A 66,493-nucleotide genomic window follows, 5' to 3' on the forward strand; every position below is an offset into this window, starting at 1 on the left:
TCTTTATCTTTCATAAGCTCTCCTCTCTTACTTCCACAATGTTCCAAATATAAGATGAACAAGGACGATACCAATGAATATGCCAAACTCTACTGGGGAAAGCCCACAAAGCTTCAAGCCCACTGAGTAAACCTGAGAGTGAGAGAGGAGGTCCTCTCCAGGGAAGAGCACACCAATTGGTTGTCCAGTGCCAAATGATGAGCTCTGAGCACAAACCTACCTATAACATCATATGGACTCAGCAGGTTATATTTAGAAATATATGTAAATATGTCCAAATACATATATGTGTGCAGTAACAACTGATGAGAAAAGAGGCCATGAATTTGAAGGAGAGTGAGGAAGTATATATGAAAGAGTTTGGATGGAGAAAAGGGAAAGGATGAATGTAATTACATTGTAATCTCAAAAAAGTATATAATGAAATGATGCCTTTGGTTTTCATGAGAGTTTTCATTTCTTTACATGAAAGATTATTTTCAGAAAGTGAAGAGCAGAAGATGGTTAGACAGACAGAAGCTTAGGTTACTCCTCCTGGTTTTAAAGGACATTCTGTATTTACAAAGCCTCTAAAAACCAAACAAACCCTGTTGATAATTTCAAGACTGTATTGAATGTATTATTTTTCTTTATGTTTCAAAATCTAGTCCAAAAGCCTTCATCAATCACCAGTCTCATTTCTGAGTTGGGTTCAAGAGACAAAAATGCTGCAGGTTCCTTAATCTCTTTTTTTGTTTGTTTGCTTGTTTTTCGAGACAGTGTTTCTCTGGGTAGCTTTGCGCCTTTCCTGGGACTCACTTGGTAGCCCAGGCTGGCCTCGAACTCACAGAGATCCACTTGGCTCTGCCTCCCAAGTGCTGGGATTAAAGGCGTGCACCACCACCGCCTGGCTTTCCTTAATCTCTTTATTATATTTGTGGTCAGAGATTGGTGGGGCTTAAACATCAAAGCATACCAAATTCACTGATATGTGTAAACGGAGGCTTTTTTCTGTCCTCCCCCCCCCCCCCCGGCATCCCATGGCTTCTTGTAAATACTCAGAGACTTGATATTAATTACAAACCATTTGGCCTATTGCTCAGGCTTATTACTAACTAGTTCTTACAACTTAAATCAATTTGTTTCTATCAATCTATGTATTGCCATGTGGCCTTGGTGTTACTAGTCTGCTGGCATCTTGCTTCTTGGGTGCCTGGATGGTGTCTGCTGACTCTGCCCTTCTCCTCAGCATTTTCAATTGGGCTTTGCCACCTAATTTCCTGCCCAGCTACTAGCCTGTCATCTTTTTATTAACCAACAAGAGCAACACATATTCACAGTGTACAGAAGGATATCCCACAGCAAATATGCCATTTTTATGTTTGGCTAACTACTTTAACACAGATGGAACTTTTCTCTAAAACTAACTCATTCTCAATTTTGTCATAATCTCCAAAGCATCCTTTTAAAATAGAAGTAAAGTCAACTCTTTTTGTCTTTATGGCAAATTAGGGTTAGATGTTATTCTTAGAGAAGAAAAAAGGAGAAAATAGGTGAAAACAGATGTATAAAATATCCTCCAGGAATTTAAAGCAACATAGATATAGGTTTTTAAGTCTGTGGTGACATTTGGAGTACTGTTTGTTATTTTGTCAGTTGGAGTCAATGAAGTTTAGTCCCCTGTAAAAATCCTGTTAAAGATTTCTATAAATTATTCCCTGTTCCGTGTTCATGGGATGCTTTCTGTGCTGGACAATAAATGTAGAACAAACAGTTGAAGGGAAACACATACGTCTATATACACACAGACAGACAGACAGACAGACAGGCAGATAGGATGGCATTCAGGAAAGCACACAGCTAGACTCATACAGACATCAGATTACAGCCAGATGACAACAGAAAATGCATGGAGACAATGCATTTTGTAGATAAATAAATTCTGGGCTCTCTCAGTGAAGTCACTCCAAAGGGAAATGCTTTAATTTCTTTTCTTTAATGTGACACAAACTTTGGCTACTCTGATGATATTACTAATGCATTCAAAACTACACAATGATAAATGATACTTTAATTAGGAAGATGCAGAAATTACTCTTCAGAGCTTCAAAACCATGCCATCACTAACAGACTATTACTGCTAAATTCTCTTACAGTCTAACTTTTATTCTTTTTCTCTTTTTCCCCCATCTTTCGGATGCTGGAAAAATTTCTAACTGTGTTTTCCCTGACAGCTTGGGCTTTCTCATTTTCTCTATGAAGCCCATTCTTCCAGTGTCCTTGGACTTTGGCTGGTAACTTGCCTACTTTCTTGTCCTCTAACTCAGAAGCCCTAACTGTCTTCCTCTTCTCTAGGTAGTTAGAGGCTGCCAGCTTACCTGCTGCAGCCATGTTTTTCCTCTCAAACTCCATAGGATTCTCCCCAGTTTTAAACTGATCTTTCTGCTAGGGATAATTTCTATGAACTACTTTTGGTAGGTTATCATTTGTATGGTGTTTCCCTTGCACTCATGCTAAAGTTCAATCGCTCATTGGGGGAATTAAAATTGAAAACTTAATATGACTGAGAAGTTCATATATGGGGCCTTTAGGTGTTTAAGATTGAATGAATCCTGCTGTTAAGGGGACTTAATCCTGGTTTCTTTCTAAGAGGGAGAGAGACTAGATAAATAGACATATACAAACCAGCATGTTCCTGTGTCTTGCTGTGTGAAGGGTCTCCTAAAACTATTTAGCTAGAAGGTCATCATCTCATGCAGTCCTTAGATCTAGTACTTCCATAGAAAGAAGCTGCATTAAACCTCGTCACTGCATAAGACAGCTGGCCTCAGCCATGTAAACTACTGTTAAATTAGAGTTGTGTCAGAAACAGTGGTTTGACTATTGAAGAGAGCACAAACCCCCTTAAAATGCTTTGCCCAAGTTCACTGAGAAGTCTCACTATAAATATTAGGAATTTCTTTCCACAGATATATAAGAGCTTCATTTAATAATGTCCTCACAAATCAGGAGCACTAACATTTTGCATCTAGCCATTAGCCAGCAAGTCTTCAACAAACTAGACACTAGAAGAAATGACTTTCCTTTGTGTACTGATCAGGAGCTGTGGGGGAATTAGCCCTCCACTATGGCAGTTTTGCTCTTGACAACTGGGGATTTTGGAAAAACCGTTCTTGACTTTTCCTAGAGCTTGGTTTCTATGTTCTGGAAAGCTATTAACAGTCCTTTTGATTTTAATGTCAAATATCTATTGAATTTTCCTTAGATTTTTTTTTTGTGGGTGATCATTTTGTTCCAAGGCTATCATTTATAGACAAGCTGGAATTACACCATGAACTTTCAGCTGCATTTTTAGATCCTCTTTTTCTCCACAAAGCAATCAAAGAAGACTGAAAACATCAGAGTGGGAGAATAGTTTACTCTCTTTATAGGCTTTGTGCTCTTAAGGAGTGTGCAAATGAGGCCTCAGAGTGACAGGGCAGCTCAGGAGCCATCGGGGCTTTGGGTCTTCAGCAGAAGCAGGTCATTTGGACTCACTCTATCTTATGGTGGGGCATGCTGGATTGAAGCCAGGTTCAGCACTGGGAGATGATGAGAGTCTTGTTTCCTTATTTCAGAAGCCTTAGCTGCCTTGTTCTCTCTCTCTCTCTCTCTCTCTCTCTCTCTCTCTCTCTCTCTCTCTCTCTCTCTCTGTGTGTGTTTTTTCAGTTGTAAGAATCATCTTGGTATGGGTTCTCTCATTTCCAAATTGCCTTTTCCCTCCAAATTGTTCTTGTAACTCCAGATCAGTTTTTAAAGTCTTTTAACTTGGGACTTCGTGTACTATTTCAATTCCAATTTTCTTCTTAACATGTTGGGAGGGAATTTATGAGTTATATTTATAACTCACGTGTGTATATACATATTCTTTTTAATTTTAAATCATTTATTTAAGTATGCATGCATCTATGTATGTGTGTGTAGGTATGGCATGGGCATACCACAGGGGCAGGTGGATGTCAGGAAACCTTGCATGAGTCAGTGATCATCTTCCACTATGTGAGTTCTGAGGACTTACCTCAGATGGTCAGGCTTGAGGCCAGCACCTTTCCTTGCTGAGCCATCTCACCAGCTGGTGTATATACACAAATCCTCTTAATTCAAGTCGCAGTACATCATTCTTTCCACATTCAACAATTTGTTCTTTATTAAATCAATAAAAAATGGTTTAATAGGATTTGTCTGATAGACGGAGTTATGATAAATTTTTCTAAATGGATAAAGAAGCCGTCTGGTAAGAATTACTTTCCAAGTTTTCTCTGTTGCCTAGAGAGATGTAAATAGGAAGTAAACATAGATTTCCCTATTTTATTAAGCCACATATAATAAGCAGACTTACTTGACACAATTTCTCTACTCTGTGCAATATGCCAGACACTATTTTCTCTGTTAATTGTTCATTTCTCAAGTGTATTTGTTTTTTATTGCAGAGGCTTTGAGTTAATACAATTGAAGGAACATCTTTTTTTACATAAAATCAAATACTAGATTCCCCAGAACAAAGCCTTACAATTATATCTAAAAATCATTACCCACTGATCTGTGCTAGCCCTTCAGATTCAGATTTACTCTTGCCAACCATTGCCTTCTGTTTTGAAGTTTGTCTTGGAATGTCTGATAAAAAATTTAGGGTATTTCCATGTGCATATCCAAAATGGCCCACTTAAATTTCTTATTCTGGATGAAAGAGCAGAAGTCAGGAAGGCAGAGAAAAGGAGAAGGGGGGATGGGGAGAGGGGGAGGACAGAGAGGGGAGGGAGGGAGGTAAGGAGGGAGGAAAAAAGGGAGAAAGAAAGAGAGAGAGAGCCATGTAGACAGCCTCCTAATAGTGAATTATCCACTGATGAAGCTAGAGCCCCCAATATCCACTAAGCAGTCAAAGGCCCCAACTCTAAACTTTTCTTTTCTGGGATTAATTTAATAACATATGTGCCTTTAGGGGATATTTCAGATAAAAACCATACCAAGTTTTGAGTGACTTTGAACTGAAAATTAAGGTACCTAAAATAGTAATTCTAATAAACAGTAGCAATACAATAATATTTGTTGTAAAACAAATTTATTGATGATTTTATTTTGTATTTCAATTCAGGTTTTTGTTCCTTAATTCTTTAACAACATCAACAAAAAAAAGGTTGTAGATCATCTTGTTACTGTGTGTCAGTTGCTATACCAAGATTTGCGGATATGTAAGGTAAATGAAATATTATTCCTACCCCAAAGGCTACCAAGGAGGGTGGTATGTAGATAAAAATTATAATTCATCACCACAGAGTAGAATAACATTACTACACCAAACTGTATTTATTGGTACTAGAAAGAAGAAATTTGTTTACCTTGCTTTGGTAGGGAAGAATGACTAGACATATTAGAAGACTGTTTTTTCTAATAGAACATTTAAGAAATGGTTTTCAAGTTAATAAAATTGAACCATTGCTCTTAACAAATAATATTATTTATTGACTCACAGTCAACAAAAACTAGTTGCACCAGTCCACGAAAACTGTCACATCAAACCATTGTGATCCTAATCTAAGTGCTTAATGTTTACTTATACCTGGCCAGACTTGAGGTATGAAAGTATCTAGGAAGCAGTTAAGTCGTGTTGTGATATTTTAATTGTGCTGAAATGTGACTTTATTTGTATCTTAATAAATAAAGTTTGCTTGGAGATCAGAGGTCACATATTGAGCCATAAACAGAAGTCAGGTGGTAGTAGCACATGCTCTTAATCCGATCGCATGACAGGCCAAGTCTCTGTGTGGTCAAGGACACAGCCAAGCGCGGTGACATGCACCTTTAATCCCAGTACCAACCATAGAGACCTGGAGGTCTGTATAGACAGGCAGTGATGAGGAAGTGATGTGGCTGGGATTACAGCCAATGAGAAGGCAGAACAGAAAGGCAATAAAAGCACAGTTTAGACAGGAAGAAGCTCTCTCTCTGGGAAAGCTACAGCATGGTGGTAAGTTAAGGCTAGTCATGGCTATTTGCTATTTCTCTGATCTCTTCAGCTATTGCATCTGTATTTGGCTCTGTGTTTCTTATTTAATAAGACTGTTTAGAAATTCGTCTACAAAGTCGTCTTTTCAATGGAGTGGACAGAAGTCGAAATGCTAGCACTGAAAGCCAATGTCCATAGTTGATGATTAAAAGGTGCAAATGAATGATATTAATGCAGGGAGCAGGAAGAAAAGAAACTACGTGGAAGACTTGGGAGAAGATTATGCCTAAACTCTATCCTATGTAATGAATACTATGAAGGCATAAGGGTAGAGCACTTTCCTAGTTTCTTCTCTTGCTAAGACAAAATATCTGACAAACACAATTTACAGGAGGAAGGATTCCTTTGCCTCCTATTTCCAGGGGATGCAGTCCTTCATGATAAGAAAAGCAAGGCTAGTCACATTGATTCCATAATCAGGAAGCTGGAAGATGAAAACTCCAGTGCTTAGTAGGCTTTCTCCTTCTTATTCAGTCCAAGACCCCAGTCGATGGAATGGTACTACCCGAATTTAGGGAGAGTTTTCCCACCTTGCTTTAACCCAATCCAGGTAATTGCTAATAGACATGTCAAGATACTTGTTTTCCTTGTGGTTCTAAATCTCATCAAGTTGACAGTTAAGATTAATCATAACAGGAATGAAATGCTATAAAACAATCTTTATGTCTTTTTATGAAGACCTAATCCCACATTCATAGATAGGAGATTATATAAATAAAGAATAACTTTTAAAGTACAATAAAACTATAAACATACCATTTAAGATGAGAATGTATCTCAGGATAGAATAGTGCTGGCTTAGCATGTACAAGGCCCTAAATACCAGCACCACACACACCATATATCACACACACGTACACACACACACACACACACACACACACACACACACACACACACACGTATTAGATATTCTAAAGAGATGGATCAGCATTTAAGAGCACATAATGCTTTTGCAGATGCACAGGACCTGAGTTCAAATCCAAGAAAATCTAACACTTGTTCTGGTTTCCAAGAGCAGCTGTACTTAAGTTCACATATCCACATATAGACACACATGAGTATACATAATTTAAAAAAATTCTTTAAAAACACATAACTTATCAATAGCTTTCCTGAAAAGATATTACATTACTTTTGGATCTCTCATTTTGGTGATTCTCAGATAAACAGAAAATAAGTATGTTAGAAGTAAATAATTTGAACAGTTAGTAGTGTTATCATTTTTATATTTTTATTAGCTCTTTGATAGTTTCATAAAGCTTATTTTGATCATATTCCCTATTTCCAACTCTTCTTAGATCCCTCCACTCTTCCCTATATACCTTTTTAAACAAAACCAATCAAGATTAATTTTTGTACTATGAAAATATTCTTGGATGTGAAGCCTTCTACTGGTGTGTGGTCAACTTACCAAGAGAAAACTTTCTTAACTATTCTTAGAGAAAACTATCTCTTCCTCATCAGCTAAAGATTCCAAATAGCTCTATCACTGCAGATGGGAGTTCATGCTCAATTCTCATCTCTGTACTGAGTTTTAGTCTAGCTTGGGCTTGCTGTCCTAACCACTGTGAGTCTGTATATGAAGCTTCCTTGTTGTGTTTAGAAGAGACTGTTTCCTTGTATTCATCTACCAGCGCTGATTCTTACATTCCTTTTGTCTCCTTTTCTGCAATATCCCCGGGCCTTTGGAGGAGAAGCTGCAGAAGTTGGCAGTCTCTTATTTTCTGTACCTTGGCCAGTTGAGAGTCTCTTTGTTAATCACTATCTTCTGCAATCAGAGTAGTCTCTGGTGAGGTGTTAGGGATGTGTTTGATCTGTGTGTATAACGATAAGTCATTAAGTGTGGTTTTAATACTGTGTCCATTTAGCAGAATAACGGTGGAAGCTTATTCCTTAAGGCTCATGACCTGTCTATTTATAGTTTCTTGGCTTCATAGTAGGTGCCAGGAATGGGTTTCATCTTATAGAGTAAAACTTAAATTCAATCAAAAAGTGGTTTGTTACTTCTATGATGTTTATGCCATTATTTTACCAGTGAGCATGTCTTACAAAGTCAGTCATTACTGAAGCTCACAGGATTTGCAGCTAAGTCCTCATTGGTAATTACTTTTCTCCTTTGTTAGTGTGCATAGCACCATCCAGCAATACAAAATCTAGAAAGTAGCAGTAGGGAGAGTAGACATCTTTCTATATTTCTTGACTTTACTCAAAGTGCTTTGTTTTTCTCTGTTTAGGATGATGATGGCAATGGGCTTGTATATTGCCTTTATTATGTTGAGATATGTTCCTTGTATCCCTATGCTCTCCAAGACTTTTATCATGAACGGATGTTGGATATTGTCAAAGGCTTCTTTTGCATTTAATGACATGATCATGCAGTTTCTGCCTTTTGGTATATTTATGTGGTTGATCATATTTATTGATTTACATATACTGAATCATCCCTGTATTTCTGGGATGAAGCCTACTTCATCATGGTGGATAAGCTTTTTAATGTGTTCTTCAATTCACAAGAATTTCATTGAGAATTTTCAAAGAAAATTCTCAATGAAAAATTTCAGTGATATATTATCCTATAATTTATCATTTTTTTTGGTCTTTTGTTGGTTTTGGTATCAGGGTAGTTTGTTCCTTTTCTATTTTGTGAAATAGTTTGAAGAGACTTGATCATAATTTTTCTTTGAATGTTTGAGAATTCTGCATTGAATACATCTGACTTGATTTTTATTTTTTAGCTGTGACATTTTAAATTACTGCTTCTATCTCACTGGATGTTATGTGTAGCACGAATCACTAAAGGATCTTATTAATAAAAACATAGAGCCAGATATTGTGATGATCGCTGAAAGATCAGAGAAACACAACAAGCCACAGCCACCCTCATCTTGCCAACTTCTCAGCTGATCCTGTTTCCTCAGACTGGAAGCCTCTGAGTCCTCATCCAAATGAATCTCAGCTGAACTGCTGCTAAAAGCCTAAAAGCTTAAAAGCCTCTAGTTCATGGTCGTCATACCTTATATGTCTTTCTGCTTCCTTCCATCACTTCCTGGGATTAAAGGTGTGTGTCTTTCCCAAACAAGACATGAGATCTCAAGTACTGAGATTAAAGGTTTATGTCACCATGCCTGGCTGTTTCCAGTGTGGCCTTGAACTCACAGAGATCCAATGGATCTCTGCCTCTGGAATGCTAGGATTAAAGGTGTATGCTATCACTGCCTAACCTCTATATTTAATATAGTGGCTGTTCTGTTCTCTGACCCCCAGATAAGTTTATTGGGGTGCACAATATGTCAACCACAGTTATGAGTCTATTTATATTATTTACTTAATTTGATTTAATTATGGTCAGTCACATATATTTAGAATGTTACCATTTTCTTTTAGATTTTTCAGTTTTTTTCATTTTTAGTACTTAAGATTCTTGGGACTTCTTCATTGCTTACTATAATGTCTCCTCCATTTTAATCTCCAATTTTATTACTTTGGCTCATTTATTTCTTTTGATTTAGTTTTGATAATGATGTGGCAATCATCTTTTGAAAGAATCAAATCTTGCATTTATATATTCTTTGTATTTTTACATTTTCTATTTCATTGGTTTTAACCCTGATTTTGCTTAACTTTTCCTGTCTAATTTTTTGGGTGTTGATTTTTCTTGTTTTTCTAAGGCCTTCAGTGTCATCATTAAGTTATTAATTAAAGATCTATAATTTTTTTGATATAGGAATGTAGGGCTTTAAGTTTTCCTTTTATGACATCCTCCATTATGTACTACAGATTTTGGTACACTGTATTTTCTTTTCTACTCAATTCTCAACATTTTAAAATTTCTTTCTTCATTTCTCCCTTTATCAAATTTTGTTGTTTATATCCAGCTTTAATCTGTGGTGGTAGACAGAGTGCAGTATGTAATTTCAATTGTTTTGTGTCATAATATGTGGTATATTTTGGAGAATATTCCATGAGATTCTGAAAATTGTAGCTGGAGTTTTCTCTGGGGCCTGCAGCCACTCAGACCCAAGTAAACACACAGAGACTTATATTACTTACAAACTGTATGGTTGTGGCAGGCTTCTTGCTGTCTAGTTCTTATATCTTAAATTAACCCATTTCTATAAATCTATACCTTGCTACATGGCTCATGGCTTACCGGTAACTTTACATCTTACTTTTCATGGTGGCAGTGTCTGGCAGCTTCTCCTGACTCAGCCTTCCACTTCCCAGAATTCTCCTCTCTCCTTATCCCGCCTACACTATAGTTCCTGCCTGGCTACTGGCCAATCAGCATTTTATTTATCAATCAATCAGAGCAACACCTTTACAGCATACAGAGCGATCAATATCCACAGCAGAAAATAACATGTATTCCTTAGTGTTTGATTAGAATGTTATCTAGGTATCTGTTAGGTCCATTTGATTTATTTATTTATTATTATTATTATTATTATTATTATTATTATTATTATTGATTTTTTGAGACTGGGTTTCTCTGTATATTCTGTATAGCTTTGGGCCTTTTCTCGAACACACTCTATAGCCCAGGCTGGCCTCGAACTCATGATCTTCTTGCCTCTGCCTCCTTCAGCAAATCCTATTGGCATGCACCATTATAACCAGTCTCTATTTAGTGTTTTTGTTGTTGGTTATTCCAGATGATCCGCCTGTTGGTAAATTAGGTATCACTCATCACTGTGTTGGGGTTGATCTGTGATTTTAAATCTATTAGTGCTTCTTTTTTGAAATTGGGTGCTCCTTTGTTGGTGTTTATATGCTTAGATTGTAATATCTTGTTGTTGAAATTTTTACTTTAGTAAGTATGAAGCCTCCCCCTTATCTCTTCTGTTTAGTTTTGGTTTGAAGTCTATTTTATTGGATACTAAAATAGCCACACTTGATTATTTCTTAGTTCCATTTTCTTGGGATAACTTTCTTCATCCTCTCCCCTAAGGTTGTGAGATATGTTATTTGGAGGCAGCTTAAAAATGGATCTTGTTTTCTGATCTAATTTGTTAACCCATATCTCTTTATTGCAGAGATGAGACAATTAATATTAGGAGTTATTATTGCATAATGTATATTAATTCCTATCATTTTGTTGCATTTCTGGTACTCTGTTGGATTGATTCAGTGTTCCAGAACTGCTTGTTTGCTCTTGTACCTTCTTTGGCATGCTTAACTTTCTCTTTAGACCTAAGTATTCCTTCCAGTATCCTCTGTAGAGATGGCTTAGTAGTCACAAATCTCTTGGATCTGTTTTTGTTTTAGAACATTTTCCTTTATCTTTCTATTGTGACTAATAGTTTCTCCTGGTATAGTAACCTGGCCTGGCTTCACTGTTTTGTGCATGTTTTTTTTTTTTTTTTTTGTAACATGAATAATTCCATTGGTAAAATTGCTGTTACTCTGATGCACTTGTGTATATGACTTGATTTTTCTTTCTTGCCCCTTTAAATATTCTTTCTTTATTCCATACATATAGTAATTTGATTAGTACACAGTGAAGGGTGTGTCTTCTTTTGGTCCTGTCTACTTGGTATTCTATGGCTCTTGGATCTTTATAGGCATATCTTGTCTTAAATTGGGAAAGTTCTATTCTATGATTTTGTTGAAATATTTTCTTTGCATTTGACCTAGGTCTGTCCTTCTGTACCTATTATTCACAGATTTAGTCTTTTTTTGGGGGGGCGGGTAGTGTTCTGGAGTTTCTGCATATTTTGTTCTTTTTTTTAAATTTAATTTGATGTTTTATTCATCTGAGCAATCTAATTCCTCTATTTTGTCTTCAGGACCTGACATTCTTTCTTCTACCTGATTCATCTATGAGGAAAGTTTTCCTCTAGCTTTTTTGTTTGAATTCATAAAGTTTTCATTTTAAGTTTTATTTCATATAGGCTTTTATTTAGAGATTCTCTTTACTAAATTCCTTTTTCATTATCTTAAATTGTTTTCATTATTTCTTTAAACTGCTTTCATGATCTTCATTTCAGCATTTATTCATGTCCCTTTGTGTTCTTTGATTATGTTTATTATTATTTTCAAATTATTGTCTCAAACATCATCTGTGTCACATTTCTGGTGAACATAACTATGAAGGCACGAATTTTTGGCAATGACTTATGATATTGGCTATTGTGTTTGTGTTTTTGCAGTAGTACGTGGGCATCTGGGATTGGTTTGTTGGTAGGGTTTCTTGGTATGGAATCTTGTTTCACTTTGGTTGAGTATGTGTTTGAACTTTTGTATGTAGGCCTTCACTCTGTGGGTGATATTAAACACAAGATACCGATTTTCATTGATCATACTATTTGTCCATAACACAAACTAGATAATGGCAGCCAACAAACAGTCTGATAATGGTATCTTTATCCCAGGAAACTCAGAGACATTCAAATGGTCTGATATCCCTTATATTCAGCTTCTAACTCTATAGGTGTCCCTCTCTCTTTCAGTGATGTTCTACATCTCAAACTCTGTTACTACACAAAATCCTGTTCCATTCAAAGACCAACCCTCCATCCTAGGAAACAGCACCTGAATCTGAAAAACCTGTGTCTCCTCCTCATACTTTGATCCTGTAGATAATTCCTCCTATGCCTTTTCAGACATAGCCCCAACTTCCTGCAAATTGCCTCCAACTAGTCCCAGAACCACCTTTTCCAATGTCTTTTCCCTGGTCCTACCGTAACTTTCCTCCCCCTAAAGCTGCCACAAAAGTCAAATACTCTCTTGACCTCACATCTTGCTTCTAACACTCTTTTGTGCCATCTTTCTCTGTCCTCTACCTTTCCTTTCCCATATATTCACTTAAACATCCAGTATTCTCAGTTTTCTACAAAATCCCCTGCTTCCTAGCTACACAGACATGAAATCACTCCAGCCAAGAACAGTGTCCATTAATGTATACCTTCATCCCTTTCTGGCCTTCCCAAATTGGAATTGTCTGGGTTCCTTGTGTACAGAGTCTCCCCAACACACTCTGGAATTCTAACATGTTACAGTCTCACAATGTGACCTTCTAGGACAACTAGATCATTTCCTTTTGCACAACAGCAAACAAACAAACAAAAACCAACCATATTTGGCCTTTAGAAATGGCTTTTTAGACCCTTTTTATTTTCAGGGCTCACACCAGTCTCCACCAAGAATACATCAGTGCCCTCTATTGATTCTAAATAGAATTGTAGGTTCAATTCCCCAGTAGACAGGCATGTCCCATTTCATAACCCATCTAATGAAGGAAATGGGGAAGGCTTTTCTCAAGGTAGCCCATTATGGCAAGATCCAAGAACTAACCTGACGGGCTAATGTGAACCTGGTAAATGCCTTTGTGATCTAGGTTAAAGAAGTGCTTCTTAAATATACTAAACTAAATCCTAACTCTGAGGCAGGAGACTATATTTGCACACTTATTTTTTCCCTAGTCTTCCTCAGACACCAAAGAAAAAACTCCTCAAGCTGGGTGATAAACTTCACCCTACTAAAAATTTAATTATAACAGTCTTCAAAGTCTTTAATAATGGTAGAGCAAGAAACTATACAAAAGTGAACAAGATATCAGACTGAAAAACAACTAATCAAAATTACCATCCAGGACAACCAAAAACAATCTTTCCCTCACAACTGACCACTTATTAGGGCCTTGCTTCAACTGTAGCCAGTGCAGACATGGGGCCAGCATATTTCCTAACCCATGAACTCCACTGAGAACATGTCCAGTGTACAATGTGAGGGAACACTGGAAAAGGTTGTTCTCAATTTCTCTGCAGAGGCCAACCATTTCAATATCTGCTAGAGGATGTCTTTCTGTATGCTGTGAATATATGTTGTTCCCACTGGCTAATAAATAAGCTGCTTTGGCCTATGGCAAGGCAGCTTAGCGGTAGGTGGGAAATCCAAGGAAAGAGAGAGGAAAGGGAAAGCCAAAGTCAGGAGAGACACCAACCTGCCCCCCAAGGATCAACATGCCAGCAGACCAGTAAAGCTATGGAACATGTGGCCATACATAGATTAATAGAAATGTGTTAATTTAAAATATAAGAGCTAGCTAGCAAGAGGCATGCCATAGGTCATACAGTTTGTAAATAATATTAAGCCTCTGAGTGATTATTTTATAAGTGACTGCAGGACCATGGGTGGGGGGCCAGGTGGGACCAGAGAAACTTCCAGCTGTAAATATCTAACCAGGATTGCTAATTCATGACCTCTAAGATTGGACTCTAAATAATGGTTCCAAATCTCCCACTGCCAGGGTAACACCATTTGTGATAGCAAACCAATTCTTTTAGACTTGGGGGCTATGCACTGACCTTAATTGAGCACTCAAGACAACCAAGTCCATCTTCCATCACTTTTATGGGGATTGAAGACATTATTTTCAAACCCCAGAAAACATAGCCACTTTCCTATGATTTAGACATACTAACCTTCATTCATTCCTTCTTGGTTATCCCCTCCTGTTCCACTCCACTTCTGGGATGAGACATCACTCACTCCACATCACTACCTCCAAGTACCAGCCACAATCCACATATGAGCTCTCCTCCTTCTTTCCATGATTACTCAGTTTCTTCTTCCATCAAATCACCTACCTATCAGAACAGGGCATTTTCTTTCTTAGCACATCATCCTGCTTCTGTCTTCCTACCAATGGGTCTGGGACTTGTATGTTAGCATACTTATCTACAAATATAAATTTGGTCCCTAAAAGCCAGATAATTCCAGTTTTCTTAATTGACAACACATGCAAACAGTTCCCGTCCTCTGTAGAATTAAGTATAGTAGCAGGTGTTATCACAGGGATATGGACTTTAGCCATATCAGTGACACATACACTATCATTCTTTGTCTTGAAACATACAAGAAATCCTTGATGAAATCTCTCAAACCTGTCAAAATCTAAGTCCAGGTGACTCCTTGGCAGAGGTTACACTAAAAAACAGGAGAGGCCTACATCACCAGAGAGGAGAAAAAGAAAACAACAAACAAATAAACAACAGTAACAATTAAAAACATCAACAATGGACCTGGAATCTACTTTTATGTAAATCATTCTGGTCTGGATAGGGACAGCAAAAATTTTAGCTGACTATGTTTCAAAATTCCAAGAGGGCACCAAAATCATGGGCTAAATGGTTTGAAACTCACCCTGAACCCACAGGCACAATCATACTGTTACTCCCTTAATAACTACTTTTATTCTTTTATACATAATGCCTGCCCAGTTCAAGCTTATCAATGTCCAGGGGCCCAAGAGCTGGCTGTTGTACATGGAAAACATCTTTGTTGTTTCCCTCCACAATCCCTGTCTTCTCAAGTTTCCTCCGATATCCCAGCAATTTGGTAACATTTAAAAAAAATCAACTATTTCTTGACTTTCTAAGTTCGGCATTTCATCATTCATTGCAAAATTGAAATGCAACTTTCACATTCAATAAATTGCTAGGTAATGTTGATTTCAGTGTGTTTATTCTGTGTCCTACCACCTTATTTGGTTCTGTGTTCTTGAAATGGTTGCTTCCATTTCTTCACTGAAGTGAAGGCTCGGGAGAGCACAAGTCCAGTCTCCTCCACCAGACTTTCTGGGTTGGGGGTGGAACATGTTCCTCTGTTTCTGGAGGTAGCTCTGTCTAGCTAATCTGACCAAATTTTCTTGGTTTAGCTAGAGAGATGGTTTTTGTCTTTGTTTTGGCTGTGCCCCGTGGCTTTGGAGGTTACTGGTATTTCATGCTCAAACTCTTGGCGAGATTAAACAGAAACAGACCCAGAGCCGCAGATTGCTCCGCTGTGCTTTCAATTCCAAGCTCCTTGGCCGGTATCCAGCTTCTCCTCAGCTTTCAGATTGTCCATGCTGTATTCATGCACATCATTTACTAGTTTCATGTATATTTGGTGGGAAAATAGAGTAAATCATAGCTGCTCCTTCTTCCTGGATGCAGATTTTCATTCTTTTACTTTTTAGTCAGTTTGAAACACTTTATTCTGGTTTATTCATTGTCCAGTCTACCTCCATAAACTCTGATCTTGTTATAAGTCAAGTTGGAAATTCTTTTCTTTAAATAAGAGAGTAGCAGTAGTGGGAATTTGATATGCCCGTGACTTTGGGCTATCTGGCCTGATAGAGGCAGTGCTTCTTGACTGCCTACATGACCTCTTAAAGCGGGAGGGGGAGGGGGTCACGAGCTCCCTCTTGGACGTGGAAGGCTTCCTGGCTTATGGTTCTGTTTGGCGACCTCGTCTGGAGCTTTCCCCATCTTTCCCTGAGAGATGAAGAGGCAACAGCGTCGCTTTATTGTTTACCAGTGAGTCTGTTTTATATATATTTATAAATTTATATACTATTTATATAATATAAATATATTTATAATTATATATTATATTATTACATAATATATAATAATATAATATATAATATTATATTACTATATAATTTATATATATATTTATATATATGTGTGTGTGTGTGTGTGTGTGTGTGTGTATACCATTGAGGCTCTCGTTATAAGTGATGCCTAACATGACCTGAACCTGACGGCCTGTGGCTAGTCCACATGGCCTGCCTGAGTCTCATCTCTGCAGCTGCCTACCCTGACAGCCCCCTGCCCCAGCGCTCCCTGGGCACTCATACAATTACGCTGTGTGCCGCTACACCCCACCACCCCCAAGCCCACCACCCCCAAGCCCACATGCAGCTGATCTGTCCAAGCAGAGCCCAGCTCGACTCCACTCCACCCCACTTATAGCGGCTTGCAGTCCACGCATTCTTCATCTTCCCAGTTGCTTGCAGTCCCTATCAGCAGGCAGCACTCAGCCACAGCAGGCTAGCTTGCCCCAGAGCCTTGAGCACTCAGTGCATTGAGGTGCAGGTCCAGCGGAGCTCCCAGCAGATCCCGCCCTGTCCAAGTGGCTCCACTCCACCCTGCCCCAGCCACCACCACTGCCGTTTTGTGCACAACCAGCCCTGCTTGTGCCAGCACTTCACTAGTGGTGAAGCACAATTCCACTCTTCTCCAAGCTGCCGGTGGTAAGTGTCCCAGCCCAGGTGGCTCCCTAGCTCCGGAGGTTCCAGTCCCTTGTGTGCCTGCGTTCCACAGCCAGCCCACCCGTTCCAGCGGGCCTGCTCCTAGTGGGAGTTTTCTACTTGTGCATCCCAAACCCAGGTATATATATAATTTTTTATTAAAAAAAATTCTTTTCTTTTACATACCAACCCCTGCTCCCCCTCCCTTCTCTTCTTCCACTCCCCCTCCCCTACCCCCATCCCATCTCCATCCCTTCCTCATAGAGAGTAAGGCCTCCCTTGGGTAGTCAACACAGGCTGTTATACCATGTTGACGCCAGACCTAGCCCCTCATCCCTGCATCAGGGCTGAATGAGGCATCGCACCATAGAGAATGGGGTCTAAAAAGCCAGTTCGTGTACCCAAGATAAGTCCTGGTTTCATTGCCAGGGGACCCACAAACACATCAAGCCACACAACTTTCACCCACATTCAGAGGGCCTAGTTCAGTCCCAAGCAGGATTCCTAGTTGTCAGTCCAGATTCCGTGAGCTCCCATTAGTTCAGAATCATGATGGCAAAAACCACAGAAATAGCTGACCCAAACCCAGGGTTTTAAAAGCTGTGTCTGGCTACCTGCTGAGCGCTGAGCGGTTCACTCCTCACCAACCATTTTCACTTTGCTGTTCCCTGGTGCCTGCAGCTGCTGCCAGAAACATGCACAGTCAGCAGGGTGAGCACTGGGTTCTGAGAAAGGCAGGCCCTGGCCTCCAGCCTGGGATCTGCCTGGCTGGAACCCCCAGCTCCTGCGTGTGGCAACACTTCCTGCGTGACCCGCTGATCCAGCTTTTATCTCTCTCTCTCTCTCCTGTCAGGCGCTCTCTCTTTCTCTAACCAAATCTGTTCAGTATATTATTTAAGTTTTGCTCAAAATTTAGGTCAGCCAACCTCACCAAGTCAGAGTGCCAAGTCAGAGCAGCATTCCAGGGCCTGCTTTGGCACTACACCCGTGGCACCTGCTGACCAAACATCATCAATACATCCTAAAATCACTGGGCAAACCAGCCATCCATACTTGTCTGGTTTATTAAGAGCTTAGGACACCTAGGACACCAAGGGCATTCTCCAGAGGGTTTTGTCTAAGGTAAATTACTTGATAACTTTCTACTTTAAACTGATGATTTTTTTTTCAATTTGTAAATTTCTTTCATGCCAATGGCAGATAATATCACCATGCGGGAATTTAAAAACCGTACTGTTTCTACTATGGATAGAAATCTTAGAAGAGATATATGACCTACCTGAGATGTATACATTCTTAGCTACAGTTGCTATTAGCCTGGCAATTCATATCATACCCTTTAAAAAATGGTTTGATAATGGTGCCAAGAATGAGAAACTTATTGAAATGATGCAGAATTTGCAAAGTGGTAATGAGAGATTAGCCCAAAGGATTTATTCCATTGAGAATGATAATGATAAATTGGCAGATAAAATTCATTCTGTGGAACATGGAAATGAAAAATTGGCTGATAGAACCTTGCTTTTGAAAGGTAATTTGCATACCATACAAATAATCTCTAAGGATGACAAAGTAGCATTGATGATAAAATGAAATCTTTAGAATCATATGTGAATGAAGAAAAAAAGAAACTGATTGATCTAATGAAGTCACTGGAATCATTTACTATTCAGGAGGTTGAGACCCTACAAAAAGCAGTGTCAAATTGATTTCAAGCCTTAGAAGAAGTTATTAAAACTGGTAAAAAGAGCTTTGAGGCACAGACAAAAGAAGTTAGAGGGGAACTAACCATTCCAGTACCTTACAGAGTTAGACATGATTTGCCTAAGGTTGTGACTTCACCTGCTATGATTTATTCTGTTACTGTTTGTGAAAAAATAATGTTAATTATTCCAAAGGATACACAGATTGTAAATGAAAGTTTATACATATGAGAGATTTAAAAGACATTAAGGAAGAAATAGCTACTACCTATGGTATGCATTCACCATATGTGAGAAAGATGTTAAATATGTGGCCCTCAAGGAATAGAATAATTCCAAATGACTAGAATCAATTAATCTCAGCAGTATTAGAATATAGTCATCAGTTACAATGGAAAAGCTGGTGGAGAGAAGTTAAGGCCCTTGAACAGCAAGATTAGAGGTTTTGAGATTTCTCAAGATCAGATTCTTGGTGAGGACTGTTTTGCTGATGTAAATAAACAAGCTACCTTTGATGAGCATGCCTTGTCCATATGCCATACGGCAGCCTTAAATGCTTGGAATAAGATTCCAGAACCAGGAAAAACAAATGAGTCATATACTAAGGTCATACAAGGCTCAAAAGAACATTTACTGAATTTTTGGAAAGACTGACTACAGTTGTAAACAAAACAATATCAGATCAAGAAGTTAAATGAGTACTAATTCAGTCTTTGGTTTTTGAAAGTGCTAAATTAAAATGCAAAAAGATAATTGTGCCTTTAAAGGTCAGATCAGCATGCATAGAATAATGGATCCAACATACAATCAATCTCTTAACTATAGTTATGAGGCTTAGATAGGAGAGAGAGGCAATTTCCAAAGGCATAAAGAGACATCGAAGTGTCAAATATTGTCATTGTGATAAACCAGGCCATATAAGAAGAAATTGTTCACAGGGCACTCCTAGAAACAATGTTACTTCTAGGAATAACCAAAACAGAAGGCCCCAACCTCCTGGGTTATGTAGAAGATGCAGCAAAAGCCAACATTGGACTAATGAATGCAGATCAATAAGAAACAAAGAAGACAACCCTTTACCATCTGGAAACACCTTGGGGAACTCTCACAGGCCCCCTTGTCAATCATGGTTCAGTCATTCCCAGTCACTGTGGAGGAAACTTCTCCCCAGAACAACTAGCTGAACAGTGCCCAACATAAAAAAAAAATACTCCTCTGGATGGTAGAACAGCTTTGAAAGATGAACCAAAAATCCCAAGAAAAACCATAACACTAATATAATGGCAAAGTTCCAGAAAAGAACAAAGACTAAAGCTAAGGGTATGAATAAATAACATTATAATTGAAGGCTTGCTGGACACAGGAATAAGTGTGACTATAATTACACAAGAATTATGGCATCTGAATTGGCCTCTTTAGGAGGTAGATGTTCAGTTCCTAGGGATTGGAACCCTACCTCAGGTAAAACAAAGCATGAGATGTGTTGAATGCATAGGGCCAGAAGGACACAGAGGAAGGCTGAGACCATATGTGGCTAATGTAGCGGTGAATCTATGGGGTCGTGATCTGTTACAACAATGGAATACCTAGATTAATATTCCTCCAATCTCAGAAATAAACCATAAACCAATTCATGTTTCTGGGAAAACAATTTTAATGGACTATAAAAAACAGTCACTGACCATTCAGGCTGTACAAAAACAGGGAACAATAGCTGTTGATCTCTCAGAGGTACCAACTGCTCTACCTTTAAAATGGTTAACTGACAAACCTGTCTGGGTTGGGCAGTGGCCTATGATATCATAGAAACTACAGTCATTAGAACAGCTGGTTCAGGAACAGCTAACTACTCAACACATTAAAGAATCCACAAGCCCTTGGACTTCTCTTGTATTTATTATTAAAGAAAATCAGGAAAATGGGGAATGCTGACAAATCTGAGAGCCATCAATAAAGTAATTCAGCCAATGAGCTCTCTCCAGTCTGAGATACCCTTGCCTTCTCTGTTACCTAAAGAATGACCTATTATAGTTATTGACTTAAAAGACTGTTTCTTCACCATACCTCTACAAGAAAAGAATAGTGAAAAATTTGCCTTCACAGTGCCTGCTTATAATAATTTTCAGCCAGTTAAGAGATATCAATGGAAGGTTCACCCACAGGGAATCTTAAATAGTCCCATCCTGTGCCAATATTTTTTGCAAAAAAAATTTGAAAATAATTTATGTACAGTTTCCACAATCTATAATATATAATTATATGGATGATATCTTATTTGCTAATTCAAATGTAGATACTTTGAAAAAATGTTTGAGGAAGTAAAGAAAGTTTTGCCTCACTGGGGATTACAAATTGCTTCTGGAAAAAAATACAAAGAGGAGATTCTATTAATTATTTAGGATATAAAACAAGTCTCCAAAAAAAATAGACCCCAAAAGTTACAAATCAGGAGAGATCGATAATGGACTCTTAATGACTTTCAAAGATTGCTAGGAGACATTTCTAATTTATGGCCCAGTGTTGGGATAAGTTCTAATAAACTGAAAATTTGCCCTGTGACCTAGAAAAAGACAAGGACTTAAATAGTCCAAGAGAATTATCAGCTGAAGCTGAGAAGGAATTGGCTCTAGTGGAAAAGAAAATATGAGAGACACATGTGGATCATGTGAATCCAGAGTATAACTGCATTCTGGTTATATTACCTTCTAGGCAATTCCCTACAGGGATTTTGCTACAGAGGGAAGATATTATATTAGAATGGATATTTCCACCACATAAATAGAGTAAGAAATCAAAGATATATGTGGAAAAGGTTTCTGATTTGATTTTAAAAGGTAAATTAAGACTTCATCAATTGAAAGGAATGGATCCATCAGAAATTGTAGTATCTTTAACTAATGAGGAAATATCCTCTTTATGGAAAGATAATGAATATTGGTAAAGAGCTTTCAGTAATTTCTTGGAAGAGATTAATAACAGTTTTCCTAAAAGTAAGAGAATCAAATTCATAAAAAGAACCAGTTGAGTCCTGACTCAAATTGTGTGGAGAACACCAATCTCTGAAGTCCTTACATTCTATACTGATGCAAATAAGTCAGGAGAGGCAGCATATAAATCAGGAGATTTAAGTAAAGTGGTTCAAAACCCTTACATTTCTGTACAAAAGTTATAATTATGTGCCATTCTTATGGTACTAATGGACTTTACAAAACCTCTCAATAAAGTTACTGACTCTCAATATGCAGAAAGAGTTGTTTTACATATTGAAACTGCTGAATTTATTCCTGATAAAACAGAGCTAACTTTGCTATTTATACAATTACAGGAAATAATCAGAAATAGCAAAAGGTAATAATGAAATTGATCGATTATTAATAGGAAGTGTGTTGGAGGCCTCAGAATTTCATTAAAAAAAACATGTCAATAGCAAAAGTTTAAAAAGATATTTCTCCGTAATTTGGCAATGAACCAAAGAAATAGTGAAAAAAAATGTTCTACTTGTTCCTTCTATAATCAAACTCTATTACCTGCAGGAAGTAATTCTAAAGGTATACAGAGTTATGACATTTAGCAGATGGATGAGTTTCATTTTGCAGAATTTGGAAAATTAAATATGCACACCATACAATAGATACATTTTCAGGGTTTCAATGGACAACTGCTTTGAGTTATGAAAAGACTGATTCTGTAATTACACACCTATTAGAAGTCATGGCCATAATGAGTACACCTTTACAAATTAAGACTGAAAATGCTCCAGCGTATGTCTCCATTAAAATAAAACAGTATTTTTGCATATTATGATATAAAACACATTGTAGGTATACCACACAATCCTATAGGCCAAGCTGTTGTAGAAAGATTCAATTTCACTTTAAAAGAAATGCTTAATAAACAGAAAGAGGGAACCCAAACCCCCAAAGACAGATTGCATAATGCATTATTAACCTTGAATTTTCTTAATGCTGATAAAAAAAGGAACAATAGCTGCAGAGAGATATTGGATAATGAAAAAACTACTGAGTTAAATCAGCCTGTGTACTTGAAAGATGTGTTGACCTCAGAATGGAAACCAGGATATGTGTTACATTGGGGAAGGGGTTTCACATTTGTTTCCACAGGAGAAGAAAAGCTATGAATAGCATCAAATTTAGTAAAGTTTCTACTTGAACAGGAGAAACCTCTTGATATGGAGAAACGATGGCTCATCTTCCAATGTGACAATTCTATAAGATGTAAGGAAAACTCACCAAACAAGGGTCAGGGCAGGGTTCTGTTTTTGTCTTTACAGTAAATTAGAAATACCCATCTTCAAAAAGTCAAAAGATCCTGGACATATAGACATCTAAAGCAGAAGGGAAGGCTATCCAGAAAAAAATTAAAGTAAAGAAAAACCAGACATATTGGTATCAATATTCTCTGCAGGGTAAATTATCACTACCTAAACATCTTTATCTCTTTACTTCTTGGAAAGTTGTAGCCCTGATTCAATTATAATCAAAGCTGGCTTTAGAGTTAAAGTGTGGCTCTCTCCTTCTCTAAATTCAAGCATGTTGGTAAAAAGAAATAATTAAGAGTTTCTGTCTCACACAGAGACACCTGGTATGGGACAGAAGAATACCAAAAATCTACGGACTATTGTCAAAATTCTGTTTCTCCTCATACTTATTCTTGACTCTTTTGAACCTTTCTTTAGATATAGTAATATCCTAAAATTTAAACTTTTCATTCTGATATAAATAATATTTAAATTTTCCACAATGAACAAAAATTTCCCTAACAGTGATCTCTGAAATCTCCAGAAGGAAGAAGGGGCCCCACAACAATGATTCTGCATGGTTCATAATGATGCCATTGAGGTGATAAACAACATACACAGATCAGCGTTGGACTACAAACTGTTCAGGATAGTTCCAAGATGGCTAGCTGAGATGGTCCACCATCTCACAACTCTAGCTACAAGTGCTACAGATAGTCTTTATGAGACTTAACCATTGTTTTAGTTTTCTTACAGGATCCCACAGAGATATAATCACTCCCTAAACAGCATGAAGCAATTTTAAGAAAACGATTCCCCCTCTCCCAACAGGTTTTGTTTTCTCAGGGTTATGGATAATTGTCGTCTGTTGGGGGTTGGTTATAAGTTGTAAAAGGGTTGGGGGTAGAACAATAAAGTTTAGACTCAGGATTCTCTTTTGGAAAAGAAAAAAGGAGAATAGATAGGATAGAATAATAAAGTAGATTATTGTATCTACGTGTAAACTAAATCAGTAACTATCAGCTTTAGATAATTTGCATTGGTATGGATTCTTGTATATTTATACAAATGTAAAATTATTTTTCTATTCCCTTTTAAAATTTGTATATTGATATAAATACAAAACTATATTTGTCATATTGTACATATGTTCCTACTCCTGTTTGAAATAATTTGTATATTGATACAAATGTAAAGTTATATTTGTCATAGCTTATATATGTTCTACCTCTGATTAGGCTATTTTGTATATTGATATATATTAAAGATATTGTTGTCATATTGCACTATACATTTGTACCTCTGATTAAGATATTTTTGTTAATTGTCACACTTCAAGGTCATTGTCCCTGTACTATACATCTGTTTACAGATGCTCTATAATTTTGATGAGTAGAAATATACTAGGATATGCTTCATAACTAGATCTATTGCTCCACAAGGACTGTAAGACACTTGAGTGTGGTGGTATTGTGTTTCCTGAAATATTGTGCACGCTAATAAACTTATCTTGGGGTCAGAGAACAGAACAGCCACAATATTAAACATAGAGGATAGGCAGTGGTGGCACATGTCTTTAATCCTAGCATTCCAGAGGCAGAGATCTACCTGGATCTCTGTGTGTTCAAGGATACAGCCAAGCATGGTGACTCACACCTTTAATCCCAGAAAGTGAGCCTTTAATCCCAGGGAGTGATGGCAGAAAGCATAAAGGTATATAACGCATGAAGACCAGAAACTAGAAGCTTTTAGCTGGTTAAGCATTCAGGCTTTCAAGAAACAGTTCAGCTGAGATTCATTCTGAATGAGGACTCAGAGGCTTCCAGTTTGAGGAAACAGGATCAGCTGAGGAATTGGCAAGGTGAGGTGACTGTGACTTGTTCTGCTTCTCTGATCTTCTCTCATTCACCCCAATACCTGGCTCCCAGGTTTGATTTTATTAATAAGAACTTTTAAGACTTGTGCTACACTTGAGCCTGTTTTATATCATTAACTCAGCTTGACATAAAGAAAATAGCAACTACTTCTCAATTCTAAAACAAGCTACATACCATTAGCTGATTTTAGGCCTCAAAGCAAATTCAAACAAGATTGGATGCCTCATGAGTTAAACCTTCACAGATAGTACACATGAACAAATTCCCACATGTCTAATTGTGGAACCAAGGTCAGAAACAATGCAGCTTTGGTGTCAGTTCCTCACTTGCTACATCTCGCTGATGAAGAGCTACCCCCTAAAAAATTTCTTCAACAGTTTGTTGTCACTACAGTTGGTTACTCACCCCCCTCCCCCAATGTAACTTTTTATTGTTTTCCTTGGGATGTATATAGAGGGAGGTAGAAGAGGAAAAGAAAGAATTTTTGGAGCTGTAGAGAAATAAAGCATATGACTCTCAATTTGTGTTTGAGTCTTATCCCTTAGATATGACTCTCAATTTGTGTTTGAGTCTTATTCCCTTAGATAGATAAGAATTATTTCTAAGTCCTGCTACTCTGAAGGCATTCTTTTTATTACCCTGGGTGCAGTCCTGGGAGCTGGTCTCTCAGGCTGCAATAGTAATGCATGATTATTTCTCTGATTCCTATGTACCTGTGTCCAACCGTCTCTTTATAGGTAATTTGTATTATTGTGCATGTCCCTTCTTTCTATTCATTTCTTCTTCACTGGATAAACACTGGCAGAATAATGTCAACAAAAGAGGGTAGGAAGAGAGTGGGACAGGAAACAGTGTATGGACTGAAGGAGAAATTAAGACAACATGGTTACCTAGAGAAGTAGAGTGTTCATGGTAGTTCAATCTTTCTTTTCAAGATACTTGGAGTTAAACTTACTCTTTATTGATGGCTTAATTGTTTTGTTAGTGAATTCCAATTTTATTTCCTATCCAAAAAGTGCTATTTATTTGTAGGTGCCTCAAAATATCTATATAATCTTTGACAACAGCAGCTATAAAATACTTCATAAGTGTATAATAACTAAACATACAAAAAAGTTGGGTAGCTTTTAGCCATATTATACTATTTTCTTTTGCCTAGTATGCTGTTTATGCTCTGCCTAAACAGCTCTCTGTTTTTCATAAAAGATGCTGTGACCCAGGGCTGTCTCAAGTACATGAGATGTTTCATATGGGTTCATTTCCTTTTATCGAGTTGTGTTGTATGTTTATCCAAACGGTGGTTTACAAAATGAAGCCTTTTCCCCCAGTTGCTCAAGTTTAAATGTGTCAATTAATCAGTTTTTTCAAAATACAACAAAACCTATTCCCTGTAGCTTTAAAGCTTTTCAAGTATCTCTTTCAATATTCTTGTCTGATTTTTAAAAATCTCCGTTAAAAGGAGTCACATAGAGATGCTCCTCTGCAGATAGCATCATCCTTCTGTTAGCTGGTGGCAAAGAATCTTGTTTTTCCCAAAGACTGAGTGCAATTAAATCCTACAGACTATGGCAAACTGATATGTGTGCATTTAACACATGGTACATTGAAGGTTTTGCTGAAATTCATAGGAATATACTCATGTGCACATATTTGTGTGTGTGTGTGTGTGTGTGTGTGTGTGTGTGTGTGTGTGTATGTATGTGTATGTATGTAAAGGGGATTTAATGGAATGATTTACAGGCTGAAGTCCAATAATTGAACAATAGCTAGCTGTGAATAGAAAGTTAAAGAATCTAGTAGTTGCTCAGTCTCACAAGGGTGGATGTCTCAGCTTGTCTTCTGTATATGCTGGAATTGCAAAGAAGTAGGCTCCAATGCCAGCCAAAGAATGGATGTGCTAGCAAATCAAGAGCAAGCAGGCAAAGAGTAAAAGCTTCCTTCTTCCATGTCCCTATATATGCTTCCAGCAGAAGGAGTGGTCCAGATTAAAGGTGGGTCTTCTGTCTTCAAGATCCCAATGAAAGGAGTGTCTTCCTACCTCAAAGGTCCAGACTAGAAGTGGATCACCCACTTTAAACCAAGCAGAAAATCTCTCACAGATGTGCCCTTCATTCTGGATTGTAGTCCATTCCTTATGTAGTCAAGTTGACAACCAAGAATATCCATCATACTAATTGTCTAATTTTCTATCTATGTTTTGTCAAAGCTACAGAAGTATGATAAGCAACTTGATTAATAAAGCAGGGAGTATGCACTAGTTGAGTAAAGATCTTTTAAATTCTGACAGAATCTAAAGTATTAATTGAAAAAAAAGTTTTGACTGGTTGTCTAGTAGTTTCTGAGCTCATTCCATAAAAACTACATGAAAGGAACATCCAGGAAAGATATAAGACCAAGTCACAGAGAAAACAGAGTAGCAGCTTTGTTTTAAAGAACACTCTTCAGTATGGGAGAGATGTTAAGCTAGGAATCTGCTAATCAGGCTCTGGTTTTAGAGCTTTATAGGGCTCCTGGGTGCTCCCCTTTTCACTTTTGATTATGATTAGAAACTTGCTTCCAACCCATCTCCCCATTTTTTTCTCCAAAATGTCTCTTCAAACAATAAACTATCGTCTGAGGGAACACACATTCACTTCCCATGTCTATCTATAACCTTCTAACCCTCCTCAATTTGTGATTAATAGTTAAAGAAGACGAGCAATTTTTATCAAGTGTGGTTTAATATAAGATTCCTTCTCTTTTATAAATGAAACAAGCAAAATGATGTTATTTAAGATGTTACTGTGTCACAAAGAACAGCAAAGGAATCTTTTAGTCAACCTTTCCTAATATTCTGGCAACATCTTAGTGTCTGAGTGTCAGGAAAGATACTCATATGATGAAATCTGAGAGATTAATGAGTGGATTATAGTTGAGATGAATAAAAAGGTTCAACCTGAAGAAAAGCCCTAATGAAAATGTGTTTGGAGATGAGAGTCACATTACCAGCTAAATCCATATGACACCCTTAGCTTCCATTTCAGAAAGTTTATTCAGCATTTTAAAAAAAGCACAAGCAGGTCAAACAACCATACACAAGCAGCAGAACCATCAGGATATCAGAAAATTAAACCTTGATTTCAACACTTCCCAGCAGAAATGCAGAGATTTGTGAGTTGATTTGTGCTGACAGGAGTATGGGTCAGATCATCACAGGGAAGGAAACAGTTCTGGAGATCACCAACTTAGATAAATCCCTGGATATGCAGCCTCTGTTTGCACAATAATTCACTACAGAAATTCAAAAGAATACTATAAATAACTCCACCTGCAATCTAGTTGGCTATGTACCATCATGCATCAAGAGACACTGTTTATCAATGAATGCCATCCATGTAGGTACCTTCAAGTTTGGTCTTACAAAAGTATAAGTAAATATTTAAGCTTTAGGAATAATTTACAATCCAGATATTAACCTTTTCCTCCAAGACACAAAGAATTTTTTAAAAGCAGTATACAAACTTCATGTAAAGTGAGTGTAAAGAACAAATAACTATTTACCCAGAGCACCCCAAAATAATGTATGGACAAAACATGACTGGAAAAACCATGGCAGAAGTACAGTATAAAGCTCAGTCCATTAAACTGTCATTTCAACAGTTCTTTATCAGATTTTCTCCTCATTCATGGTTTTGAGACTGCATGCCTCTGTAGAGCAATGATTGGATGAGAATTAGGTACAACACCAGGCTGACCTTGAACTCACAGAAATCTGCCTGCCTTATTTCCTCGAGAATGCTGCATAGTAACATGCCAACCCACCCACTCTTCATGACTCCATTCATATTACGGCCTTGAGTCTCATCACATTGTTTTTTGCATTCTCCTAACATTTTTGAATACTCAGAGTACATCTTTCCTAACAAATAATAATTAATGGGAATATTGAAGTGAATATGCCCATTTTAGCAATATTTCTAAGACTGAGAAAATGAAGTAACTTTTTCAAACATACACATTAATCTTCATTCAAATTGAAATGTGGCTTTATCTACAAACCAGATCATTTTGTTCTCATTCATAATACAAGAGTTCAAAATATAACTTTCAGGATACTTTACTGAAGACCTAGCTACATGTACCATTGATTTATAGATTTTCTTCTAACCAACTAATATACCTATTTCTTATTCTTAATCCTAGATGTAAAAACACTGGAGCTCTGGTAAGTGACATGGCTCCATGAACTCCTTCCTCTATGTGGTCATGAGTAACTGGAACCCCAACATTTCTAAGCCGTGTGACATACATGAGACCATCGTCTCTTAGAAGGTCATGTTCACAAGTGACGATGTAGGTCAGGGGCAAACTCTGTAACTGGGAGTCACTGGCCAGCAAAGGGGACAACCTGTCTTCCACAAGTGCTGGATAGGAAGCATTCAATTTTCCAAGAATGGGCTCAGTATAAACATGGTTCTTTTTAAACCTCTCAGGAAGGAAGTCACTCCAGTTAACAAACTTGAACAGGTGTCTTGATCCTTCAGGCATGTGTTCATTTCTCAGTGCGGCCTGGAACAGAGCTTTGTCTTCAGTCACATACAGGCATAACAACTTAATTAATACCTCCCTGTACAGAAGTGGACCATGTTCATACTCTCGATGAGATGGCAGAAGGGTGTCAATCAACTGCAGGACAGGGTATATCAAGGCTTGTGCCTTAATTCTGTCTTTGTATTCTGGATCATTCTGTAGCTAGACATATAATAAGTACTCATGAGTCAATAGCTTTCAAACAAAATGATTGGTAGGTTCATTTTAATACTCTGTGGTAAAATAAATTTCTTAACCTGAAATATTATTGGTGATTTTTCCTATAAAATTTACTCTAATTTAGAGACACAAGAGCATGTCATCCCACTTTCATTTGTGCAGAAACAATGCATATTCTGTTGCTCACACGTTTATTCACATATGACATCCAAACAGGAATATGATCAAGAAGATCAGGAGCACCCTAGTAAAAATGATAAAATAACTATAATGAATTTTTTGTTTGTTTCTTTTAATAAATTTAGCTTTTGTTGTTTTTGATAGGGTTGTGTTATGCGTCTCAAGTTGTTTGAGAACATACTGTCCCTCTGTCTCAGTCTCCCAAATGTTCTACAAATAGGTATGTATTTTTATGTCTAGTTTCCCTAAAATAATTTTGATCCAAGTAATATAATGAGCCAAAACTACAAATATAATGTAATACAAATGCCAAAACCCACATATAAAATCTGATGGTACTTGGCATGTTAAAGGAAACACCTAATATTTGTCTAAGTAATGTGGCATGATAGAAGTGATAGAAGATATAGCAAACAATTAATGGAAACTAGAAGAGCAGAGAAGGATGTGGAATGTTGCACATCTAGTCTGTCTCTTATCAGAAATAAGAGGAGTCCTGAGTGTGTAGCTACATTCTTTCTTCTTGTGCACTCCACAGCAGTGAATCTGGCCTTCACTTGTAAGCATGAGAGTACTTAACCAGAACCAGCCTGTACAGCACTTGTGCATCAGTGAATGTATACACTGCCATTCTTTTCAGGATCTCCTAAAGATGCCTTCACCCCTAGACAGCAGGAAGTCATTTTAAGAATACAATGCCTACATTCCCAAGAGGTGGGATGGGTCATTTTTGGTCTTTCAATGGGTTTTGGATAATTGTCATTGTTTAGTATGGTTGGTTACAACTTGTTATTGTTAATGGACAGGAAAAAGGCTAAACAAAGGAGATTAGATTTAAGGTTCTTTTTCTTGTTTGAAAAGAAAAAAGAGGGTTTAGATAAAAGGTGGATTATTGAATCTGCTCTGAAAAAATAAAGATATATAAATGATAAATAAAGGGTAGATTATTGAATCTACTCTGAAAATAAAAAAAGAGAAATTATTGATATATGATGATAAAAGGTAGATTATTGAATCTGCTTTTAAAAAGCAACTACTAATTTTAAATATTTTAGCTTGGATTGGATTTCAGTATATTGTATATAAATTATGTATATTGATACAAATTTGAGATTGATTTATATAGATATAATAAGATAAAAAGGTAGATTATTGAATCTACTTTTAGAATGAAACTACTAGTTTTAGATATTTTATTGGATTGGATTTTTGTATATTGTATTTAAATTATGTAAATTGATACAAATTTTAGATTGATTTTGTTAAAAAGTACTGTAAATATATTTCTAATCTTATTTAAGATATTGTACCTATACAGTTCATTTAACAATTTTATGCAATTTACTAATCCTTGAAAGTTATTATTACCAACTAAGTAGGATATAAAGACATATAAGTTAGCTGTCAGTCAATACAATTGAACTTGTAGTCATATTAGACATGTTTTCAAGGTCAAGCAGAGATACATTTTAGATAGACAGGTCATCTTCAAACATTTCAGAGATCTACAAAATATGACATTTGAGATGTTTTAATAACATAGTTTTTTTTTCTTTTTTTTAACGACTATGGTACATGTCTGCTCCTGGCAGCACCAATCTAATTCAAAGAAGATGATGGGCATTGAAGACACTCCATATGGAATTTACTTTTAATGTGGCAAAAGTTAGTCAGAGGGCAAGAAAGTGCTCTCACATCAACAGCTGATAGTATGGTATCCAAAATGGACAAGTAGGACACAAAAGAAAGGACTGCCAATCCTTGCCAAGACAAGGTAGAAAGGCTCTTTAGAAAATCCTGCTTCACAGATAAGTCTGTCAGATATGCTAGCCCTGTAGGCCAAAGAATGAGTACCCCAACATTGCAGAGGAACCTCAGGTGACCATCCAGGCAGCCAGCTGTTTCTGTCATAACTCACATTTTTTGGAAGTTGCTTGTTTGCACTTCCTGTTTAACTAGGTAATATTATTTCCTTCTTGGGTCTCTGAGAGAGTTAAAGATTAAATAATTATAGTTATAATTTTCCTTGTTAAGAAATTCAGAAAAGAAACTCACTAAGAGTATAAGTGTATAAGTTTGAAAGACATCAAAAGATAGTTTTTGTCTGGTATATAAGTTAGGATAGAAAGTGAATTAGGTACATTTTAGACTCACCAAAATAGGATAGATAATGGAATATTTACTCTGAATTTGTCAAATGCAAATGGGCTAGACATGGTTGATATATTTATTGCCTGTATATATTATATATAGTTATTGTACTTATTGTATATTGTTTTTCTTATATTAGTTTTACCTTTTTATTTTAGATAAAAGGGGAAATGTGGTGATATTTTATTTGTTCACACAATAAAGCTTATCTGAGGATCACAGAGAAAAGCCAGCCACTACATTAAACACAGAATGGCAATGGTAGTACATGCCTTTATTCTTAGCATTCGGGAGCCAGAAATTCATCTGGATCCCTATGAGTTCAAGGCCACACTGGAAATAGCCAGGTGTGGTGGCACATGCCTTCATTCCCAGCACCAGTTAACCATAAAGGTCTGGAGGTCTGTACAGACAGACAGGAAGTGGTACAGCTGGGCAGAAAGAGGAAGTGATATAGCTGGGATAAGAGAGGAAGTGAGATGGCAGGGCAAAGAAATGATATAGGCATGAGTATAAAGGAAGTAGGTCTCTCTGGAGGCTGAGGAGTTGGTAAGGTGAGGTTGGCTGTGGCTTATTCTATTCCTCTGATCTTTCAGTTTTCACCCCAATATCTGACTCTGTTTTTTTTTTTTAATTAATAAGATCATTCAGCAATTCATCTTACAAAGTGGAGGCTCATGAGCTGAAAATTCTTCAAGCTACTGGTATTGGTTTTTGGCTCTGTCTGACTAAAATATTTACCAATGGTCTTATTCATCTCATAAAAAAATTAAGAAAACTTTTACAAAAAAGTTACCTGATATGACAGAAACAGATGTTATAGAAAGCATTGCAAATACTATAGCTTCATTTCACCAAGTAAATCACTTTAATTGATTTGTTATTTTAGTGTATATTATTCATGTGCTAACAATCGTAACCTTAATGACTTTAAAATATGCTTTGGCTTACTTACATAAGATAGTAAAACAGAAAGATAAGAAAAAAAGCTATACATGCTGTGAGGATGCATAACCTCCAAGATAATTAATATTTCTATTAAAGAAAGGGGGATCTGTGGGAGAATTCCTACTGGAGTACACCTGGTCTGGTTCCAGAGTTGCTAGCACTTGGCTTAATTTATCTTTTGTTTCTCTATTACCTTTTGTTTCTCTTGTTGCTCTAGTTTGAGAGTTCCCAAGGGTGCAAAGCCTATGCAAAACTTGTTTTTGAAAAATCCAGCAAACTATGATATTCCTTGATTGAGTATTTGTATTTGGCATTGGCCTTTTGGAGACCAAGTCATTGTGTTTTTGGATATGGAAATCAACCTGATAAAAATGTAAATATGGAGAACAACAAAAATGGCTTTAGCTAAGGGAAGATGTCCCAACAGAGGCTGATTCCTCCTGCAGCTGGAAAGGCTAGTGACATCCTTAAGGTGTGCTGTATCTTCATTCCATAGACCGACAGAAACTCACACTCATACAACAACAGTTCCTTTTTTCAGTCTTCCAGTACATCCTCCTAATCCTCTGATATTCTTTGCTGATGTGTCAATTTTATAATATTCATTTTTCAGAGAGACAGAGACAGAGACAGACAGAGACCGTAGGGGGTGGGAAAATTGCCTTTGTGCATGTGGTGGTTAGAGGACATCTTGCAGGAGTTACTCTCTCCCTCCAAAATGTTGGACCCATAGATGGAACTCAGATGGTCAGGGTGAATCAACTTTTCAGTGACTGATAACTCATTTTGTCACAGATATCTCAATCCTAATGTTCCCATGTGATGTGTGCTTGTCTAGGATACAGTGCTCTTTTCAATCTTATTTCAAGTTACAAGCCAAATTTAATTTTAAAAAATGAACTGAAGGATTAAAGTGTACAAGTTATGGATTCTGTACTAGCCAAAACCACAGACTGCCAGTCTGGCAATAACTATTCCATTTATTTGAGTATGTAATAATTAATTTGACCATAATCATGCACACTTGTTTTACACATACTAACACCTAGGAAAGAGAATCATTTCTTAAACTTACAAGGCAACTTACCTTGATTTCAATGATCATTTCCCACCTTAAGTTAAACACTGTATACATGATGCCTAAAAGCTTTTTCAGTTGGGGAGAAGGTGGTCTGTCTTTATTCATCACTTTAGTTTTTTTTTTTTTTTTATATCTTCACTTCTGACACTTTCTGAGCCATCACAAATCTGCCTATTTATCCATGTCTTTGTTGAACTAATCCATTCATCATCCTTTCATCTTTCTAAATGATTTGGTGGAACTTTGTGAACTTCAAGATTCATATGAAGACATCACAGTGCTGCTCCCTACTGAAATGACACATTTTTAATCTCTAATATTTTTATGTTAGTTTTGGGCCACGCAGTTTAGAATAGTGTCAGGTCTTTTTTTTTCTGATGGTATATTAGAGAATAATATACCACCACCTGAAGATGACAACTTTTGGGATTTGGTTAATTTTTGTTCCTACCACGTGAGTCCCTGAGGTGAAATCAAGCCTTCTAGCTTGGCACCAGGTGCCTTTACCTTCTCAACCATCTCATCAGGCTGCCATGTTTCTTTAAAACATGAGAAAACACATCTTTTGTACTCTAGTCCATCTATATTTTGTTTTTCTACTAGAAAAACCATGGCCTGTTTTAGAAGTTTCTTTTAAAAATTCTGTTATTCTGAGACCGTGTTCATGCACTGATTACCTCACCAAACAGAATGTCAAAGTGATTCAAGAAAATATTTGAGTATTTCATGGGCTTATATGAGATGGCATTTCATAATGGTTGAATAATCAAAAGGATAGTTGTTTTAAAATGAATTAACTAGTCTTGAAAAAGGAAACATATTGATTGAAGTAAATTTCAAAAAAAATTGAAGTATTCAGTAAAATTCAATAAATACAAACTTTGAGACTGCATCTACTTTATAAGAGGAAGCTAGTTTATGCAGTATAAATGATACAAAATATTCATTTTGGACCCAGGCAGTGGTGGCGCATGCCTTCAATCCCAGCACTTGGGAGGCAGAGCCAGACGGATATCTGTGAGTTCAAGGCCAGCCTGGTCTACAGAGCAAGATACAGGACAGGCACCAAAACTACATAGAGAAACCTGTCTCGAAAAACCAAATAAATAAAAATAAATAAATAAATAAATAAATATTCATTTTGTTCTGCAAAAGCATTTGGGGGAATATGAGTCATGTGTTAGACTAAGATCACTTTTCAAAACATCACTTATTGAGCAGTGATTATTTAGCTTTTCTCAGCAAGGATTTTAATATGCGGTGACTTAGTTTTATTACAGGAGGAATTCTTCTATACAAGTGTTATATATTATCCAATGTTATCTTTGACAATCTGTATGTTTGCCACATTGCCATGGTTACTAGTCAGTATCAACTTGCCTGAGTTTAAAAATCATGTAAGAGAATGAAGCACATCTCTAGGAGTGTCTATAAGAGTATTTTAGAGAGAATTAACTGGGGAATAAAGATTCACCCTAAAAATGGAGGCATCATCTTACAAGGTTCAGTTTTCAGAAAAGAAGAGGACTGATAAATCAGAAATGAGCTTAGTACCAGCAAGCATCTCTTTCTAGGATTTCTAGACTTGGGAGATGAGAGCAAACAGTTTTACACTTCAACCACCACAGCCAAAAGCAAATCCCACTGTCACGCCTTCCAGGCCATGATGCACTGAATGCTCCAAACCAGGAGCTGTTATATCCTCTCTTCCCTTAAATTGCTTCTTGTCAGATATTTAGTCTCGGAGAAAAAAAAAAGTAACCAAACACTCATCAATGACAGTGATACAAAAATATTGAAAATTTTAATAGTTTATCTATGGAAAATCAGTAAGTTATGAACTAAGAATCCCTTATTGTAATGAATGGAGTGGTTCATAGATGATGTTGAACCTTTTCCTAACATTGGCAAGGTGAGCCATGTTGAGTAATGGACAGTATGACAGTTTTCTAATACGAGGTTCTTGAGTCCCTGAGGCAGGATGCTCACAAGTTCAAGGCCTGCACGAACTACAGAGAATTTCAGGGAATCTTATCAAAAACCTATTTTGAAACAGTAAGTTTAAAAGGGAAGGTTTCATAGTGCTGTGGTAGAGTCCTTGCCTGGCAAGCACACATCCCTGGATTCAATGCCCATGCTCCTCCTCCCTAAAAATAAGTAGGGTTGTACAATCCTCCCTTAGCACTAGACAATGATAAACACATCTAAAGTAATGTGCAAAATGGATAATCCTGTTTAGTTTAAATTTCACAGATAACAGTTTAAAAGCACTGCAAATACACGTAAAACACTGCTTCTTTTATGTTAGGATTAAAACATGTATAATACATACAACGTACCAGTTGAACCACTGTTGCTGCCAACGTTCCCCCAGAACTGTCTCCCATAATGCAGATTCGAGTGGTATCCACTCCATATTCTGCAAGCATTTTATCCTGGAGAAAGTACTTGATCACAAAAATACAATCTTCAAGTGCAGCTGGGAATTGATACTGAGGAGCAAGTCTGTAGCTTTAGAGGAAAATCAACAAAAACACAACAAAGTCCTTGTTAAAATTGGACAATTAGATAGCTCTCATTCTCACCAACAGATACACTCTTATCTAGGCCTTACTTTGAATCCTAAATCTCACCAATTACCCACTATCTCATTGGAAACTTCTTTCTTAAAATGAGGCATAGATTCAGGTTCAGGGTTTCAGGTATTGGTTCTAAGGAGAAATGAGTGAGACAGGAGTGTTCACCCTGTGAAGCCTGCATGCTTCAATGTCCCTCAGTGTGCTTGGTGACTCAGAGGGAGCTCAGAGTTATCAATAGGATTCCCCAGAAATTTTAAGTACAGATAATATCAGAGTAAATTATTGACAGATGGCTTCAATTATAAATGTATATAGGACCATTATTTATAAAATTGTAGAATTTCATATCACAAACTGAACATCAGAATTTAAGCCAACATAGTCATTATGCATTATGAAATATAAACATTCTAAGTATACCAATGGATCTTACTCAAGTTTTTGAAGTGTTTCATAAGACTAAGTACTACTGTGTCTTTTCATTTTTGCTTTGTGTGTGTGTGTGTGTGTGTGTGTGTGTGTGTGTGTGTGTGTGTTCTCTTTGGAGGACACCTCAATTGGGCTATCACAATTTATTTCTATCACCTTAATATCTATTAGAATTTGTGAATTATTCATATGCTTATATTAAACAATATCCATCACATGATCCTTGCAGATATTTATATTTTAATCTGTGTCTTAAATATTTGAAAATTAGCATATTATGAACAATGACATACAAATATCATTACTCTTCACAGTAAAGAACAGCAAGTACCTAAAATCATGTAGAATTCTTAAGCATTGTACAATATATCACACCGTTTAAAAATCTTATTAAAAATGATTATGTGTTAAATTTGGCTAAAATTATTGCAGGAAAGGCACACCATTCTTACTATTATAATATAGATATTTCTCAAAACTTAAGCAATTTGTCTGATTCTATTAACAAGTAATCATGAGCAGAACAGAACTAAACTTTCTAGTATGTCCTACCTGCCCCCAATATACTCTGAACTATGAAATTCCTTGAGGTGATTCTTGTCTGAAGTCTAGAATTCTGTAAATCTATTTCTATACTATTTCACTATTGAATTGTCTAGATGTGCAATAATGTTTTCATCCTCCTAATGGGAGTCTCAGTAGTTTAGAGGACACAATAGTTTATCAAATAATAAACACTTGCTCATATTTTTGTGTTATTGGAAATGTTGGTAAAAGTTATGAGATAATAAGACATTATTTAGATAATGTCTTAAAATATTCAAACTTCACCAACATTTTCACCGAAAAAATGCTAGAACACTAACTTTACACTGTTTTATAACCATGTCAAAACCCAATATCCCAAGCATATAATGAGTATGCATTCTACATATGTTACTTGCAGATGAAGTAAGCTACTTGTGAAGCTGAGGTGGGTGTCTAGTCCTGAGAAAGCCAAGTCTATGGTGACAATGCAAGGGCTGTGATAAGAAATATTATCATTCTCTTACTCTATTCCCACAACAACAGCATTAAGCTTGTTTGCTGTCCGTCTGTTCAAATCGTCATAGGATGACACCTCTGAAACAGGAGAAATAAATATAAATTGGTGCACTGTAAAGAGAAAACAATGGAATCACACCAATACATATGAATGTGAATGAAATGTAGATTGTGATTTTTTTGAGAGAAATTCTGCAATACCCATTTTTGTTGTCATATAGAGAAACAATCTGTCAGAGTTCAGGAAAATAAGATTGTCTACAACTCATTACCACATTATTTCACAAAAATCTTGGTAGAAGAATTAGGAAATCTGGAATTAATTTGAAAATATTATTGTAGCCAGTATTATAATTGTCACAAATTCAGAGATTTACTATAGTTAATTTTTTAGGAAACTTTTCAATGAATGGACATCAAATTACTTAAAGTAAGATGTACTATTAGTGTAAATAAAGCAAATGAGTTTTTCCTTTACTTAATGCTTACATATTTACATAAAGTCATGCATATTTAATTAATTTATAAGTAAACATATTGACTTTCTGTATCAAACAGACAATTTAATTTTCATTAAAATCAAGTAATAGCAGGTTCTTACATTTTTAGCTTTTTAAAAAAGTTAACTGTGGATGGAATAGACTTATAATCAACTTAAAAGAATTAGAAAGGAGAAAAATAAAAGTGTTTTATTAAACTCTTAATAGGTAGCAGTGTCAAGACTCTCTTAATAAAAATATGTATTAATTCACCCAAAATGCATATATTGGCATCCATCGTTTTAAATGTAAATATGTAAGAACCGCCAGCAAATAAACTAGAGAAAATAATAATTTTTAGTAAGAAAAATAATAAGTTTATGAGAACTTTCAAAGTTCAAGGAAATATATGTAACCAAATATAGTTGCAATATAAAGTTAGAGCAGAAAGTGGGCAATATAAGAAAATAAGAATGGAGGGTCAATACTTCAATGTCTGACAAAAGATTTATCAGTAGTAGGTCAATATATCAGTAATGTTTATCAATAATTCACATGGTCATATTTTCTCATTATGAAAGATAGAGAAAGAAGGAAAGAGAAATGAAGAAACAGTGATGAACAACCAGGAATGAAAGGACAGGAATCTACATAGTTGGACAGGAACAAGAAGATGCTCACAATTTTGTGGCCAGAATATGTCATAAAGCGTAGGATCTGAAAGACAGTGTAAAGTAGAACGTAGTGGTCACTACTGGGGGACATTTGCCTTTCTTGTGTTGTTGGGGTTTTATTTATTTCCTTGGTTACTCTGTAAGAGGAGACTATGTTGTATCTGTTACAGAATTCACATGATCCACTAATGGCCAGTTATGCAGCCCATTTCACAGTTGAGTTTATTGAACTTAAGTTCAGCAACAACATTAGAGATGGAAAACAGGATGGCATGGGGCTAGGGTGGAAACAAGTAAACAACAAAGAAGAGGAAAAACATGGAACCAACAAGTAAAGGATGAAATATTAAAATGTGAGAATATTAATATTTGTAACATCTAAACAATAGCTTATCTCACATGGTTTCAGCTTTTCTTTTGTTTTACAGTTGTAGTTGCAAATGAAGGGATAAAGCAAGGAAGAAAAATATTTATTCATACAAGCTAACAGTAAAGAATACTAGTGTAGCAAAGGGCATTGCTTTCAGATTACACAGCTCAAAGACAGAATCAAAAGGAGAGAAAGAGACAGACATGTCTCTGATAATAAAGCACACTTAGCTAATAACTAGAAGACCAACCAGGGTCAACAGAAGTCAAGGCAGAAAGGACAGTACATTCTTAGGAGTCTGTAAATGGTGTACAATTGAAGGTGGAAGAAACACAAAACAGATGATGATTTGGAAGGAACTATCCCAAGGTAAGCAGAGAGACATATATTGGACAAAAGATAAACACATCTTTCCCCAGGATATAGGTAGAGAGTAGTGAAGAAGGGATCAGTAAGATGCCCATAAGTTTCAGACAGTGCAAGATGGGTAAGGGAAAAGTAGACTAGGATATGTCAAACATATGGACTTCTGTGCTCCAAGGAGCAGGTAAGGTTGGAAACAGGATGGAAATTTAGAAATATCAATGGAGTAAAACAAAGGGACTAAATTGCTTTTGAGAGGGGGCATTTTCTAGAAACAGTGAGAGCATGGATGGCCTGCTCAGCAGGAGTATGAGACTGAATCCCCTGGTTTCTACTAATAAGGCTGTTACTTCCTCCCCTTTCTAACTGTGTGACTTGGAAAGCATTCTTTAATCCATTTATTTCTTTACCCCTAAAACTCTGATGGTAACTATCTGAAAAATGCTTACTCAGTTTTTATTTACTCTTCTCTCATATCTTACATCCTGACCACAGTTTTCCCTCCCTTTTCTCCTTGTGGGAGGCCAGCTGGGAGACTGGCTCCCACATTTTACCCCAGGGCACTCTTGAGGAGTGAAGGATAAGAAAATTACATAGAAGGATAGAGGGGAAAGAAACAGATAGAAACACAGGAGAGCCTCAGGAGAGCCTGGATCCTAATCCATCAGCCTCTTTCGGATCTTCTGAAAGGCTATTTATAGGAATGACAAGGGATGGAGCAAAAGACCTCTCCCCGGCACAGCCAAGTACAGACCCTTTCCAGTCACCTAGTAACCATGCACATCGCCAAGTAATCCTCTAATTCAGCGTTGCTGGGTAAAGCAAGCTCAGACCTCACTAGGAAACCTTTGTGGGCCTCCACAATTTCCTATCTTGATATAAAAAATGTTCCCCCAGACCTCTTAGATAGACTGTGCCTGTCTTAGGTCATTCTTCTTGATTAATTTTATATACATACATTCAGAAAGTTATCAAGAAGAAAGTTGCCTATCTTTGGCTACCAGCCTCTGGCAAGAGGGTATACAGAGCTTAACTCAGCTCTGACCCAGGTCCATACTACTAACTAGGAAACATCCACAGCAATCTCCATAGCTGCCAAACCTCCCAGTAAAGGATTAGAGCAAAATAAATATCCTTATTGGAATGGGTCTAAGGTGATTACAGCAGTCTTAGCTGCACCAAGCCTATTTCCTGGATCAAAAATCTCTCCTAACAGATGTTCAATAAAAATTTCAAGAGACTATTTTGATTTCCAGGAGAAAACAGTCATTTCAAATCATTTCAAAGTTTCTACAAAATCCCATGCTAATTATAAAGACACTGTTAAAACTAACTTGATTGTGGGAGGCTTATCCCTTTATGGGAGGCCTACCCCTTTCTAAACAGAAACAGAAGAGTGGAAGCTTTCAGGAAGAAGACAGAAAAACTCTCCTAATTATGACTTCTTCAATTTTAAGCTATCATAAAAAGTATTCAAATATATCTGAAGGTAAAGCAGAAATAAAAACTTCAAGACGCTTCTAATGTAATTTATTTGGTTTATCCTTTAAAAATTAATGTTATCTAATTTGTCTGGACTAGACAGATATTGATGGAATAATAAAAGCAATTCTATTTTGAATTTACATTTAACATTTACATATTTACAAATCCATATTCAACATATACTTTTTACATTTAACATTTATACTTTTTACATGCTTAATTCAAAAGGAATATCTATAGACCAATTTTAGCACATATCCAGAAGAGATCTCTTAACAAAACTAAATTACCTTCAAAGGCAAACTCTATAGCAAACATCTAGAAAGAGTCTCTTAACAGAACTTACACTAGAATCTCTTAACAGAACTAACTTATTTTCTTTTAAAAAGATAGAGAGTACATAAATCATGAGTTACCATTATAAGTGAACTCAATACTGCTTTATTTCTGAATTTGGAGTTAAGGTCAGCTTTGATATGAGACTCCTGTGGGTAGCCAGCAAGCTTCATTTGGTGACTAAGAGTACAATATATCCACCTTCTTAATTTTTTAAAGCTGCTTTTTAAGATTACCATGAGTTCTTTTAATGATGCCAATGTCTCTTCTTGTGCTGTAAGCACAACTCAATCCTGTAAGTTTTTTTTTTTCCACACCTGAAGCAATTTCCCAGTGAAAGGACCACTTTCCCTTGTTTTCTAAAAGATTTCAAAGCGGCTTGTTGACAAGTGATATTAGCACTTTAATTATCTCCTTAAAGGCAAGCTTTTCACCTGTTCTTAGTTCTCAAGAGATAAGATTGAGCTTTCTAACTGCTTGGAAAATAAAAAATGGAGTTTTCCGGCAATATTGCTATTTTGAGCTGAAAAACTACATTTCCCATATTGCCTTTCTCTTTCATCATGCTGTTGCATTATGTGCTACATTTTCTACACTACATTTCTCAGGTTGCCTTTCTGGAACCGGCAGAAAAATTCCCTTCATGTGGTCTGTTTTCAAGCAAGCTTTTTTTTTTTTTTTTTTCTTGTTTGCCCTGGGGGGTTTCTGTTCTCCCTGAGGTTCTGAGCTTGGTCTAGGATGCCTGTGTTACCATTTGACAGGTGCACCTCCTGTTCCTGGAGCGGGTCACGGCTGTCTTCATGCCTGAAGCAAAAACCCTTCAGGGCTTGCTCCCCTGCTTTTCCAGGACAGTGAAGGGAAATGAAAGCACTTGGACTAAAAACATTTGCAGAAAGGTCTTTTCCCCTGATAGAAAAGAGAGCTTTTTCAGAGACATTTTTTTTCACAGCCTTGGATACTGTGTAGCCCCTCCTGCTGACTTGGGGTTTGCAGTCAGGCGGGCAACTGTTGGCGTTCATGCCAGCTTTGATTGTATGGTCCTCCTTTTTTAAGCTGGACATTCTCCTGGGTCCTGCACCTCCTCTGCCTTGGCCCCATGCTGGAGGAGGAAGCGGTTTGACAACTTCAGGAACCCTAGCATCCCCAGAATGCACTCAAACTTGGAGGTGCTTGCTCCCTTTGCTAATTCCTTCCCGACTGCTGGTTAGAAATGGAGAAAAAATGTTAACAATAAGAATTAGCAATGCTTCAGGGGACTTTTTAAAAAACATATCCTAGGGCAGTTAGGAGTGATTCTCCCATTCAGATAGATATTTTGTCCATGTGTATTTAATTTTTTGTCCCTACAGAAAGAGAAAAAATATGAGAAAGAAAGGTCTGAAAAGCTTTTAGTTTTTTTTAGAGAGAAAGATTGCTAAGTTTTTCCCAGGAAAGCTTTCAGTTTTTGAGAGAAAGATTATTAAGTTTTCCCCCAAAACTTCTGCTCTCTAGACTTTGACTTCATGGTCAAACAGAAGCTAATTTTGATTGTACTGTGTTGTAATGATGTTTGCTGGTGGAGCAGAGAATTTTGTTTTGTCCAAATTTGCCTCAGGAAAATTCTCCCCTGCTTCTCAAGGCTTGATTTTAAGCTGTCTCCAGGCAAAAAGCTTCCACGGGAATCTTTTTCTGCCCATTTTTTCCCCTCATCTTTGATGGATTTTTCTGACTTTTCCCCTGGATTTTGCATACATAGCCCTATAGTTGGTAATTAAGGACACTGTTTCTTTGTCTTGTTGCTTATCCTAATTTTTTCTTAAACTATATTCCTAACCCAATATTTCTATTTTCTAACTTACTCTAAGTTTTTTCCTACACTATTTTTCTATAGATAGAAATTAAGAGAGAGAGAGATAAAGAAGGAAACCTAGATAGAAATATACACTGCAGCCTCGCTTTTCAACTTTGGTATTCCACTGCCTAACTTGACTCCTGAGAATAAAATATCATTGCCTTATTAATTCTTATTGACATGCCTTGTACTCACCATGCCCCCTGACACTCCTTTTACCAAGTCCCTGGTCCCTGATCTGGGTGCCATCTGTGAGAGGCCAACTGGGAGACCAGCTCCCACATTTTACCCCAAGATAATCTTGAAGAGTGAAGGATAAGAGATTTAAATAAAAGGATAGAGGGGAGAGCAACAGAAACACAGGATAGCTTCAGGAGGGCCTGGATCCTAATCCACCAGCCCCTTCTGTCTCTTCAAAGGGGCTATTTATAGGAATGGGTGGTGCTGTGGATGATTGATTGATAAATAAAACACTGATTGGCCAGTAGCCAGGCAGGAAGTATAGGTGGGACTAGCAGAGAGGAGAATTGAGAGAACAGGAAGGCGGAGAGGAGGAGATGCCAGCCTGCCATCCAGGGAGCATCATGTAGAGGCAACAGGTAAAGCCACAGAACACGTGGCGACATATAGATCAACAGAAATGAGCTGAGTATAAGAGTAAGAGCTAGACAATGGTAGGCCTGAGCTAATGGCCGAGTAGTTTAAATAATATAAGCATCTGTATGTTTATTTTATAAGTGGGCTATGGGACTGCTGGGACTTGGCAGGACCTGGAGAGAAAAACTCTAGCTACAGGGTGGAGCAAAAGACCTCCCCCCAGCACAGCCAAGTGCAGACCCTTTCCAATCACCTAGTAACCATGCACATGGTCAAGCAATCCTCTAATGAAGCTCTGCTGGGTAAAGCAAGCTCAGATCTTACTAGGAAACCTTTGTGGGCCTCCACATCTCCTTCCAGTCCTTCCCCTCCCTCCCCTCTCCTCCAGATCCACTTCTACTCCTTTCCCTTCAGAAAAGAGCAGGCCTCCCAGGGATATGAACCAAACATGGTACATCAAGTCATAATAAGACTAGGTGCATCCCCTCATTTTTGCTTATCTCAAAATGCCCACAGTTCATTATATTGATAAGAACTCTGTCAATCCACAGAACTTATTGGAATATGAATATATGAACAACACACACATCAGAAATACACTTACTGCAGCTTCCTGTGATGAAGGCTCCACCATGAATGTGAATGACAGCTGGTCTCTGTCTTTCAGATTTCCTTTTTGGCAAGTACAGACGAACAGGAATGTCACTAAAGTTTGTGTCAATCACTGTAACGTTTTCATCTGAAACTGGTTTTGTAAAGTGCATTGTTGCTATAATTGAAAATAGTTCTTCATATTTCATAAGACCTATGTTTTCAAATAATGTAGCCTATAAAAAGAAGACAAAGTTTTAAACATTAAACATTTTTTAATAACAAAAATTGCACACACTCATACAATGATAAAAGTAAAAAGTGTGATATACTTTAGAGGACCGATTTTATCTCTAACAGTGTTTTGGTAGTGTGAAATTCTCAATGTCTTTATCTGCTCCAGCCCAGCATAAGATTAGGTTCACGAACAATTCATAATGAATGGCAGATGCGTCAATAAAATCCCATCCCTTTGAGAAAATATTGGTGGTTATAGGTTAATAAGAAGGAAGAGTCATTTTCTTGCATAGCTGTTAATGAGTTACCCTTGCTATAGTAAATAATCTTCTCCCAATGCTCAAGCAAGAAACTCTGTTAAACTCATTGGACCGCACAGAAGAATTAAAACATGAAAGTGCATGGGTGGGTGGGGAACCTGGTGGGAAAATGGATTCCAGTAGACACAGAAAGGAGTGAGAGAGAAGGGAATTTATCAGGTAAATTTATAAATCTGTCCAACAATAATAAATAAATGCTTGGAGATACTAAGCTTCTATTGGCTTGGAAGTTTCATTCCTACTTGCTAGCTTTTATTGGACTTAAACATGATATGTATATTACCAGAGAAGAAAAGTAATCATCAATTTTACCCAACTGTGAACCCCATGAACCACAATAACCATAGGACTAGCAAGACTTACCTGCTCTTGCATCAGTGGTTTGACATCATGAGGGTAACCAAATACATTCTTATTGGATTTCAGTCCTATTATACAAGATGAAACTTATATCTAATACCATTGTTGGGTCAAGAATCTGGATACACAGGTCATAGGACCCTAGAGAGAACCTACTACTGCCACTCTGTTAAATGTACATAGTATTAAATTGACTCCTAATGACTTACTGCTATATATATATATATATATATATATATATATATATATATATATAGTGATTAATGTAGAGATACAAAACGAACTAAGTTAAGGAGAATAAAAGACCAATGAATACTCAACCCTAAATGGAACTTCCATAGAGCCTTCTCTCCTTCCAAAGCTCAGAGATCTTTGCAGAAGAGGAGACTGATGTCAGGAGTGATTGTTATGAGTTACTGTGGGCCATGACACAATTACAGCTTATAGCAATTGATAATTCAGATGCCAACTATGGTGATATTTTATTTGTGCTGAAATATAATTTTATTTGCATGTTAATAAAGTTGCCTGGGGGTCAGAGCTAATAGCAAGCAATTTAGCAGAAGTCTGGAAGTTGTAGCACACGCCCTTAGTCCTGATCACATGACAGGCAGATCTCTGTGTGTTCAAGGACACAGCCAGCATGGAGACACATGCCTTTAATCTCAATACCAACAACAGAGACCCAGAGGTCTGTATAGACAGGCAGTGACAAGGAGGTCACGTGGTTGGGTTTGCAACCAATGAGAAGGCAGGACAGAAAGTCAATAAAAAGACAGACACACAGGAAGTAGGTCTCTTTCTGAGGTGAAGGATGACAGCAACAGCAAGGGGTAAGGAGGTCTTGGTCTTAGCTAGTGACTGCTGCTGATCCATCTCTGGGCTTTAAACTCTGCATTTGGCTCTGTGTTTCTTATTTAATAAGACCATTCAGAATTACATCTACAGCCAACCCACTAGACAAATGGTTTTCTAATGGAGGAACCTGTTAGGCAGGGTCACAGGCTCTGAAAAACCAGTTGCTATCATCTGTAATTCCACTTATGCAATAACAGCTATGATAATTTCATATTACCATGTATTTTCATGTAATATGTGCATATAATCTCATGATTATATCTCAATTTTATGGGCACATGTATTTGTGGATGGTCAGAAACATGACTTCTCTTTTAGCTGTATATTTTGATATATGGACTTTATGCTAGGATGTGCTTCATGGCTGGATCTGTTGTTCCACAAACACTTAAAAGCATGCTTTGTTCCTTTTGCTCAGACTAACTGCACATATTTTGCTCATTTCTACCTCAGAGAAAGTCCAAACTAGACTAAAGGATTTTGTAAATAGATCATAAGTTTAAAACTTTACAATTATGTACAAGGTCAGAATTGCAGGTGTATAACCAAGGTTATCTACACAAAGCACCCTAAGAAAAGCCTGCCAGTTCTTGCTGGCCAAGTCTACTGACAAAGAGCTATGTCTTCAAGTTTGTCATACTAGGCACTATGCCCCTTCCCTCTAGTCCTGAAACCTTAAAACCTTGTGTTGCCATGGCAAATGGGTTGGCTCCTTATCACTCACCCTAGAAATATGTTTTTGACCAATGAGAGTTAACTCTTGCAATTTTTTATTGCTTCAAACCTCCTGTAAAAAGAGAATTTTTAGGCTAGAGAAAAAGAAGCAGGAAGACTAGAATAGAGAATTAGAGTGAGGAAATTAGAGAAAATTAGGGCTAGAAAATTACAAGAAAAGTGGAACAATAAAGATACATGATTTGGAGAGCATGCATGTGACCTAATTTGTTTACCCTCAGACACCCTAAGTTCCTTTCACTTCCTGTAGTGTCTGACCTGAACTCTGAAGACGGCCTTGAGGCTGGATCTCAAAGGCCCTCAATAAAATGAAGGGCTGTATAAGGCAGAGATATTGAATAAATACAAAGAAACAGAGTACTCAAGGTACAACATGGCAGTTGAATGTATAAACTCACGGATTGTGGCAGCATGCACCACTGTACTATGTAAACTTAAAACAGGATAAATCCCATCATGGAATAGGGAGTTAAACATGCAGTCTTTCCCCTTAGCTAAGGAGCTCTTGGCAATTTGAGAGGGAAGGTCAGTTTTTTTATGGGTATGGCTTCTGGTAAGTCACTTGTCTGCCTATGAAAATTCACACATCCAAGAGTATTTAGGAAGTCCAGTTTAGACTTGATGGGTGTGGAAAAAAGACAACACAAGTAAGGAACATTGTATGGCTCAGTAGGGAGTTTCAAGAGTGGTAAATATGGTCAAACATCATTGTACAAAATTCTCAAAGAACTAGTAAAACAGGAAATGCACCAAGTACAAATAAATAAAATTAAAAAATATTAAGCATGCTGTGTTTGGAAGTAATCGTAATCTCATTTATTGCCACCAAATCTTTCAATATATTTTTCAATATATATATTAAGACAAAATTTCTCTGTGTATCCTTGGCTGTCCTGTAACTCATTCTGTAGACCAGGCTGGCCTTGAACTCATAGAAATCCTCCTGTCTCTGTCTCCCAAGTGATGGGATTGAAGGCATGTACCATCACCAGCTGGCTGTAATTTTATCTAAAACAAAATTATCTGAAAAGTGGCATTTTAGGGATGTTCCAATATTTTATTTTATTTGTTGGTCATTCAATTTAGTGTTATAAAATGATGTGTGTGTGTGTGTGTGTGTGTGTGTGTGTGTGTGTGTGTGAACATTTTGGTCATGTGTGCCTGTGGAAGTCAGGTATAAACTTGGGTATTGGTCCTTATCTTTTGAACTTGTTAAAGACAGGTTCAGTTGCTCCAGCTGTACATGGCAATCTTTCTGACCCAGCGGCTTCCTTTATTTCTCCTCTCCTCTCTTCCCCTCTCACTGTAGGAGATGCACGCGTTACCATATCCAGCAGACTGTGGGTTCTGGAGAGCTGAGGGCAGATCCTAACCCTTGCACAGCAAGCATTTTACCCACTATGCTGTCTCCATCATCTCTAGTTTAGTTTAATATTTTAAAATCTCATCCAATTCTTATATAAATCATAGTTTATGTTCTCCCCTTTCAGCTATAAAACAGTATCTTTTCATTTTCTTTAGCTCTCTTGAAGGAAAAAGAAGCCACTTTTTATTTATACCATTGAAAATAGGTTTTCTTTAGTATTTCTGATAAGTTATCTAACATCTTACTGACCAATTTCAGTTAAACATTGTTATATTCTTATGTGATTAGAATATTCCAGAGTATATACTGTTGTGTTGGAAGTTTCTCCAGTCCTACTTGTCCCTGTGGTCCCACAGCCACTTATAAAATAATTCCTCAGAGGCTTATATTAATTACAAACTGTATGCCATATGGCTCCAGTTTCTGGCTAGCTAGCTCTTTTATCTTAAATTAACCAAATTTCTATTCATCTATATGTTACCACACAGCCATGGCATTTCCGGTCTGCTGGCATCTTGTTGCTCCTTTGGCAGCATCTGGCATCTCATTCTACTCTTCCCTTCTTCTCTCTGTACTTCTGCTTGGATTTCTCACCTGGCTGTAAGCTTTCTTGCTATAGGACTAAACAGCTTTATTTATTGTCCAATGGGAGCCACACATATCACAGCATACAGAAAGACATCACACAACACTTGCCCTTTTCTGTCTAGAAAAAAAGGAAGGTTGTAACTTTAACATAGTAAAATTATATATTATAAAACATATTCTATATTCTATACTATTTTTGTGAGTGTAAAGTTTTATATCTAATTTATCTTTTATCATGACTAAGGCAAACTATAATTATAACTATTTAGTCTTCAACTCCATCAAAGACCCCAGAAAGATATATTACCTGAGTAAACAAGAAGTGCATGGCAAGCAACTTCCATAATACTAGAAATGACAGAGACATCTGGCTACCTGGACAGTCATCTAAGTTCTCCTGTAACATTGGGGAACCTATCTTCAGCCTACAGGCCTAGAGTCTCTGGCATAGCTTTCACTGAAGCAGGAAATTTTAAGGACTGTTCTACTCATTCTGACAAAGTTCATCAGTTGCTTCTATCCATGTCCCATAGAATGTTTAGCAGTTTCTTCTGTTAAGCAGAAAACGGAAGGACCATCTTGCATTGAAAAGTTCAGTGGTCACCTTCCTATGAGTCTTGCATGTCCAGTTTATACAGCATCCTGTGAAGCAGTTGAGGCAAGGGCATTTTTCCCAGTGGCTAACTTTTTCCATAAAGTAAGCAAACTCCATAACGAGTTTCTTCAATGCCCATCATCCTCTTTGAAGTAATTGGTTCTGCCAGGAGCAGATGTGTCTCACTGTCCAGAAAAGTCTAAGTACTTAAAACATTTTAAATGCCGTATTCTGTAGGTCTTTGAGGTGTTTGAAGATTACCTACCTAATTGAAATATACTTATGTATACCTAGAAAACTTAACTACTTTAAGTTTGATTATCATAGATGACTAATTATTAATCTGTATTTCTTAACTATATATTACAATTTTAAATGAATTGAATAAACATAATACCTTAAACAAGAGTATATATATATATATATATATATATATATATATATATATACAGTATAACAAAATTAACTTTAAATTTGTGTCAATAAACCTAAATCCATAGCAATGTAAAACATTTCAAACAAGTTGTTGCTTTTTAAAAGTAGATTTCATAATCTACCATTTTATCCTATCATATATATCACCTTTTCTTCTTTAGAAAGAGATTGCATTTATAATCAACTTTATTTAAATAAAAATAAACATTCATAAACAGTATTTGGGCAATTTGGGTGTAGCTTCCCATACTATTTCCTGCTGATTGGGGGTGCTGGCAATCTTATGGGGATCCTGAGAAAATTCAAGATCATGGTCAAGTCCTTGGAAGACAAGCTGTATCCTTTGTTGATAGACACCATCTGTCAAGGTTCAGGAGGTCTCCCTTGATCAAATCTGACCCATCTTAACCTGGAGCTAGTCCATAGCCTTTTGTTTTCTGTGGAAAAGCAGAGCCTCTTTTCCAATGGAATATATCCTTAGATCCAAATTTTGAAGTCAAAATACTTTTAAAATATATGTATATTTGTTTAACTCAGCATCCTTTACAATCTAATGTCTCTCTCCAGTTAAAAATCCCAAAGACAATATAATCCAGTCACTCTTTGTAATTTTCATCTTTATGTGACTTACTGTATTTTTATATATTATTTTATCTTTGTAAGATTTTATTTTTATGACTATATCTTTTCTCTTCTCTCTCTCTCAAATCTATGTACTTTTTTACACACAATGCGCACTGTTTAAAGTTTTATTCCATCTGAATCTGTCTTATTGTATATGTATAATCCTTTTTTGACCATTGATTAAAATTGTAGCCTGGCTAGGACTGTTGATTTAAATTGTAGCCTGGCTAGGACCATTGATTTAAACTGCTCTGGCTGCTGGCTCTGCTCACCTCAGCTTTCCAACATGGTGGAGGTATGTTTATCACCAGCTCTGGGAGTCGTGCTCACCACCATGGGAAGAGGTGGATCTATGCCTCTATCAATCAGCATGTAGCCCAGAAAACTTCTTTCCTTTCTGTCTGTACTAGAAAAAGCTAAATCTATCATGCAGTGAAGCTTGGAGATGCCTCTGTGTACCATTTTGGGAATCTGCCATGCTGTAGGTTGAGCCCACATGCTCCAAACTTGCCATGCTGTAGCTCAAGCCTACACACCAATGTGTCTCTGTATCACAGCTTGCATGAGAGACACCACTAGGAAGCTGTTTTTAGCTCATTTTTAGCACCCATTTTAAAGCTTTTTTCAAGTCTCAGGTGGAAATTCTTGCTACCACGTTGAGTGTCAAATGTAGCCAGAAGTTTATCTGGTCCCACCTGGTCCCACCTGGTCTTGCAGTCCTTTAGCACCTTAGAAAATAATTCCTCATAGGCTTATATTAATTACAAACTGTACACCCTATGGCTCCAGTTTCTGGGTAGCTAGCTCTTTCATCTTAAATTAATCTATTCCTATTAATCTATATGTTGCCATGCAGCCATGGCATTACCAGTCTGCTGGCATCTTATTGCTTTTTTGCTGGTGGCTGGCATCTTTCTCTACTCCAATTTTCTCTGTATCTCTGCATGGATTTCCCACCTGGCTATAAGCTTTCTTGCCATAGGCCAAAACAGCTTTATTACCCAATGGGAGCCATACATATTCATAGCATAGAGAAAGACATCCCACAGCATATCTGCTTCATGATGTTAAGGTTATAAATCCATACAGATATTACACCTATCTACATTAATGGTGAGAGTACTGTCTCCAGAAACCCCCAAGGCTGATCATTTTTACACAGATAGTAATTGAAGAACAAGATGAAATGCCATGTATCTAGGCCAGTGGTACATATGATCTTCTTTGTATATTAGCTGATACATTATAGAACTTTTTTTTTTTTTGAGACAGGGTTTCTCTGTGTAGTTTTGCCCCTTTCCTGGAACTCACTCTGTAGCCCAGGCGGGCCTTGAACTCACAGAAATTCGCCTGCTTCTGCCTCCCGAGTGCTGGGAATAAAGGCGTGTGCCACTGCTACTCAGCTATAGATCTTATAAACAGGCTATAGATCTTATAAACAAAAGTTAAAAAATGCTAAATTCTAGAAGAATGTAACAAGTAGAAGATCTTAAGGGCAGTGGTATAAAATACTTCGAGGAGTGACAGGTGATGTTGATGGTATCAGAACTGTCGTTTTGTCACATTAAAAAAATTTTTTAACAACAGTATAAAGCTCTCAACTTAAAAGCAAATATGCATATATAGAAACATGCATATAAGAACATCTATTAAGAAAAATAGCTAGGGCTAGATGGTTTTAGGGCAGAATTCTACCCTTTCAAAGAAGAGTTAAAGCCAAATATTCCTCAATTTATTACACAAAATAGAAACAGAAGGAATATTGCCAAATTTGTTTTATGAGGCCGCAGTTACCCTGATAGGTAAACCACACAAAGATTCAACAAAGACAGAGACTTACAGACCAGTTTTCCTTATGAACATAGATGGAAATACTCGACAAAATACTTAAAAACACAATCCAAGATCACATAAAAAAATCAAACACCACGGTCAAGTAGGCTTCATCCCAGAGATGCAGGGATGGTTCAACATAAGGAAATCAGTCAATGTAATCCATCACATACACAAACTGAATGAAAAAACAAAGAAACATGATCATGTCATTAGATGCCGAAAAAGTCTTTGAAAAAAATCCAACACTACTATATAACAAAAATCTTGGAAAGATTAGGTATACAAGGGACATACCTCAACATAATAAAGGTAATTTACAGCAAGTCTATAGTCAATATCAAATTAAATGTACAGAAACTCAAAGTAAATCTCATCAAAATGAGGAACAAGACAAGGCTGTCCACTCTCCCCATATCTATTCAATATAGTGTTTGAAATTCTAACTAGAGAAATCAGACAACTGAAGGAGATCAAGGGGATATAAATTGGAAAGGAAGAGGTCAAAGTATCATTATTTGCAGATCATATGATAGTATATATAAGCAATACCAAAAATTCTACCTGGGAGCTCCTACAGCTGATAAATACCTATGAGTAAAGCAGAGAACCATCAGGAATTCTTTCTTTCTTTTTGTCAGTTGTGTTTGGTTCTACCCTATTTCTCTGAGCTATCCATCTTCTATAACCAGACAAGGCTTCTAGTAGTGGGACAGGGACACCAACCCAGACACAAAACTGTCAACCTAAAACCTTTCCTGCCTGAAAGACATGCTAGGGCAATGGTGGCTCTGGGCTTGTGGGAGCTGCCAACAAATAACTGATCTACATTATACCCAAGCTCAGGTCCAAAACTGCCTAGATGGCCAGGAACTGGCAGCTGTGTAGCTCAGAGAAATAGGATAGAACCGAACTCAACTGACAAAGAAAACTAATGAAATGATTCTGAATGATACTTGTGGGAGAACAGCTCTGACCTGATTGAGGGATGCTGGTAACAAAAGGCCATTGGAGTATGCAGCAGGTGACAACTAGTGTTCAAAAGTTCCATCTAACAGAACCAAGGGCTTTGGTAGAGGACTAAGCTTGCATGTAAGGCATGTTGGAGTTATTACTTTTATTGGCTGTTTCTTGTTGCAAACTTCTTATGCAATTGCAGCTATGATATTCCCATTACCATGCATTTTCATAAAATGTATGAATGTAATCTCATTTCAATCTTATGGGCACATATATCTGTTGGTGGTCAAGAAGATGATTTTTCATTTAGTTGTATAATTTTGATATACAGAATGTATACTAGGATATATGTGGTGATATATTGTGTACCTCAATATATTGTATACCCTAAAAACTTATTTTGGGAACAGAGGACTGAATCAGCAACTTAATTAGACATAGAGGCCAGACAGTGGTGGCACATACCTTTAATCCTAACACTTGGGAGGCAGAAATATGTCTGGATCTCTGTGAGCTCAAGGCCACATTGGGAACAGAGCCAGGCATGGTGGCTCACACCTTTAATCCGAGCCCTTGAGATCTCATTTCTTTGCTTGGGAAGGATACATACATTTAATCCCAGGAAGTGATGGCAGGAAGCAGAAAGGTATATAAGGACCAGGAACTAGAGGTTTTGTAGGCTTTGCTTGGGAAATGCATATGCCTTTAATCCCATGGCTGGGTGGATAACGGTATATAAGGCATGAGGAGATAGGAACTAAGCAGCAGTTAAACTAAGACACATTTGTGGAAACATGATGGGCTGAGCAGTTGGCAAGGTGAGATTGGCTGTGGTTGTTCTGTTTCACTGATCTTTCAGCTTTCACCCCAATATCTGGTTCCAGGTTTTCTATTAATATGACCTTTTAGCAATCCGTGTTACAGATATACTTTGTAGCCAGGTCCATTGTCCCATGAGACTGTTGACACTTAAACATTGATTTGTTCCTTTTGCTCAGACTAATAGAGAAAATAATAATCTTGTCTCAGTCTAACACAAACTGCATGCATTTAGCTCATTTTTACCTCAGAGCAAGTTCAAACTAGACTAAAGTCCTTTGTATATCAATCATAAGTTTAAAACGTTACACCTATGCTCAAGGTCAGAGTTGCAGGTGTCTCTTTAAGGCTACTAACACAAAACTCCATAAGAAAAGCCTGCCAATTCCTCACTTTCTAAGTCTGATGATAAAAAAATTATGTCTCAGAGTTCGTGGTACTGGGCACTGAGATCCATCCTTCTGGTCTTGGGACCCTGGGACCTTGCATTACTATGATAATGGCTCTGCTCCTTGTCATCTATTCTAGGAATGTGCTATGACCATGAGGGTTTTGAAACTTTTCTTAGGATTGCAAGGAGTCTCCTGTCAAAAATGTGAGAATTCAGGTAAGAGAAAATGATAAGAGGAAAAGGGGGCTGTGGACTTAGAGAAAGAAAAAAAGAGAGAGAACGGCAAAGAAATCAGATAATTAACTTAGAACAGTGAAGTGAATGGACTGAAAGAACACTGTGTGCATAGATTCATTTGATAGCCTCCAGATTAAATACCCAGTCACTTGTATGCTTATTCCCCAGGACTCTGGGAGAAATCTCCTCAGGGCAGGTACCCACAGGGGCGGGGAGCGGGCATTTGGTTATGACCTGTTGAAGGGTTCTTGGTGGGAGGAGAGAGGAATGAGGAAATATTAAATATAGGTAGAGACAGTAAGACAGAGACATAGGACAGCTTCAGGAGGGCCCTGGGTTAATACTCAGCCACCTTGAGATTTATTCTAATGGGCTTTCTATACACTACCAAGAGGAGAGGCAAAAGACCTCCCCTTTCAAGATCAAAGTACAATGTAGAGCCAAGTGTAGACCCTTCAAAACACTTGGTAACCATGCCCTTGACCAAATCATCCTATTGTGCAGCCCTGCTGGGTAAAGCAAGCTCTGACTTTCTGACCTTGAGTAAGGCCTTACTAGGGAGCCTGTGTGAGCCGCCACAGATACTTTGCTTTACTTATAGATTGCCTAGCCCGATCTCATCAGAGAGAGTTCCTCTGAGAGCTGATGGGAGCATAACAGAGACCCCCAGAAAAACAGGTGTGAAGCTTGTGGAAGCCTTCAGAAGAAGGGGAGGGAGGATTGCAGGAGTTAGAGGGGTCGAAGACATCAGGAGAAAACAGCCTACAAAATCAGCCAAGCAGGACTCATATGGACCCACAGAGACTGAAGCAGGAATCACAGAGCTGACATGGGCCTGCACTAGGTCCTCCATGCTTTGGTTATTGAGCTTAGGGTTTTTATGGGATTCATAACAGTAAGAGATCAGGTATCTCTGAATCTTCTTGCCTCATCTTGGGATTCTTTCCTCCTACTAGGTTACCTTGTCCAGCCTTGATATGATGGTTTGTCTTATGGCATTTTGCTATGCCATGTTCTGTTGATACCCCTGGGAGGCAGGCTCTTTTCTAAAGGGACACAATAGACAGAAGTGATCCAGCCTCACAGAATACTCCAGTCAAAACCTAACAATTATCCTGATTTTCTCAAGGTTTTGCAACGATTTCCAGCACCCCACAACAACATGAAATAGTCTAGAGCATGACACCCACATTCTCAAAAGATGGTTTATGAATATTTATTATGATTTATTTGATTTAAGGAGAGTTAGTACAAATTGTTATTTGTATGGTCAGAAAGAAAGCTGAACAAAGGAGATTAGATCCAAAGATCTCTTTATGAAAAGGAGGGATATAGAAATGATAGGATAAAAGGGTTGATTATTTAATCTAATTTTAAATGAAAAGAACAACTACTAGTCTTAAATATTTTACATTGGTGTGGATATTTATATATTGATACAAATTTAAAGTTAATTTTGTTACAGTGTAAGTATATTTCTACTCTTGTTTGAGGTATTATGTCTATGCAGCTTATTTAAAATTGTAATGTATAATTAAGAAATAAAGATTAGCAATCATCTATAATAGTCAAACTTATATTCATATTAGGTATGTTTCCAAGGTAATACACAGATGTATTTAAATAGGTGGTTTTCAAACACTTCTGTAGTGGGTAGCTGTTCCAGCTTTGACCTGGAAGTATTACCCCCATTGAGGCTTCTGGTAACTGTCATGCCTACCTATGGCCTGCCCCGGAGGTGGGGCTGAGACAAGATCTGGATGTGCTGGTCTTCTGGTTCCTGGTAATCCTGGCTTTTGGATGGTAGACTGAGCAGAGTTCTCTGGAGAACACCATTGGTCTGCCCTGCACCTCTCCTGCACCTGTAGCCTATCCCTTTATTTGTTGTAAGTTACCCCCCAAATAAACCTCCCTTTTAACTACGTGGAGTTGCCACCAATACACTTCCAAGACTTACAGAATGTGGCATTTAATATGTTTAATAACCTAAGGCTTTTCACGTCAGTGAGACATGTCTGCTCCTGGCAATACCAATCTAATTCAGAGAAGATGATGGGCATCAAAGAAACTCCATATAGTGTTTGCTTTCTTTGTGGCAAAAAGATAGCCCCTGGGCAAGAAACTGCCCTTGCCTCGACTTCAGACAGTGTACTGTCTAAAGTGGCCCAGCAGGATGCAAAAAGAGTCAACTTCCAAACTTTGACCAGACAAAGTAGAAGAGTCCTTCAAAATTCCTTGCTTCTCAGAAAAGTCCGTCAGATATACTAGGCCTGTGAGCCAAAGATGTATGCCCCAGTGTTACAGAAGAACTTAGGGTAACTGTCCAGGTAGGCAGATGTCCCTGTCATTGGTAACATTTCATCTTTCTGGGGTCTTTGATGGAGTTAAAGGCTAGATAGCCATAGTCAAAGTGTTCCTTAGTTACGATAAAAGGTAAATTAAGTATGAACTTTAGAGTCATTTCACATACATAGCTCGCTCACTGTATAATTCTTTGCACAGTTCCTTCTCATTTCATACCACTCTTTACACAGTTCCTGTATATATCAGCAGCTCTTTCACATAGCTTTCTCTCTCTCACACACATATTCACTCACACACATGTATTTCTTCCCCATTATTCACTCTCTCTTTGCTCATTCATTCATTCATTCATTCTCTCACATTTCTCTCACCTTCCCAAACACTTCTTTTTCCTCTTCATGTCTCACTCAGCACACACACACTTCATTCACATTCTTCATGACTTCCTCTTCTACATTCCTGCTGCCCTCTCTTAACCAAACTCTGGACAATTATATTACTTTTCATGGTTCAACCTATGCTCATAACACAAAATAAGTCACGTAGTTTCTCTTAGGCTAGTAATGTCACATTGATCCATGCACATAGCTCTAAGTTGATGAAGGGTCCCAGACAGTAAACAATTGACTGAACCTTGAGTCTGAGACTGGGATTACATGCAAAAATCAATTACTTAGGAAGTTATGACTAATAAAGTTGCTTCTACTCTGACCTTGAATCAGCAACAAACACCTGGAAATGGACCTTGTTATTTGTCTTTAGGGGCAACCAGATTGCTTTGAATCTACTCTGAAGTCTAAAGTTAGCTTTCTGTGTAATAGGCTGTCTTTGTGACTGAGAATCCTAAATCAGTCTGAGCAATGTAAAATATAGGCAGAAATTATCTTCCTGATCATCACAGCTATATGTGTGCCCAACAAGTATAAAACACAACCCAAGGGCTGTGGAAAGAACCCCACAGCTGTTCTTATTAGGGAGGCACAACAGTGGTACCCGAGAAAGTTATGGACAGAAAACAACCAGTCATTTACAGTCAATAAATGCATAGTTTTGCTAAGTGGGGCCCCCAACAGGGACTCATGTGACTGGTGGGTCAGCCTGTTAAACACTACTTGTCATTATTGTACATTCACATGACACCCTGCAACAGTGCATGAATTTTCAATAAAAATATCACTGAGTTTCACTGTACACAATATAAAACACTTTAAAACTAGACTGATCTCAAATTACGTATGAATTTCATAAGCTGACTCTTTCTTTTAATCTGTGGATGATTTAAAAAAATTTTTTCATTCTCATTTTATGTGCATAGGGTTTTGCCATGGGTGTTGGGTCCCTTGGAACTGGAATTACAGACAGTTGTGATCTGCCATGTGGGTGCTGGGAATTGAACCCAAGTCCTCTGGAAGAGCAGTTGGTGTTCTTAACCACTGAGCCACTTCTCCAGCCCTCATCTGCTGACTCTTTATATTCATGTATAAAGTATGAATAACAGTAACTTTTCAAAGTGAAATTATACTAAAGAGATCTGAGAAAATACAATAAATTCCACTATCACTTCTGCATGTTATTAAAAAACACTTCATCTAGTTATAAAATATACTAGTTGTGTTAATTTATAATGACAGCGTCATTATCATCAGAGGGAAACTGCTCCCATAGTTAATACTGAACAATGTACCCCAATCAAAATTCATTTGGAGGCCTCAATAACACAAAGAATACACAAAGTTCTGTGAACAGAAAGCTTGAGAACAACATTAAAAAAGAAAATCACTAGAATGTTAAATGATTAAATACAACAAAATCTTAAACTTAATGGACATAAAAGAGTGAGTTTTCCAAGACTGTAGGATCCTAGGCATTGTTTAAAGCATCAAACATATCCTAACTTCCTAGCAATTCCCAAATATTCTTTTCAGATAATACTATTGCTTTTATTCTGTTGTTGACATATGGTCACTATATGTAGTGGTTTAGCAAACACTTTCTGTCTTCCTGTTTGTAGACAATCAGTTAAGCATATTAGTGATTAAATATACAGCAATATTATCTGGTTTACAAATCATAAAGAAAGCCAAGTGGTGGTGAATACCTTTTATCACTGTATTCAGGAGGCATAGGAAAACAGATATCTGAGTTCAAGGTCTGAGTTCAAGGCCAGTCTAATCTACAGAGCGAGTTCCAGGACAAACAGAATTATACAGAGAAATTATGCCTTGAAAAATCAAAACCCAACCCAAACCAAAACAACCAACAAAACAGACAAAAAAAAATGAAGAAAAAAAAAAAGAAAACTGAAATCTCTTTCAAACACTTTAAATAAGTTTCAAATATGCTTATAGCATGGCATCCCAATTCCCCAGTAAAAAAACATATTACCGCAAGTGAAGTTATTTTTATAAGAACATCTGCCAATCTCACTCTCCAAGGTTCTTCAATATTTTCTGGAAGAGGTGAATAAACACAATAAGCAAATAGAATACAGGAGAATCCGAAGCACAGTGTTTTGTACCCCATGATAAATCTTTACCAAACTTATGTGTGGTAACAGTCAACAGCATCTCATATATAGACTAGGGAGTGGTAGGACAAATGTAGGTGTACTGTCTGATATAAAATGATAGTGTTAGCAATAGTGACTTGACATTCACTTCTCAGATCAAGCCACAGATGAATCTGGTTACTCAACAGCACAACTTTGTGAAATAGAAGTTACGACAGAATATCTAATAAAGTGTGCAACAATGGCATAAACTTGTGAGATCAGTGAGCTCCTCTTTCATCACATAACACCAGCAGAGCAGAAGCATTTAGGACCCTGATTAGAGCACACCAAAAAAGGACCAAATGATCCCTTTGTTCTCTCGCTATTTTGCAGAGTAGTGATTAGTTTAAAAACAAGGTAAAATGATAGATATCATTTATTCACCCTTAAGGCTAACACCTACACCACAGATCATCAAGACACAGCTGTACCAATCTTGGGCATATATCATAATGATGCTGAATCATACCACAAGGACACTTGCCCAACTATGTTCATAGCAGTGTTATTTGTAATAGCCAAAACCTGGAAGCAACCTAGATGTTCCTCAACCAAAGAATGGATAAAGAAAATGTGGTACAATACACAATGGAGTCATGAAATTTGTAGGCAAATGGATGGAAATAAAAGATATCATCCTGAGTGATGTAATTCAGACCCAGAAAGGAAAACGTGCTGTGTACTTCCTCATATGTGGGTATTAGGTGTAAAGTAAAGGATAACCAGGCTACAATCGACAGCTCCAGAAAGGCTAGGTAATAAGGAAGGGTCAGAGGACAGGGAAATAGAAGAGATCTCCTGGGTAAACTGGGCATAGCGGATGGGGGCTCGGGAAGAGACTCTGGGATGGGAACATGAGGAATTGAGTTGAGCAGGTAGGGGGCAGAGCTGAGGGGGAGAGTAATGAAAGAGATGTGTCTATGGGTCGGGGGCATTTCAGGGTTAGGGAGAAACTGGTACCAGGGAAACTCAGAGGAATCCACAAGGATGATCCAAGCTATGACTCCTAGCAATAGTGGAGAGGGTTTCTGAACTGACCATCTCCTGTAATCAGATTGGTGACCACTCTAATTTTCATCAGAAACTTTTATCCAGTAACTGATGGAATCAGATGCAGAGATCCACAGCTAAGCCCTGCACTGAGCTCCTGGAGGAAGTCCTGTTGAATAGAGGGAGGAGGGATTGTAAGAGCCAGAGGAGTCAAGACCATGATGTGGGAACCCACGGGGACAACTGATCTGAGCTCTTGGGAGATCAAGAGCACTGGACCAACATCTAGGGAGCACACCTGGGACCTTGCTAGGCCCTCTTCGTGTGTGTGACAGTTGTATAGCTTGAGCTCTGTGTGGGGCTCCTAGCAGTGGCATCCAGATCTGTCCCCTGGTGCTTGAGCTGGCTTTTGGAAGCCTATTCCTCATGCTAGATTGCCTTGCTCAGTCTTGATTCAGGGAGAAGAGCTTGGTCCTGCCTCAACTTGAAGTGCCATGCTTTGTTGAGGCCCATGGGAGGCCTGCCCCTTTCTGAATATAAGAAGAAGTGGGTGGGGCTGGTGAGGGTAGATGGGAAGCAGGGGGAGGGGATGGGAAGAGAGGAGAGAGAAGAAACTGATCAGGATAAAAAAATTAAGGAAAAATTTTAATTAATTAAATTAAAAAAGGAAATTGAAATCTACTCAGACAGTGATCTTTAGAGGCAATTACAAATGAAATTACTATTCTTTTCCAAATTGAAAATGAACTCATCTAAAAGCCAACTTTTGTATGTGGCTTACCATCTATTAAACTTAAAATTTGTAGATTCATACAGTTACTGTATAATCATGGGAAAACTATATACCGATTAAACAAACACTTGTTGCATCCTGGTAGTCCATATAATCAGATTAGATAAAAGATTTTAAAAATTGATTATAACTTGGCATTTGTCAGTTCCTTTGTGAAAGTTCTTCACTTATCCATGTTTTGCCAGATCTGCCATAGAGTACTTTCCTCCTAAGAGGGCCCTCCCACCTTCCTCAATAACTGGTAGGCAGAAGCTGTTCCTGGCACTCTTAATTGTTGCATGTCGCAATCTTTACTCAACCCTGCTTTGATAACTGTCTTTATATGAGAATATAGGTAAAAAGCCACTCTCCAATTCTGGGAAGAAGAGGGAAATGGTAAATGTCTTTAGATATCAAGATGCCTTAGTTCTACAGCCATAGGAAACTACAGAGGCCCAGTACAACCTCCAAAGGTCTGCACCTAGCAGCCCTTCTGCTGGTTGGGTTTTACTCCCCATCATTCTCTGGCTTCCATTGCTACTAGAAATACTGGAATGATATTATTGATGATTTGAACATTTTAAGGCCAGGCTGAAGCTGCATGGCTCAGATTTTTCTATAGGGTTTGGGAGAGCATCCCAGCTGCTGATGTAAAAATCTGATCACTGCCGGGAGTTTTCACCATGCAAAATGGGACAAAGGGTGTGGTAGAAATTCAGATCTCCCACTCTCTCACTATCTTTCCTCTTATGTGTATTTCTGGGATGTTTGTCTACAGTCAGTGGGATGTAGTCACATGGATTTATTTCATGGTTTCTATTGTAATATTTGAATACTTTTATCTACATGGATGTTTTTCTAGACTATATCAGGCTAATTTTATTCCTATGGCCCTACCCTAGGCAAACTCTAGCATGGGGAATTCATCAAGAAGTGTTCTTTTTCCTAGAATTATTTTAGCTATGCAGGGTATTTTGTACTTCTTAAGAACTTAAGATGATTTTTATCTATTTCAGTGGAGAATGACACACAGTTTTAATAATCTGCATTGAATCTTCTTTTGGCCTTTGTAAAATGGCCCTTTCCCAGTAGCAATTATTGATATCCTTAGTCATATTTGTTTTTTCTTTAGTTTCTCAGTTTCTTTAGTGTTTTAATCATTTATTGTAAAAGTCTCTCAATTTCACTGTTAAATGAATCACAAGGTATTATTATCTCAAACTATTGATGATGGGATTATTTCACTGATTTATTTCTCAAAACGATTGCCAGTTGTAGAGGAAGGCTACTGATTATTGTACTTTTATTTTGTCTCCTTCCATTTAATTGTATATACTTTTTAGTTCTCAGTGTTTTCTGGTAGAGTATTAGGCTCACTTACATGTCAAATCATGTCCCCTGCAAATAAGGAGGCTTTGACTTCTCATTACTACTCACATCTCTTTTATTTGTTTATCTTGTCTTATTTTTCTAGTGAAGACTGTAGCATTAAATTAAATAAAAATATAGAAATTTCATGCTCTTCTCATTTTTCCACAAATGTCTTTTTTATATATCCTTTATTTTGTTGAGATGTATTTATTTCCATTTAAATAATTTTATCATGAATGGTGTTATGCTTCATCAAAATCTATTTTTCTACCTACTAAGAAAACCCTATGATTTCTTCCCTTGAATTCATTTGCATTATTTACAACATGTAATGATTTATGTGTATTGAAACATACCTTCACCTCTACAATGAAGTCCTCTTATGGTGAGTGAACTTTTGCACGTGTCCTTGAATTTGGTTTACAAGTATTTTAGAAATATTTAATCAGGGACATTAGTTTGTCATTTTCTTTTTTGTTTCCATGGAATCTTTAACTGATTTTGGAATTGTATGGTACTAGTTTTTGTCAAGTTGACACAAACAAGAGCCACCTTGGAATAGGATACCTAAATTGAGGAATCAGTTCCATAACATTAGCTTGTGGCCATGTCTGTGAGACATTATCTGAATTAATTATTGGTCGAGAGGCAAACAACTGTGGGCCACACTATCCCTGGGCAGGTAGTCTTGAGTTATATAAGAAAGCAAAATGAGCAAATCATGGAAAGCACGCGAGTAGGCAGCATGCCTCCATGGTCTCTCATTCAACTGAAGCCTCCAGGTTCCTGTGTAGAGTGCTTAGACTGGATTCCCTCAGTGATAACACACACAGACACAGACACAGACACAGACACACACAGACAGACAGACAGACAGACAGAAAGACACACACACACAGACAGAGAGAGAGACAGAGAGAGATGAGGGAGAGAGAGAGATGTACACAGGCACCCACAAAAACATAGTTAGGTTGCTTTTTATCAATTAATTTTTCACAGCAATAGGAAGCAAACTAGAACAGAAATTTCTACCTGTGAGTGGGATATTTCTGTAGTGTTATATGGAGAATGGGGTGGGGAGTTTGGAGCTCTGGGCTAAACTATGCCGTTGATTGTTCAAGGATTAATCATCTGTTATGACAGGGAGATAGGAGTGTTGATTGAGGTCCAGATGAAGGAGGCTTGCCTTGTGAAGTTTCTGAGCAAAGCAAATAGTATATCACAGTCAGTTATATGATATTTTGATGAGCAATCTGTGGGAGTGAAAGCTTTCCTTTATTGGATAGCTGGTGCTTGGGCAAAGCCTTCCCCACAGACTGAGATCAACCTGGTGGACTCAGTCCAGGTAGGTCCAGTCCCCTCCTCCCAGGCTGAGCCAAGGGACCCTGCATAGGCCTCAGGTTTCAAACAGCCAACTCATGCAATGAGCACAGGACCCGGTGCCACTGCCTGGATGCCTCCCAAACAGATCAGGCCAATCAACTGTCTCACCCACTCAGAGGGCCTGATCCAGTTGGTGACCCCTCAGCCATTGGTTCATATTTCATGTGTTTCCGTTCGTTTGGCTATTTGTCTCTGTGCTTTATCCAACCTTGGTCTCAACAATTCTCGCTCATATAAACCCTCCTCATTCTCGCTAATTGGACTCCCAGAGATCCACCCGGGGCCTAGTCATGGATCTCTGCATTCAGATCCCTCAGTAGTTGGATGAGGTTTCTAGCATGACAATTAGGGTGTTTGGCCATCCCATCACCAGAGTAGGTCAGTTCGGGCTGTCTCTCGACCATTGCCAGCAGTCTGTTGTGGGGGTATCTTTGTGGATTTCTGTGGGCCTCTCTAGCACTTTGCTTCTTCCTATTCTCATGTAGTCTTCATTTACCATGGTCTCCTATTCCTTGTTCTCCCTCTCTGTTGTTGATCCAGCTGGGATTTCCCGCTCACCCAAGCTCTCTTTCCCTCGACCCTCGCCCTTCACTACCCCTACTCATGTCCAGGCTGTTCATGTAGATCTCATTCCATTTCTCTGTCATTGGGCGATCCCTGTGTCTTTCTTGGGGCCAATTCCTTTTCAGCTTCAACTGAATATTCACCTCAGACTATTTAGGTCCTTTCCCCTTCTAGGATACAAGGCAAATTTATCCATTCATCGGGACTTACCCCAATAGTGGGCCATAAATTGTAAATGTCTCCTAGCAATCCTTAAAAGACATTGAGAGTCAAAAATCAATCTCTGGTGATTTGATCTTTTTGGGGTCTATTTTTTTGTAGATCTATTTTATATCCTAAATAAGTAATAGGACCTACTCTTAGTATTTTTTCAAGAGCAATTTGTAATCCTCAGTGAGGCGAAACTTTGCTTCTTTGAACATGTTTTGTAAAGTATCTACTTTTTAATCAGCTAATAAGATATCCATATAATGGTAAATTGTGGAAACTGGACATGCATTATTTCCAATTGTTTTTGCACAAATATTGGCACAGGGTGCAGCTATTTAACATTCCCTATGAGAGAATCTTCTATTGATATCTCTTAACAGGCTGAGAATTATTATAAGTGGGTATTGTGAAGGCAAATTTTTCACTATCCTCTTCTTATAGAGGTATAGTGAAAAAACAGTCTTTTAAGTCAATAACTATAATAAGCCATTTTTTAGGCAATAGAAAAGGCAAAGTCATCCCAGGTTGTAGAGAGTCCATCAGCTGAATTACTTTATTTGTGGTTCTCAGCATTCTCCATAATAACAAATACAGGAGAATTCCAAGTGCTGGTTGATTCTTTAAAAGTCAAGCATTTAGCTGCTCCTGAACAAACTGTTCTAAGACCTGTAGCTTCTGTGATGTCATAGGCCACTGCCCAACCCAGACATGTTTGTCAGTTAGTGATTTTAAAGATAGGGCCATTGGTACCTCTTAAAGTTCAACGGCTGTTATGCCCTTTTTTTGTACAGCCTGAATAGTTGGTGACTGCTTTTTTATAATGTCTTATAATAGTATTCCCAGAAACATGAATTGGTCTATGGTCTGCTTCCAAGATTGGAGTATTAATCTGGGTATTCCATTGCTGTAACAGATCATGACCCCATAGATTCACTGCTACATTAGCCACATATGGCCTCAGCCTTCCTTTCCATCCTTCTGACCCTATGCATTCAACTCACCTCATTCTTTGTTTTACCTGAGATAGGGTTCCAATCCCTAGGAGCTGAACATCTACCTCCTGAAGTGGCCAATTTGAATGCCATGATTCTGGTGTAATTATAGTCACATCTACTCCTGTCTCCAGAAAGCCTTCAATTATAATGTTATTTATTGATACCCTTAGCTTTGGTCTTTGTTAATTTATGGAAATCTGCTAAAATATTTGTTTTATGGTTGGGCAT

The 66,493-nt window shown here is 37.5% G+C and overlaps 1 protein-coding gene across 1 annotated transcript; it reads right to left on the reverse strand.

The window, feature by feature from the left end:
- Positions 1-29,008: 29,008 nt before the first annotated feature.
- Positions 29,009-59,952, reverse strand: LOC131912408 (arylacetamide deacetylase-like 2). The gene is made up of 5 exons (XM_059264699.1): positions 59,815-59,952; positions 44,781-45,003; positions 38,050-38,119; positions 36,329-36,500; positions 29,009-29,611 (listed from the first exon to the last, which is right to left on the reverse strand). The coding sequence occupies exons 1-5, from the start codon at positions 59,950-59,952 to the stop codon at positions 29,009-29,011; spliced, it is 1,206 nt and encodes a 401-aa protein (XP_059120682.1).
- Between the last annotated feature and the right edge of the window lie 6,541 nt (positions 59,953-66,493).

The sequence above is a fragment of the Peromyscus eremicus genome, chromosome 6 (genome assembly GCF_949786415.1).
Source record: "Peromyscus eremicus chromosome 6, PerEre_H2_v1, whole genome shotgun sequence".
In the NCBI taxonomy this organism is placed as follows: domain Eukaryota; kingdom Metazoa; phylum Chordata; class Mammalia; order Rodentia; family Cricetidae; genus Peromyscus; species Peromyscus eremicus.

What these genes read in the sequence shown, in the direction of transcription:
- LOC131912408 (XM_059264699.1), bottom strand. Translation starts at nt 59,952, where the DNA reads ATGGGGTACAAAACACTGTGCTTCGGATTCTCCTGTATTCTATTTGCT. An exon ending in TAAAAATAACTTCACTTGCG is followed by an intron (nt 45,004 to 59,814) that starts GTAATATGTTTT and finishes TTCTTTTTATAG; the next exon opens with GCTACATTATTTGAAAACAT. An exon ending in GCTGTTGTTGTGGGAATAGA is followed by an intron (nt 36,501 to 38,049) that starts GTAAGAGAATGA and finishes TTTCCTCTAAAG; the next exon opens with CTACAGACTTGCTCCTCAGT.